Consider the following 64,333-nt stretch of genomic DNA (forward strand, 5'->3'; position numbering starts at 1 on the left):
AGCAGAAAAAAAAAAAAAAAAGAAGCATGGGGAAGCGCAGTGGAGACACAGCCAACCTGCATGGATGTGAACCAAACCAGCATAGTTATATTGGCTACCCTGTTTCATGTTCTTTGAACTTTTAGGATTTACTTTGGCATCTTGCTGCTTTACTTTCATGTGGGTAAGAAACCTGGCAGGAGAAGAGAGAGACAATGACTCTCATTTTGCTGTGAGACTTGGTTAGGTTTTGTGGTTCCAGGTGAAACCTGAACAAAAGGAAGAGAGCCCCAGATCATGCACTCCATGCACTTCAGACATCACTGCTAACTTTTATCCTAACCAGTCTCAAAACAAGACTATTCAGACCTGGTAGAGGAAGATGAGAACTCCTTCATTTCAGTCTGTGCTTGGAAGAAGGGGGTGGAGAAGGGGAGCAACGTCCACTCGTACAGCTCTGACCCTGGATCCCTGTGTTGCTACGAGCTGCTGTTGTCACCTAATTTAATATCATTGCAGTTCAGATGAGCACATGTTGGTAAACAAAGCAGCAATGGAAGGGCAGCATCCTGTTTACATTTCACTGCAGGATGATTCATTTGGCAGTTCTTCAGCAGGACAGAGGCTGTAATCATGCAAAAGGTCAGCAGTTTCTGCTAGGGCTTTTGCATTTAGTCAAATAGTGTTTAGGTTAAAAAAAAAAATCCAGTGTTGATACAATCCTGCTGAACAGTCTTCATCTTTCCTGGAAATTGAGAGTTTGACGTCGATAAACTTCTTTCATTTAAGGTATGGAAAACACTCCCCATGTTTCAAAAGAAAGTTGATTGTCTTTGAGTACAACAAAATTAATCCGCCTACAAACCATGCAGGTGGACGCTGGCAATGCACCATCTCTCACAGATCCCCAAAACCAGCATTGCCAGACTTGCAAGGTGAAGGAACAAGAAATCACCCTGAGCATTAACGGCCTCTGTTAAATGAGGCTGGGGGAAGCTCTGTCTTTGTTTGGATAAATAATTACAGATGAGCAAATAATCTAAAGCACTTGCCCTGCTATTATACAGCAGATGGCCTGCAGGATCAGCCATTTCACTTCAGCATTAAGATATCGAACACGACATCCGGCACAGTAGGAGCTAATCAGTTTCTGATGAGCTATGATTTCTTCATGCTTAGCATTTGCCTGAAATCTCATCTTCCACCCCAATCACTGAGCTTTAGCTTTCGCATGCATTATCTACAGCTTCTTGTGGTGTAGCTTCACTGAGAAGGTAATGTGCTGGCAGTGCTTGTCCCCAGTCTCTGCAGGAACACACTTTATGAAATCTGTGCACGAGCTCCCAAATAAGCTATTGATTTAGAAGTTGACACCAACTCTTAAATACAGCAGACCATCCCAAGGTGCATCTTCTTCAAACACTAAACTTAGCTCACCTATACCAGAATACACATGAGGAACAACCTTTCCCAGCTGTTGGAAGAGTCTGACCTTACAGTGCTACATGATTTATATTACAATCAAATAAACATGGCCTCTGAGAAGTTACAGCTACTTACTGCTTTGCAAATACTCCCTCACACACGCACTTTCGAGCCAAAGATGTCCTTAAATCAGTAACTACTTCAACAAGCCCTCAAGGAACTAGGATGTAATTATTACAGCACCAGCTCCTGATTAAGGACTCGTTTGAAAAAGGGCTCATTAATTTGTATGCACATCTGATTGACTGTGATGGAAGGGAGCCGGCAGAGAGTTATGCTGGGCACTGGTTCCCCTACACAGTGCTCCGAGCATCAAATACACATCTATTAGAAGAATTGCCACCTGTTTGTTTTCCATCTCTTCTATACCTTAACCCTTAAAAAGTTAGAGCTCTCCTTTTATTGCTGACCTAATTAATACTAACAGTTCTGTGCAAGTCTATCCAAATTGTAAAGACATTCACAAAAAATAAAGCAATTCAGGAAAGTCTGACTTGTTTCCAAAGAGTGCAGGACAAGCGAGAGGGAGGCCAGCATGGCTGGGGAAATAACTTGCTGCCTGTTTTCCATTCCTTTGCACTGCTATATAAAATAAAGCCATCTTATAGCGATATGACAAGTAATACTGTACAATTGTTAACATTATATTAAGGCCTGCTCAGAAAAAAGCTCAATTTTATAAGCACATTTTAATAAGCGGAAAGATTTAATCACGATTTTACCTGCACTGTGAAAAGGGAGGTCTATAAGCTTTATAAGCCAGGGGTATGCAACTGAATTACCACAGGACAGTTGGCCAGAGTTACTCTGGAAACCAGAAGGAAGGTAGCTAAAACTACCGCACTACTTAAGCAAGACAAAGGTCATTGGAACAAGAACAATGGGAATAATAAATACACAGGAGTCCGCAGGCCAATTTACCTGGCAATGTTCCCCATCATCAGCTAATGGTACCACAAACCCATGGCAAGGATGGAGCCCCGCCTGCAAAGAGGCCCCAGGTGCCAGCAAAAAAGTCTCCGTTTCCCGTTCCACCACCAACTCCAGCACACGCGTGAGCGGTCACTTTAGCTCCAGTTTCCCATGCCTACATGTAGCTGGTAGGAAGTACCTACAACCTCACTTTGAAGACAATACGTACCCTGCAGCTGACTCTGTTTTGATAGAGCGTTCCATGAAAAATGGGAGAAAGTTGTGTAGGTATGTCAGAAAGGCTCATTTTCTTTACACTCTGGCACAGCAGAAATGCAGAGCTAAGGTGTTCGTCCTCCCAGTTACTTTTGCACTTCTTCCATGTGTATAATATTGAATATTTCAGATCAGACGCTGGTGCTGCTTTCAAGTGAGTAGCACATCTTGCACACAAAATCATTCATGTTCTAATTCCAGGGAGTTATGCCCTGAATAAATGGTTGCAAGCTGTTTGGGGACAATAGCTCTCCCCTCTTCCCTCTTTGAAGAGTATTTTACATTACTAGGTCTTTAGGCACTACCACTAACACACAAGCTTTTCACCTGCTGCTGATTCCAACTATTCATAAGTTTTTCACAAACTCCAGAAGGTTTTTGGTTTGTTTTGCTTTCCTAAATATCCACTTGCTTGTTTGTCTTGGCAGAAACATTCCTGTTTTGTTGCAGTTAAACTTTCAAGAACCTTTCAAGGAATCCAAGAGACATCCACCTTTTTCTCCATAATCTCAAAGTGTTCAGGTCGGCAGCTGGTACCACTCTTCTGGACATGGGTTACGCAGTTTTTTCCAAGGACCATTTCTCCCTTTCCCTAAGGATTAATCCTCACACTCCTGACAACAGAGTACTGTCCAATATCTAGACCCTGGAGAGCAGTTTCATCTGCAACAGGAACCACCACTGCGATGGACAAATGCCAGGTATTCAGGCCTTTTAAAACTTTTCCTACAAACCTTGCACAAAGACAAAGAAAAGCCTGTTCCTCTGCCTATCCATTTTGCTTCCAGTTTGCTTCCCTTGCTTTGTTCCTTTTACACTGGTGATAAACACAGAGGACTGATGCAGTGAAACTCTACTGAGAGCTGTCAGTAGTTATTTAGCACCTAGCAAGCACCAAGGGCTCAGCAGGCTGGCCACATTCGTACAACCCGGTATTAGGGACGAACCCTTTCCCAGCACCACTGCAGTTCTGACAGAGCAGCTGCCAGGACCAACATCCTGCAATGTCCAGGGTGGCTTTGCAGGCTTCTGAGCGTGATAATAGTTGGGGCAAGCACATGTTTTCACACTGTCCCTACTGCAGCAAGAAGAGGGAAAATCTCCAAGCAGCGGGATGGGCTGGCAGCTTGGAATGTCACCTCTCTTCAGCAGGGACACAGCTCTGTAGAGCAGAGCTCAGTGCCAGGGCACAACACGTTTCAGCACCCTGTAGCACAGGTCACTCTGGCCATACAACAGCATGGCATGGTGCTGAAGAGCCTGTGGAGCCATGCACAGCCCCATTACAGCCCCTTAAATTGTCTGCACCCTCGCTGCAATGGCACCAGGCAGCTGGCACCACCACAGAGAGGAGCCCAGGTGGCATGGCCCTTGAGATGGCCCCCCAGCAGAAGGTGGGAGCTGCAGGCAGCCCAGGGTCATGTTACCTCAGCAGGCAAGAGCAATCTTGATGAATTTGAACCCACTGCCCATCCTTGGAGATACTCAAAAGCCCTCTGGACATGATCCTGGGCAACCAGCTCTAGGCAGCCCTGCTTGAGCAGGGAGGTTGGGCAAGGTGACCTCCAGAGGTCCCTGCCAGCTTCCACCATTCTGTGAAATCTTAAGATCTGTCAGTTCCCACTGAAGACAGTCGCATAACTCTGGTTCAGCTATATATAAAATTCAGAAAAATTACCATGTGACCAACTCCACCCAGTGCTCTTGTTGAGGATTGTAAAACAAGAATACAATAAGAGATTTTAAAAATCATAAAATGCAAATCAGCATACTTGGATGAACACTGCCAGCTGGTGTTAGGTCCAAGAAAATCTTGACTTTCTCTATAAATATGGTTTTAGTAAGAGGCCAGTAGGAACGGAAGTATTTTCTTGAGGAGTAGAAAAGAAAAATGGTTTAATCAAGCTGTCTCTGCATGGCTACAAATCAAATATTATTCTGGTGCATGGGAGCTTTGCAGTTTACATAACTTGCCTGTAGGAATACTAGTGAGATCCAGAAAGAAAAGTGAAAATTGCGCAAATCAATATGAACATAAAAATGCTCAAAATCAGTAAGACGTGAAGTGAGTTACTTTCATTGCTCAGTAAAAAGGGATGAAAATTAAGCTTTAACACCTGCAGGTAATGAGTTACAGCAATACTGGCTAAAAAAAAAAAAAAATTACTTTGCCCCTACCCATTTATTTTATTGATGTGACCAGCACTGATGGTTAGGAAAGAATATCATAAATAGTGTCAACACAAAGCTAAATATTACAAAAGTGTATTTGCATTCCATTTAGGAAAGATCTGCTACACAAAAGCCAAGAGCTGCTGATTGCTGCTTTTGTTTCCCAAATGTAAACCCATGCACATTGTAAAGTCTATAAAACCAACAAACAAACATGATGAGTTCATTGGACTAAGTGTTCGCTTTAACCCCAGAATATATTAATCTGTATGTACAAACACTGTGTGAGAAGAGCTCTCTGTTTCTCAGTTACACACTGTGGTTTTTAGACATATGGTAAATAACCTTTGGAAAGACTGCCTCTGATTTCCCTGCATAGTAAGCCAATTCACTGCTCAAACATGAATATAAATCACGTACTTCAGGAAAAAAAGAATTGGCTTTCTTGAAAAGTGGAGCCATTTGTCCCACGCTCGGTGGGTGCCCTTGGCAACGGTGTCCCCAGAAGAGACTCCCAGCAACAGCCTCGTGCCCTGCGATGCTCCTCACGCCTGGTGATAGCGTGACGGAGGGACAGACCAGCCTCCTCGCTTTGCAGAGAATTGCTTGACATGTTCAAAAGTTACCATGTGGTTTAGTATATCCTGAAAAATGATAGTGGCCAGCATGGGAAGTATCCACTGAAGAGGTGTTTTTAGAAAGATCTGTAGCTATTATGCTGGCACAGGTGCCACCTGCGGGTTATTAAACAGGCAGCGCAGGAGGGAGACAGCACGATTATCCCTAATCTGCTCTTGCAGGTCCTCACTCAGACTTACTCAGTCCATACCTACCACACTTGGAAATAACCTGTGAGCACTCAAGCCTCAGCAGAGAGTTTATATTTGCTTCACCAAGGCAGGGTTTTAATCAGTAACAGACAGACGCTTACTTGCTATGACCCTTGGGAGGTAGCCCCAGTCTGGAGGGAGGATATTCTGCTTACACAAGGCAGCACATGCTGCAGTCGGGTGCTCCTCTGAACCTCCTCATGTTTCTTCAAACCAGGCACCTTCAGCAAAAGCTGCGTCTCTGCCCGCTGCAGCGACCTACATATCTTTGGATACCTGGGCCTTAGTGCTTTCAACAACAGTTTTAAACTGCTGAGCAGTGTGTCCTTTTACAGGGAAGGCAGAAACAATGAAAATGACATGGTTCAAAAAGAAACTAAGGACTGAAACAGGATCTGTTCTTGGAGTCCTCATGCAGCTTAAAAAAATTATATGTATATGCATATACATGCACACACATGTGCATTGGCTTTAAAGAGTTTTCTGTGGGCTAAGAATTAAAAATCAGCAAACCCACAACGTATATTTTTGATTTTTTAATAGATTTCCATCTCCAACAGAAAGTTACAAAAGGTTTAACAAGAAAAAACCTCAAGTCTTCAGCTGAAGAAAAGTACATTTCCTACTTTAAACTCTCGTCTCCAGAACGTACTGCATCCTACATCACATCATATGGTGACATTTATGAGATGGTTGCTCAGTCCTCTTATTTCACCTTGCTCTATTGTCCAGTTACTCTAGAAAAGAGAGAGTGGTGAGTACACCCAGTATCTTCACTCTGCTGCTCTGGTAGCCTGATCCCTCACATTTTGGTCTGCTTTATGTATTCTGCTTTTACCTGTAGAGCGACATATGCTACAAAATGTCCTGTCCTAGAAAAAGGAATTATTTGGGCCTGTCTTACAGGCAATGAGAATAATTTTATGGGACTGGAGCTCTTAGACTTCCTTCTGCTGCGCAGCTCTGACTCAAGCACTGTCGCACAGCAATGCTACCTGCTTACAGCAGCGTGATGCACCATGCACACCCGAACTTGTGCAGTATTGCTGTAATCATCAATGTGTGAAAGATGTAATCTGCTCTGCCTCTGGCATAATCAGGAGAAATCCTTAGATTTGAAACACTGCATGATATTGCTGCTGAGCGAAGGGAGAACGGAAATGCCCAAGCTCTTGTTACAGGGCAAAAAAAGCAATTGAAGTGGTGAAAGATGAGGGCAGAGGACTTCTTTTAAATGACTGTTTGCAGGTGTGTTTTGGTTTTTTTTAAGGAGTGAAAATCTAGGCCCTGATGTAACGGTGAACAAAGTGAAGCTTTGCATCAGAAGTATAGCAAAAACTCTGGAGTATTACCTTGCCTCAAGTTGAGGCATGGGTAGATGGGGCAACAATTCCTCCACTACAGAAGTAAGAAGAACGAGACCTGTGGACTTATTTCTCCCCTCTTGGATGGACGGCTCCTGCTGTTTTCCAAAGAGGTGGAGACAGAAGCAGGCAGTTTTATTTCACTTGGACCAGTCTCCCAGGATTTAAGCCAGCCTCTCCTTCAGTCGCAGACTCCATGAATCCCCAAAGTCTTACCATAAAAGAGCTTTGTACTGTGAAAGTGCATGACCTCCATTACATATGTAGCCTTTGATTTTCATTTATAAAAAGCCTTAAGCAGCTTTCTAGCCCCACACCTCTGTTCCCTACACACAATTGCAAACAAACATGACCAAGGAACTAGAGGGCATTTAACCCAGGACACACACACCTGCAGCATCTCTTACCCAAGTAGTGTGGCAACAGAAGAAACTAGTGAGAAGTGTTGTCTTCCTCCCTGAGCAAGAAAGGTAGAGTATCACCTCACATCCCAGAGACAGGCTGGCACATTAATACATCTTATTCCCTAACTCCCTTAGGTCTGGATAGTTAAAACAAAACTGCTTTTAATTAAAAGTCTAAAATCCAGTCGTGAAGTCTCATTTTCAACCATAGTGAGTATCTGTTATTCCCACTGATGAACAGGAACAGGGTTGCTCTCCATTTTGAAAAATGAGGCATTGCACGTCAAGATAATGGTGCTTCGAGCTAGCCACCCAAATTTGAAGATTTTGTCCAAAAGCCACAAAAACTTGTTATAAGTGCACATGGCTCATTTCCAACAAGCATGCATCAGCATCAGAACTGCAGTGCAGGAGAAAGATAAAAACTTCTTTAAAAAATCCAGTGGAAAAGAAAACTCCTTTAAGTGAGCTGCAAATTTCAGACTGTAAAAAGCCATCTCATCCCAACCCTGATGAGAAGCAGTCTAGCTGCAAATACATAAATGTATCTTTTCTGTCCTCTAGTATCAGCTTTTTGTGATGAACAGAATCAGAATAAGCCTTTTTCTGTTGTCCATTTTAACTGCTATTTTTTTAAGCAAAGAAACACCTGTCCTATTGTGAACACTGAATACTGGTAGAGTCACCTCTGAAAAGAGGCCAAGTTTTGACTGAAAAACATCAGCCTTCCCCAAACCCAACTGCAAAGTTTCAGACAATGTCAGTGCAGTATGTGAATGCAACCAGCAATCATGTGAATGCAACCAGTCAAATAAGAGATTTACCTCAGGGGAGAATCACAGCAGAACGGAGAACGCAACTGATTTTGCTCCCAGCTTTTCTTTAAACAAATATTCATGTATGTGCAGAGTTTGTCTAGCTAAAAATGTAACAGAACTGTATTCCCCCTCCTTGATTTACGATATACTTATACATGCAGGCTGTTCTGCTTAAGAACATCTCTAGCCAAACTCCAACCTACAACAGGCAGTTATTTCAGTCGTTTCACGAGTCTAGTCATAAATTACACTGTTCTATGAACAGTAAAATTGTCTTTGCATTTAGGGGCTTGTATCAGTAAAGTATCAAAAAAACCTAGAATACTTAGTTACACTAGTTTAGAAAAACAAAACCAGATTAACTAATAATAGTTGCACAAAATCTGTGAGTAGAGCAGGAGCAGAGACCAGAGCCAGCCGAAGATCGCCAGCACCCTCTTCTGGTTCCTGGAACCCACAGGCACGACCGCAGCTAGAAACCTCCCTTCTGCTCAAGTGACATGGGTAGACCCAGTTAATATACACCTAGGTGCGAGCTAGGGGGATGCCAGTGCTCTCAGCAGCACTAGAGTGACATCCTATTGTTTTGAAAGTTTCAGGAAGAAATTTCAACTGTTGCAATATTGTTCCTATGAGTCTCTGCATCCATTATTTGTGTTACTGTACCTGTTAGAAGCCGTAGATCCAGGGCCAGAACCTTAAGGTACTGGAAAACATGCAGGCACTGGGAGAAACTGCTTACAAGAGACCAATGGGAGAGCAGAGACAATTCACATGCAATATGGCCCAAGAGCCAAGCAGAGATCAGGGTAGCCTGAGTTGACAAGGTTCCTCATTTTGTTTCCTTTCACTTTGGAAGGTTTGGGGTAAGGGGTGAGTGTTGGACACCATTGCTAGGAAGGAAGATAACAATGACATTTCACTGACCTCCAGAGACAGCATGGAAGAAAATATAAGGTTGCCCTTTTCAAACCTGACCGCATGGATGACACAATCCAGCATCACTGGCCAAAGGCAGATGCCATACTCTTGAAGGCAAGTGAAAAGTGACACATTGAGTGGGAGTGTCTACATCACAGAGGACTCAAAAGCATGTTTAATGTAATCGGGGGCAGGAGATACATGGAAGAAACCAGAGAGGATCAAAGATGGGAGAAGAACCTCTGTAGCATCACCCTGAGTCAGGTGGGACAGCATGATGCTGAGGCCAGAGTCGACGCTGCTGACTCTAGAGCTGGGCATATGAGAAGAACCCCAGTGAAGAATCTTGAGATACATGGGCAGAACAGGTTATACCTTAGAGGGGTTATGCAGTGAAGATCTGCAACAGCTAGAGAGCAGTTATGGAATCCACAGATTGTGAAAGATGGAGAGACACATAAGGTAACAAGTTAATTATTAGGAACGGAAGTGAAGAGTGAAATGGTCAGAAGATACTATTTAAAAGTAAGAAAATAGAAACTAGACCATTGATTGGGAAGTTTGTTCTTTTGGCTAACCAATACCGCTTCTACACCGCGCGGAGCCATTCACTTTTCTTCCTGTCACACTGGTATTTTAGGTCATTGGTGTCAATAACTCTGAGGTCTGGGCCATACAACATTGAGCAGCTTCTTCCTCTTGGGGATCAGATACTTCAAAAACAATCATCAGCAGCTCTGTTCTCAAGCCACACCATGGTCTTTTCTCCCTGGAGTCACTCTAGCTCTCCCGAAGCCCAGACTTTCATCACTTTGCACAGAGCTAAGGCACAGAAAGCACCCTTGAGGGACAACCATGCAGAGGCCCTGGCCAAGCAGCTGGAGGGGAAGGTCACCTGGCCTGGCCAAGGACTGACATTACACTAGGACCTTGCCAAAGTAAGCCAGAGATAAAATGACCTGTCTGTCCCTGCATGGTCAAGCTTTCTCACATGATGGGGGCAATAACACCATCCAGGTGCCAGGCACAGAAGAGCTTTGCAGGAGGACCAGGCTTATGCTGAAGAAGTTCTTGGGAATGAGAACTTCCTCAAGAGCAAAGAGGACAGCTGGATGCCCTGGCAGCAAGGCCCAGAGACCCCTCTCTGTGCTCCAAGCCAAGCTGCTATTCCCCACACCATCAAAGACCAGGAAAACCAGCCATAAGCATAACCATTAACTCAACATACATTGATACATGACAATGACAGCAGCCAGCATCCTGCTGCTGCTGGACACCCCTAACATGAGCAAACATGAAATACCCTTCTGCAGTCCACACACGCTCTCCCCACAGTGCTCCCTGCATGCCCAGTGGAGCAAGGGCTCGCCCTGCTCACCATCCACCTTTCCACACCGGATCCTCCCCCTCACCTCCCAATAAAGCCAACACCACTATTTGTCCCATCACCCCACAGCTCGGCCAAGATTGCCGCTGTTTCAAAGGTAATCAAAAAGGTTTCTTCTTTGCTGAGGCTTTCTATGTATTAGTTAATGAAGTCTGTCTATCCTGGTTTGGCAAATCCTAACACAGTTACCTCACATAGCAGAGATCGGTTTTTATCATTTTTTCGTAAACATTAACAGTGAAACAGTTGCAGAACTGGGCTCCTCTGCTCAGTTCCGATGTATCCCCCATACACACACCTCCTTCAGACACTGCCCAGCAACTCACTGCTCAGCCAGAACTATTTCACCCACATTTCCTCCACTCGCTTCCACGTTTACTCTTTGAGAGGGCTTAAACACCATTAAAGCACTCAGACACCAACTTATCAGCTTTCGGGCCTTTGCTGCCCACTGTGCTACAAAGCCCTCCAAGCTCAGCCTGGAGCTGTAAGCCACCACTTTCCATCAGTCCTCCTCCTCCTTGCAGCTTCTCCTCCCCAGGCATATTTCTGAGCCCCCCACTCCATTGCTCCTGCAGCCAGTGCAGCTCCAAGACCTCACTGGTCGCCGTCACAGCTCTCCCCCAGAGGCCGGTTTGCTCCCCCAGCCACACCAGGCAGCTCAGGCCCCCCTGATCCACAGCTGCAGCACTGCTGAAGCCCCTGCATTCAGCAGAGCCAAGCTGCCCATCCTTCATTTTACGCAGCTGTTTCTGCTAAACACCGAGGTCTTCCACCACCCAGCCCCACAAGCCATGCCTCTGCATAGTCCTCTTCACCCTTTGGTTCTTCCTATTTCTTTAGAAATTGTTTTCCACTCTTTATTAGAGCAGTTTCTGCTCCAGCCTTCTCTCTCCACCCTCGCTCCTTGAAGCCAGCTCTAGCTGTAATTGCTACCTGCCATTGGGCATCCAGGGGAAGAAGCCAGTTAGTCCTAGTGGGTGAAGGTATCGTGGTCTATGCCCTGCTCCCTCAGCTCAAGTAGGCACTGTCCTTTTGCTACTGACTTGCTGTTTCTGCATCACAAAATCTGCCAAAAATTCAGAAAGTGAGGCCATCTGCCTTTCAGAAGTCTTAATAGCAGCCAGACAAAAAAAAGAAGCTGAAGAAAAAAATGCAGATTTAATCTACGCTGTGGCTGCCCAGTTTTGACCAACACGTGAGTTAAGGCAGGCTGTGCATAATTCTTCTGATTTCATTTCAGTCAAGTACCAGCCTCACCTCCTTGGAGAGCTCTGACCTTTCCCCACCCCTGCCCTATGCTAGCAGTGATGCACCCTTTAGGTAAGGGCATTTCTACACCCCGGCTTACTTGGAGGATGCCCTCATCCTCACCCACAGGACTGTGCCCACTTCCAAAATCCTTTAAGGGTTTTACAGAAGCTCCAGCTTTTTTCTAATCCCTTTTTCAATCTTAATTTTCCCACTCAAAAAAAACAGGAAACTATTCTAACATCAGGACCATCTTTGTTAAGTGGCAAGGGAGGTATTCAAAGAAAATCAAGGTCAAGCACTTGCAAGATGAGAAATGCAGAACCTGACTGAAGGCCAGGAAGCACAAGCCTCTTCAACATTTACCCTTGCAGGCATGCGTTACTTGTTAGCCTTTAATTGCTTAAGCACATACCATTCACCTGGCAGGACACCTGCCATACCCAGTATTTTGTTTTTACCTACTTAACACATCATCCACACTGTACACAAAATACAGAACTACTCCCCTCCTCATAAGCGTGCCTCTGGTACTCTTGTACTGAGTGCTTCATCAACATTAACTTACCTCCGTATCCTTGTGGCTAGCCCACAGTACGGTCCATTTTCTCCAAATAAATAAATTACCAAGATTAAGATAAAAATTTTCAGAAACATCCACTAAAATCAACATCTTGCTTGCTTATTGTTAAACCTGGCACGTCCTGACTAGCTTCATGTTCTCTCAACATAAAGCAAAGCAATGTAAAAAATAGAGACAAGAAATAAGAGAACCACATCAAACCTCTACATGAACCACCTAAGATTTTTACTTTCGTACAATGCAACTGCATAATTTGAGATCAACACACGAAGCAATTGTTGGCTGTAATCTTCTAACACAAGACTAGCCACTAAGAGACAGGAAGGAATACTTCACTGGCATCAGAAGACAAGACTGTCACTTTCAGCTACATGATTTGAATGGAAACATTGCAGACCTTTCTTTTCAAAATTATGAGCTTGTGCCCCCTCCTGTTTGCTCCCATTTATTCTTGTCACTGAAATTTCTTTTCCCTCTTTTGCCATTGAGTTCTCCCCAGTTTTAGCTGCCTTCAGGCCACCTGCTGGGCTCTGCCACCCTGCGGCTACATGCCCAGTAACCTGGTCAGCCAGGGAAAACTGGTCCCACAAACCTAAGTATTTGGCAGTTAAGTGACTGAGAACAAATCCTTGCAGTGGAAGCATAAGGTAACTATAAGCACAACCAGCATCACCAGTTCCACCTGCAACAATGTGTTCATTTTTCAGCAGTTTCATCAAGCAAAAGACTAAAAATTAAATTATACTAATTTATAGTTTCACTGGAACATTAAGATATTTCCACATTGCACTTTCAGAATAACTAATTCATTAATCTCAACTAAGAAAATGTTTTTATTCTGTACAAAGATTAATTGTGCACGCCCACTTTGGAGGAGGACAATGAAAAAAAGTAGAGCAGAGAAGAATGCTCATGTGAGGACTTAATAAAATATCTGTGTGCTTTACATTCATACTTGAGCTTCTTTTTGGAACAGCTTTCCAATGCAGACGGAAGTATTTCTCAGCTTTTGGTACTGAAGTGTTTACAGCCTAGCATTAGCAGTGGCTTGATTCAGTAGGCTGCTTAGAGTACATGTCAATTCCTTAGAGACCAGCTCATTTCAAACATTATCCTTTCAAACAGTATACCTTGTTACGTAAAGCAATATTAGCGGGAAAAAAGCGAACCTGGTAATTGATGAAGAGGCCCTTCAGCCTGGCTATAATTTAAGTTCTGTATATCCTGGGCAGGAAAGGACACTACACTCATGACACGAGCCACCAGTAACTCTAGCAGGTACAAATGGCAAGTGTAGAAAATAAGTAATTGCTAACAATTCTACAATGTCCTCTTGTATTACATTCAAATTGTGTGTGTGCACATGTATGCCAGATGACTCAAAGCTCAATCATTTTTCATTTGTCCATGATGCAGTCACTTGAGCTTAGATAGGATGTTCCGTAACTTGCTAAAGATGGTTCCACTTCAGCAGTCTTGCAACAGGAGGCAATGGGAGATGGAAGAAGCAAAGATCAGCGTAACACAGAGCTCCCAGACATCAAGCTATCACACCGAAGCAGCAGTAAGAATCAAAAGGAAGCCACTGTACCAAAGCTACTGTACTAGAATAAGCAGGATCAGAGCTGCACATCATGTCCTGCTATTGGCTATACCGAGAAACAGATTGGAGGAAATGCTGCATCGCTCTCCTTGACCCAGCTGTGAGAACACTAAGGCAGCAGTGGATACTGCCTGGCTTCAGAGCAGGTCAGGAGCTGTCTGTTGGTACCTGATGCAAAGAGGCCCGTTTCAGAAGCTATACACTTAGAAGATGGTAACTCAGGACAGCACACAGCCAGTCTGGTAATCTAGCAAAATGCAATAGCTCAGGCCACCAGTCTGCTCCAAGTTCATCTTTCAAGCACTTGGAATTTCTTGCATCCGTTCTCAAGTCTGATTACTTCCTGGCAGAGTGGAAGGAGTTTGCTTTCCTTTGCTTCCCAAGCTGAAACTCTGTAGTGCCTTGCTTAGCACCACCAGAACCAGTTATCTCCCCACACCTCCTAAGGTGAACTCAAGTCCTCTCATATTGACCCATGTTCCACCAGCCTGATGTGGAGACGCTTCTCTGGACTTCAGCAACCATACGAGTTGCCAAAAATACTCCCTTCCACTTCAAAGCTGTATCTTTGACCTGGATAGGATAGCAAAGTAAATGAGCATTTGCCCTGCAAGTATGAAAAGTCATTTCTCTATAACAATCATGCTATTGCAAGGGGAATTAATACGTACATACTAAGAGGACGTCCAAGGAAGATGTATACAGAATGAAGCCTAAATAGCAAGCATACTCTCAGGTATATCTTTATAAGGATTTAAGAAATGTATGCCACTATAGACCCTGTAAGACCTCACCTCTCTATCAGATGATCAGATCTGCACAAGAGACTACAATGGAAGAAGGCTTTGGTAGGCACTGAATTCAGTAACAGAGCAATACATTCTACTGACCAACTGGTCAAAGGTATGAATTTTTCTTTCGTCTGTCCAAAGGTCTTTTCTAGATGGCAACACACTAAGAGACAGACCCAAGAAGTTGCTTACAAATCTCTGAGGAAGCACAGACCTCCAGAGACAGAAGAAAGTTTTCCATACACACCTATGCCTCACACAGAGCCAGACTGCCTTGCAAATCATTGCCAGTGCTGGTTCAGCAAATGCATTGCCAGCTACCTCTAGGGAAGGCTGAAGAGAGATCCCAGGAACGAAACAAACCTCATTCAGTTTGCAATAATGCTCACTGATAACTATGAATAACAGCATGAGGAAAGCTGACCAGCTAGTCAGCACATTCATCATCCTAATGAGCCAGTAATTCTTGGTGCACAACAGCGATAATCCTTAATCAGACCAAAAGTTCTCTGCAGCTGAGTAAACTACCTCAGCCACTGCCTAGCAGCAAACAGAAAACAAGGGAAAACAGACATGCTTGACTAAATTCTCCTTCCAGTTTCTAGCAGCCAGCAGTTTAAATGTATGTACTGAAGAACGGGTATTCTTTAAAGAACTAAAGTTGAGGTCCCCATCATAAATAAAGAAGAATTTTCTTCCCCCACAGGCAATTGCACAGGAGAACAAAAATAAATTTCCTTCACAGTTGATAACATTTCTCAAAGACTGGGATGACAAGCAGCAAAAATCTACTTTTGAATCTTGATTGGGTCCAATATGCATCAATGGACAACTTTCCTGTAATTAATTTTCAGAAAAGATAACTAGCTTCTCTTACCAGTTAAGACAGAAAAAGGCCCTGTACAAGTCAGTGAGGAAGGCCTCTGGTCATTCTAGATGAGGTAAAGGAGCCCCAGCTCCCTACCATAAACACAGGTACCCTCCGTATCAACAGCAGACACAGAGGGCACAAGCCTCATCACCAATAGATCAGAAAATCAGCGACTGACTCATCACTCACCTTCCCTTTTGAAGAACGATGGAAAGGGGAACCGGGAAGATATGGTTCTCTGCCAATAAAGACAGGATGAAGAGGCGAAATGGCAGTGCCTGCAAATCATATAGCAGTGCCATGTCTGCATGCAGCAATCAGTGATTACTGTCATTGAAGTCAAGCTTTTTCAACCCAGCACTGACCAACTATCTCCAGCAGACATTATTTAACATCCAAATCTTGCTAGAACCTACTAAGGGAATGGGCAAGCTTAGTCCACCAACCTCTTAAGCCTTTAAGGCAGACTTTCTTGCTGGTCTTTAATCTGCTCAAGCAGAAAACCAAGAAAGGATGTATGGTTTATGTACAAAAGAAGAGAAAGGCCAATGAACTACTAAAATTGCCCTAGGAAAGGAACGAAGTCAAAGATGGAAAAAGTTGCATCGTTATATACTAGAGAATCAGATTTCATTCTGCTTTACATCCTCAAGCGCTGAACAAAAGGGAGAGGTACAGTGCAAAAGAATGCTTTCGTACATTTTATGGAAGTAAAATATGAAAAGCAAACTTTGTTTCAAGTGACACTTCCCAGGAAAATAAAAATCAAAAACTCAACTGAAAACAGAGTTCCTCAGTGAGTGACTAAAGAGTTTCTTAAGATGGCAAAAAAGAGGACCAACGCACTACTCACTTTGCCATAAGTAAATATAACATAAGGCAATCCAATTCCTCAGTGCAAACATCAAAGCTTCCCCAACTCCATACTGCAGTGAAGGGCAAACTGAAGTAACAGAGCTGGCAAAAAACCATTTAAGCTAGGGGCTATGCAGACCTCTGACGCGTCTCTGAACTAGCGGAACGGACCACTGTATAGGACTAGAACTGAATCCACAAGTATCAGTTGGTTAAGGCTATGTGTCTGCACAACATCGAATCATGGTATCAAACACGCCAGACTTCAAAAACGTAAACACAGTGTAGTAGGAGTACAAAGTAATTACGTCATGTGTGTAGAGCCAGGACGGACAACACAGCAGGTACAAAAGAAGCCACACACTTACAGAAAAGAAGTTACAAAGGCTGTAAAGGTGCTTCAATCGACAAAGCAAAACTACTGCTCAATTCCTGTTACCTCCTTTGCTCACAGCTCATTATAACTATTGCTTCAGTTTCACGATATAAACTAGCGAAACAGAAGTACCAAGTATAACTATTATTTCTAATTTCTCTAAAGAGAATTTTCTCAGTTACAACCTGTAAATTTCCAAGTCTATACACTTAGTATAACACAATTCTTCTATAATTATAATATCTTCCCAAAGGGTTAATTACAGAGGTGACACTTGTTACTAAACTGAATAAAGAGGGAAAAAAGTCTACGTCCCATTGAGAGGCAAGGCAAAAAAGTTTTCACTTAGTAATAAAAATAGCGTATTCACATACCACTAAGCAATCAGGATAGACAGAAGATCCTGTTTATAGGATGTGAAAACCAAAAAGGGAATAGACTACACCAAGGTGTCAAAGTTAGTAAAAAAAACTGTAGGAGAGGGGAAGAAAGAGTATAAGACATACAGGTAGGAAAGACTTCATTACTAATATGGCAGCTTCCTCTTTAAAAAAAGAAACATTTTTATCCTCTTAAATTTAGATGAGAAAATGGCATATTTCAAAACATTGTGCCAAAATTAACTACATCAACATCTGCACGCCTGTTGCAAGACAAAAACTGACGTCTTGAATAGAAATCTCCATTTAAACTAATTAAAAAAAAAAAGAAACAAACATACCACCTTTGGCCCAAAACTGATAGATGCCACCTTATAAAACATGTCTTTTCCTAAAAAAGTTAAATATGGACAAAATCTCAGCTTTATATATATTTTTGCTTTAGAGTTCTAAATTGCAAATTACTTACTATAAGAAACAGTACAATTCAAAAATATCTTGAAGGGTGAAATGTCTCTCTATATAAAGATATTTTATGAATGTACATGACATCACCGAGAGCAGTTGTGCTTATGAATTAATGCTACATGGTTTGTACAACCTTGTGGAAAATATTTAAAGAACTAAAATGAACCAAATAAAACTATAAATAATACAATACTGGGTTTTAAACATGTGATCCTAAAGACAAAGTTTGACACAAAGTAAGCAAAACAGATGCTTATTGCACAGATATGCTTCTGCTGCTACAAAAGAAAGATCTGGTGATGAAAATATTTTTATCTCATTCTGAAATGCAGTCACTGCTGCCAGAGTACATTTAATATAAATGCAAACAAAACTTACCAGATTTAAAAACAATACCCTTGATGCTATGCACTGAGACAATACTCTGTAAATCAGTTTATTTTCCATGTAGTGGACAAATCCAGTCAGTGTAATTATTTTTCTGCATGTGAATAGTAAAATTGAAGTCCTTATCTTCCCACAAGAAATGTGTTCACTGTGAGAATACTGGGTCTTGCAACACCCCATAAAGCTTTCAATTTAAACGTTAGTTCTAGAAATTTGGAACTGTACCATCAGGGTCTTTTGCCGTTAATAACAACGACTACACTACAAATGGCTAAAGAGCAGTTATGTGTGGAAGAAGTAGAACAGTACAACAGCTCAATTAGGGAAAAGAGTTTTAGTGCACTTTGCTCAATTTTAGCCAACATGCTACATTGCCCTTTTTGCATACAAAGTGGACTCAAGGATTTCCATTGTAAGAAAGAAATGACTAGGCAAGCAAAACACTGTGTCAAGCTGCCCTTTTCTTCCTTGTAGACTTGGACATTTTAAGACAAAAGCTTTGCAAGACATTACACAATTCTTTGCTTTTATTATTAAATGAGAAAGTCTGACATGTTACATTGTCACGTTGCTAGTCAGAAATGCTTCAGTGATGAAGAAAGTCAATGCTGGGTCAACCCAAGTCCTCATTCTACAACATTCGTTTACAAAGGAATTATAAGTAATGTTCAACACACCCAACACAATACTCCTTGCTTTCTTCAGAGAAAAGTTCCATCATTCTTCCTGTAGTGGGTATGTTACTACATAAATTAGAAATTTTTTTTGAACAACACATCCCCAAATTTTCATGAGATCAGAACAGGCTTCTACAGATGTTACACAAGTCTTCACACATCATCATCATCTGATGTATCACTGCTGCTCGTCTCAGAATCCTCATTCTCCAGAGCAGGTTTGAAAGTGCTGTTTTTCCAGGGGCTAAATTTAAAATCATAGATGAGGCCATTTTTCAAAATGCCATTTTTCCGAAGGCCATTTTTTTGTAACTGAAATGAGAAAACAAGATGTATTTAGAAAAAGAAAAAGCTAAATGCAACAATCTGTTGAATTTCAACATTCTCTACATCTTCATCTCTGGGCTACGTTGGATCCACAGCACTACCTTTTCATATACACAGACAAAGGAAAACTCTTCTGAGAGCCTTGACTTCTGGGCCAGCCACCTGTATCCCAGCGCCTCCAATTGCGCTAATGAGAGCTTTCCCTCTTCTCACCCACTTCCCCAGACATCTTGCCCCAGTGACCCCTCCTCCCTCATGGTCTCTCCTGCGATGCAGTCCCTTTTTCCACAGTGCTGCAAACGTCTGTGCTAAGAAGGGTAGGGTGTGCAATAGGGAAGGGGCCCAGAGAGGAGAAGCAGCAGGGAGGAATGGGTATCCCAATCTGTCTACCTGATGCAGCTGGAAAGCCAAAGACACTGGAGAGAAAGGAAACAAATTCTACAACAAGAAAGTAATGACTGCATTTCCACCTATAGTGCAGAAGTGGGCAATAAGCCAAGCATTTAAGAGTTTAATATTCCAAATGCTCTAATTAACACATGTGTGACTAGCATTATGGAAGTGCCAAGTGTTCAGATTTAACACTGCACAAGATTCTGTCTTCCAGCTCCTCCTCACTGACTCCATCAGGTATATACAACACTCCTAATTAAAAAAAAAAAAAAAATTCAAAAAAAAAAATCAAGTCTAGCTGGCCTTTTCAGACTTTATTACTAGTGAATTAAATGTGCCTCAATTTCCAATAGAGAAAATTCAAATTTTGGAGAACCAAAGAAACTGCATAAAAACCTTGAAAGAAAATTCCCTTTCCTCAGGCTAAGCTGAGGAGCTGGAAAGCCCATGCAATTCTACTACTAGCAATGATGAAACTACTCGGAAGCACTCTCTTACCCTTTCCTTGATATTTTGAGAATAGGCCTTACGTACAATAAGCACTGGTCCCCATCTTTTTAAAGAACTACTCTTCCAAAAGCACAATACTGAAATGGTACTGAAACAGCAACATCCCTAACCATCAAAATTACTGCAGATCGTCCACAAAGGTAGGCATTTAGGGTAGCAAACTGCAAGTTCATAATGGAACATTAACTTAGTGTTACCTGTTCACTAATGATTCGGAACTCCCTCATCTCATCCTCTGTTAGTGGAGCACAGGTTTCATCATTTTCACTGTCTTCCTGCCAGCCCATCTCCTTTAACAACCTTCAAATTAAAAAGGACGTTAAGGAATTTGCTACACACACTCAGACATTTCAAGCTCTGCCTACATATATGTCTAAAGATCTGTAACAAATGGATTAATCAGTCCATAATTTTTTTTAAACTCTTACATAAAAGTAGGTTAGAAGATATATAAAGCATTGAGTTGAGAAGTTCTCAGGTCCTTCACAGATGACCCTGTTTTATCACTACATGTGGTAAAAACTGTACCTTCATTTTAAGGCAAGAAATATGTGTCAGGTGGAAAAGTAAGAAAGTATTTCCTTTGCATAACTGCTCTGGTGGAGCAGTGTACCCCCTTGAAAATGGTATGAAGAGACAAAGACTCACACTGAGCGAATCTGTAGATTTTCCTGGATAACAGAGTAGCCATGAGGAATACTGCTGGTGTCCCTCCAGTTCAGGATGCAATGGCCTCATATGTATTTCAGCACAGACAGACTACAACTAGGAGTGAGTTTTGGGATGACAGGAGGAAAAGAAACAAGAGACAGACTCCTCTCGTGACTAAGCTTGAGATATCCAAAGATGCAATAATCAACATGTTTTAGGTAGTGCCAAAAGTGGGACAGCAGTATCTGAGCAAGAAGAAAGTGGTTTTACATGTGAAGATGCTGTGAAAACAGGGGTTATCTGAGGGTGAAGACACCATGACATTTAACAATGAAGATAGTAAGCTCTGTTGCTGCAGAGTTTTTGCCAAAAGGTTTAGCACCTTCTTCAGGCAACACCTATTGACCTTAAATGTTAAAGGAGGTTAAAGCTATTTCACAAAAAATGCAGAGTCTTTCTCTGTATACTTCTAAAGTGTATGCCAGAACTGACACAAGAAACTGACACTTGGGGCTGAAGAACAGCGAATATATGAAAACACGGAAACAAGACGAACTCACAGTTGATGTCATGTGCCAGGTACTTCATTTAGCCAGATGTCAGCAAAAAATGCCCTTCAACATAACCCTCCCCACAAAGAACTCTAGGTCCCAATACAATGGAATGTGCATTGGGCAAACTTGCAGGTGACCAAGAACAACAAGGACTGTTGTTAAAACCACAATAAAAGCCTGGAATTGTAGAAGGAGAAGGGGAGAACAGCACTACTCTGTTTAAAAAAAAAAGTTGACAGGACAGTAACAGAAAAGGAAATTACATCCTCTGTAGTATTTGGACTAAATTGGACAATGTGACAGACAGGAACACTTAAATCCTCAGGAAGCCGCAGAAATAATATGCATGTCATCCAAAATTCTCTTTTAAGAGAATACATGCATTTGTATAGGCATACAGGAAAAGACTCGCAATGCCAAATGCAGACCAATGATAGTTATATTTTTGGCAACAGTAATTTGAGTTAGAAAGTTTTACTGCAAGCAAGCTAAGATGTTAACAGTATTATGTACAATAAAGTGAATAGTCACAGAGCTCCTGTTAATGTAAATAAAACTTAGGGCAATAGCGAATTAACTTTTAAGCAACATTGTCTAAAGTTAGCAGGACTGCTGCCCCTTTAAAACGACACTGGGCTTCTAGAATGGTTACAAGTGTGAACTACATAAAAAAAATTAAACTTCAGATTAGCAAACTTGACACCAACATGATGGCTGCATGTTGGAAACTCCCCCAGCAGAAAGGAAGCCCAACATATATTTCGTACAAGACGTGCCAATACCTTACTAGGCACAAGTATCCTGTGAGTTAAGCTGGTCACTTCAAGTCCAATTTACTACAAAAAAAAAAAAAAAAACGCTTACCATAACATCTATCTACATGCATGCAGAGGTCACAGCCAAAGGGCTGGTACAGTATGGAGACACAGCCTCTCTGGGATACCACAAAGGAAAGACACTTGCCCAGAAACCCTATGAAGGCCAAAGTCATTTGAATTGAAAAATGGGAGTTAGATTTGACTCCTATCTTCTAGTCAAAAAATCAGCAGCAGCAGCTTCTAGTGGCCAAAGATTTCTGTCTCCATAGCCAATGGTGGAACAAAGGAATTGGGCAGGGTGCGTTTCACTTGCCATACTCATGAGGGACAAGAGGTCATGAAAGTTTCCTCTGCAGGTACTACAAAAGGGAAAGTTCTCTAGTCCAATGTGTATGTATAATCTAACACTAAAGGAAAAAAAAAGAAAAAAAAAATCTATCTAATCTATCACTGCAATTCTGTAGTTGCCAGAAACAGTAAGAATCTGACAGAGCTCATGACAAGCTCATCTCCAGCCTGAGTTGTGATTTCCCAGCAGCAACACTCTCATCTCTACCCGTTGCTACTGCAGTTACTTTTATGACATACTAGAATTGTTTCCTTTTTTGAAGTTACTTTCTCCCTTTCCGGTGCATGGTCTTGTGATATCATTGACAGTGTCAACTAGTCAGCTACAGAAATAATTAATTACTTTTAACAATGAGGAAAAATTCACCAGAGTTTTACATATGATGCAGCATTTAAAGTATTATTAACACAAATAGCAATTACATGCATTGTTCCTCCTAGACAAAAATCAGAGGAATGAAGTCACTATGCAGTTTGCTTTATTTCTTTATCAGGAAATACATGAAATTTCTAGTAAAGCAAGTTTAAGTCAGAACACAAGTCTAGTAAAAACAAAGTATAATTCCATGTTAAATTAGTACATGTCTAGAAGTTAAACTTTGACAGTACTCATTAAACATTTTACATGTTCTCAGTTTTCCGATTCTGACTTTGAACTAGTAAGAATTTATGACATGCTCACTTACCATGAAGGAATACTCTTTATATTATATAAAGTACATACCTATGCTCTGCCTCAAGTGAGCTTGAAAGAACATCTGCCTGAGGGAAAGCTGAAGTTCGAATGATCTGTTGAGATGTAATCGAAGCATTGCCATTCTCCTGCGGAATTTCATTTTCAAAATTTCGGTTTATATCTCTCTCATGATGAGGGCTGTTGCTGTTATGCAAGTTAAAGGACTCATCATCCTGTTAAAAATAATTATATAATACAAAGTTTAAAAGTAAATTCCATTCACAAGTAAATGTCTGCAAGTGCTGCAATTCAGTGATTCCATTCAATTAAAAATAAGTTTAAATGGAGACACTCTATACCACTTAGGGGGTAATTCTGTTCATACTTCTAAAGTTTGCAACACCCGGCTACTACAGAAATCTTAAGTCATGCCACTGATCAAGTAACGTAGAAAGCAACTTCCATGCTCTGCCTCAAACTTTTTTCTACAAAGTTTCAGACATATCTTAAAATTCAAACTTATTTAAGCTGCCTCTCATACTTACAGAAATAACAGGTTATCTATTGAACTTACAATGTTCCTAATCAAGTATCAGAGCCATGTATGTGAGGAGAAGTTTGAAAGCATAAGAGTTCTCAAGTTCCCTTAGTGTAAGGGGCAGGTCACAGCAACCATACCTCAACCAGCAAATTAATCTCCCACAAGTTTAGAAAGATTGGGTACTGCTCTTTAAATTCAGACAACTTCCCCTACACACATGCACTCACCACAGCTTCTCAGGCTGTTGTTAACAGCAACTGCAACTTACTAGCCATGAACGAAGAACAAGGAAGAAAGTTTATTTAGAAAGCAGACTGTTCAGGTTCACTTAAATATTAAAACTTCTTTAAATCCTATAAACCAGAGATGTTTCTTTTGATTCTACGCTTTCAGCAACCTGTAATTCTTACTTAGTAATGAGCCAAATAGCCTCAGAAGACTTACCAACTGTAAAAACAAAGAGGAGAGTATGATCATTATCTAGTTAACACCCTTTTGACAACAAAATCCCTAAACGGGCATATAACAGCATTATCCATAGCAGGAGGCAATCACTCCATAAGCTAGTTCTGCACTTGTAAGAAACCATACTTCAGAGTCCAGGATTAAGACCATCATCATCATTTCCCTCCCACTCACAGTGTTGTCTACTTCCAGAGATTTTAGAATGCTCAGCAAGAATTTCTTAAAAACAATATCCCAATAAACATACATTCAGCTGTTAAATTACACACCTGAAGAATGCATCTCAGATTATCAAACAAAATTCATAAAAATACTAAACAATTTTAATATGTATAGGGCAAAATAGCTTCTTCCAAGCATGATTCAGCTGCTGATTATGATTTGCCTTGTTATTTCAGAGATGAAATCTGTTACTGCAGGCCTTAAAATTCAATCAACAGGATCATATTATAGAAGACTGTTGTGCAGCTATCTCCCCATCTACTAAGTTGCACACTATGTCTTCTACTGATGATCATTAATATGAATGTTGGAAGAAGCACAATATTTGTTACATGATTTGTTTAACATCTTTTCACACCTGTCAGTGAAACAGCAACAGCAGCAAAAATGAAGTATGCTCTTACCAATAACTACTCCAGGCTATGTGTTACATACACCCGTCCAAGGACATTACAGCCTCCACAAATAAACGCCTTTTTTTTCTTTTAAATACACTTCCTTCTGAAAATCAGCTGTGTACAGTGGGACAACCAAACGCATTTGACGTATGTATCAAAGATATCATGAATTCAGGAAGAGAAACACCCACCAAGTTCACGTATTATTTTCAGAACTCTGAAGCTTAAGATACTCTAATTAGAAATTAGAAAGGAACCAAGTTTTTCCATTAATTGTTTTGTAGGATAACTAACAGCCAAGACATGAAACACTGCCCTCCACAAGTCCATGGGGCCGGATGGGATCCACCCAAGGGTACTGAGGGAGCTGGGGGAAGTGCTCACCAAGTCACTTTCAATCCTTTGTCAGCAGTCCTCGCTAACTGGGAAGGTCCCAGTTGACAGGAGGTTAGCAAATGTGACACCCATGTAAAAGAATGGCCGGAAGGAGGATCCGGGGAACTATAGGCCAGTCAGCCTGACCTCAGTGCCAGGGAAGGTTATGGAGCAGATCATCTTGAGTGCCATCACACAGCACGTACAGGACAACCAGGTGATCAGGCCCAGTCAGCACGTGTTTAGGAAAGGCAGGTCCTGCTTGATCAACCTGATCTCCCTTCTATGACAAGGGGACCCACTTAGTGGATGAGGGAAAGGCTGTGGATGTGGTCTACCTGGACTTCAGTAAAGCCTTTGACACTGTCTCCCACGGCATTCTCCTGGAGAAACTGGCTGCTCATGGCTTAGACGGGCATAGTCTTTACTGGGTGAAAGACTGGCTGGATGGCTGGGCCCAAAGAGTTGTGGTGAATGGAGTTAAATCCAGTTGGCAGCCGGTCACAAGAGGTGTTCCTCAGGGCTCAGTTTTGGGACAAGTTCTGTTTAATATCTTCATCAATGATCTGGATGAGGGGATCAAGTGCTCCCTCAGTAAGTCTGCAGGCAACACGAAGTTGGGCGGGAGTGTTGACGTGCTTGAGGGTAGGAGAAGGCTCTACAGAGGGCTCTGGACAGGCTGGATCAATGGGCTGAGGCCAGCTGTATGAGGTTCACCTTGGGTCACAACAACCCCATGCAACGCTACAAGTTTGGGGAAGAGTGGCTGGAAAGCTGCCCAGTGGAAAAGGACTTGGAGGTGTTGGCTGACAGCCAGCTGAACATGAGCCAGCAGTGTGCCCAGGTGGCCAAGGCGGCCAATAGCATCCTGGCTTGTATCAGGAATAATGTGGTCAGCAGGACTAGAGGAGTGATCATCCCCCTGTACCCAGCACTGGTGAGGCCGCACCTCGAATACTGTGTTCAGTTTTGGGCCCCTCACTACAAGAAGGACATTGAGATGCTGGAGCGTGGCCAGAGAAGGGCAACGAAGCTGGTGAAGGGTCTGGAGAACAAGTCTTATGAGGAGCGGCTGAGGGAACTGGGCTTGTTTAGTCTGGAGAAACAGAGGCTCAGGGGAGACCTTATCGCACTCTACAACTACCTGAAAGGAGGTTGTAGCGAGGTGGGTGTTGGTCTCTTCTTCCAAGTAACAAGCGATAGGACGAGAGGAAATGGCCTCAAGTTGCACCAGGGGAGGTTTAGATTGGGTATTAGGAAAAATTTCTTCACCAAAAGGGTTATCGAGCATTGGACCAGGCTGCCCAAGGAAGTGGTTGAGTCACCATCCTCAAGTCATCATTTAAAACACGTGTAGTCATGGCACTTAAGGATACAGTTTAGTGGTGGACTTGGCAGTGCTAGGTTAACAGTTGGACTTGATGATCTTAAAGGTCTTTTCCAACCTAAACGATTCTATGATTAGGTTAGTGTACTAAGCTTAATTTATTCTTTTTATTGTTGCTGAAGACACAGATGTACCTGAGTTATTAACATGTATGAACGGATACTGCAGAAAGAAAAAGAGAAACTACTAAGAAGCACTGGAGGAAGAGTAGTACTTGGAACAACTTTTTTTACATTCATGAAAATGTAATTTCTCTCCTTCATTTAGAGATCCAAGACCATGACTTAACAGCTGTTCACAGCAAAATAATAGTTTATGGTCCGTCTGAAAACTACTACTGCTGGATCTACAATAGGTATGAACAAAACTACCTTCTCTTGCCCAGCCTGATTTTCGTCTTCATGTTCCTCTTCCACTCTATCTCGTTTCAATGCTTTCAAAAATTCACTCTTCTTATCAGTCCGCATTCTTGTCAATTTTGTTAAACGAGGCTGACCAACTTTGTCAACAGGGGATGAAGAATTTGACCGATTACTCTAATGTAGGGAGTCAGAAAAAGAAAGAATATTAGTAATTTATTCATTCAGAAAACTTTGAATGAAAGACAAAAAGGCTCCCTGGCACCCGTAGTTTCAGGTTTCACATCCACAGTCAAAAGCTGAGGGAAGATATTTGTATTTCAGTATAAATAGTTCTTACATGTAAATCCAGAGATGCAGGTTTATGGAGCACTGCTAACGAGCAGTGGACCTTCTGAAGTGTATTTTACCATTAACAGTTTTGAAGTTTAAACCTAACAGGTTACACTTCCTAATGCACCATTATTACTCCAAATCTTTGTATTACTACAAAGCAAATCATGCAGTACTTACAAGGCCAGTGATGTGCCTTCCATATTTCTCACACATTAACTTCCAAAAAAACTTATTTAATATAATTCTGCATAAGACTTACTGATCCCCTTACCTAACCGGATTAAACGTTCTATAGATTTGATAAAAACTACAGACATTGCTTTACCTCTTTCGCTGAATTTTGTGATACAGTAAATGCCTTGGCAGTTGATTTGAAAGGACTGAAATTGCCAACACTATATGCAGATTCATGAGGAAATGGATTCCCAAGTTTATTTTCTTTTGCTTGGCTTTTCCACTGCGTAGGCTAAACAAAAATTTAAACAGAAATTTAAGGAGTCATTAACTACAAAGGATTATTTTCAGGAATCTTCAGAAAAATCATTAAGCAAAAGCAAATCATAACTACAACCATAATTTAGCGCAAACACCTGTTTTCTTGTGGAAAAGAGACTGTTTATGAGCAATTCATCTGCTCATAAGTAGTGTTTACACTTTTAATATAAAGACTAAAATTTCAAAACAAGTAAGACCCTCATATTTGAGGTATTAAGAATCAAAGTATGAGTCTTCAACAATACAGAAAGTATTGTTTTTAATGTAGAATGTTAAAGAGTTAAGAACTACTCCATCATATGCTCTGAGGAGCACAGAAAAATTCCTTAAACATCAAGAGATGAACATGGAAAGTTGCATTTGGAAAGGGATCAGAATGACACTAATAAGGTTGCAACATCATCTCTATCAATAATTGGGGTAAGTTCTGAAGGTATTTTTATGCCGACTGTATCTCTCCATTAGGTATCCATTTTTCTGTTAAAATCATATACACAAAAGGCATTGCTATTTCGTAAGTTAAACACATCCTTTTCACTCTCACTTGGACAGCGCTTGCACTTCTCAAAAAAACTAAATGAGAAACAAAGAGAGATCCTATTACGGTATAGGTTAAAAAGAAAAATGAGAAAAAGTTGTTTCCATTCACTTTTGGGGTGTGTTGCACTTAGCAAGAGTTGAAAGCACAATACTCTACGAACAGTACTCTCAGGGATGAAATAAGCACATTCAGAACTACAGCATGATTTTTTTCAGCATGTTGTTCATGCCACCGGTATCCAAGACTCACCTTTGCAGGTGGAGTGACAGGTTTAGGGACTAATCCTTTATAAACACTTGTGCCAGTTCCATTCCTTACTGGCTGTGAATGAAGACTTCCTACTACTGGGAATCCAGATATCTGCAGTTCTTTTGTACTGCCCTTTTTAATGACCAGCATTCTCGGAGATCTAGATTTAGGATTCAAAGGGTACTCTGGAAAAAAAAGAAGTGTATATATATATGTGTGCAGGTGTATACAATCTTAAGTTTCTAGTTCGTAAGGTACTGGACAGGGATATGGTCCAGAGTAAACTGGCAAAAATCAGGAACTCAGACCAGTATTAGTTCCACAAAAAACACACTGTACAAACCTGGATAAACACAGGTTCTGTTCCATTTTCTACAACACCATTTGTAAAATATTCCACTTGGCAATGCAGGAATTTTACTTTCGGAAAGTAAAGATATTCTTCAAAGAAGCCAGCTACACAGTTCTTGTTTGCAAATCTAAAATCCAAATACTCTTAGTTGTTGATAGTTACCTAATCTTCAAAAGAAATTTTGGTTTTCATATTTCCATTTAAGGTTACTAAAAGAATAATTACTTATATATTTATTAACAGTTCAGTTTAGAGCCAAATGCTCCACACCAAGGCTCTATAAACATGAGACAAGAGATGTGCACTACTCCAGACCACGGCAATGACCAGTTTCTCGATTTCCATGCCTCAGATGGGCATAACAGAACATCTGAAATTTACAACATTTCCACATTCAAGAGAGCACTAATTAAGAGACATACAGCCAGGTGTCATACTAAATAACTACGCAGTTTTAAAGAACACCTATTAAAAACAGTTCTAAAATTTGAAAGAAGTGAAAAAAAAACTTTTTTTTCTGCACATGCATTCCAATGCTGCATTAACAGCCTTTTCCAAGATTATCTCCTCTCCCTGCAAGCATTTCTACACCACGGGCAGAGTCACTATATCCTACATTTAAAAAAACCTATCTTAAAAGCTTAAGTGACTTTAGCTTTGTTTAGCACGTAGATGTTACAAAACATTCATGATAACTGTATACTTAGCTACCATTAAACTTTATGAAAAGATTTTTCATAATACTTGCATGCTCCCGTTACATATACACAAGGTAACATGGAATCTAACAGAAGCATACATTTTTAACAAGCATTGGAATGGGATGGTAACATTCCTCCTGTTCTGAATATTGTTTCCTTTAAAAGGGAATAATAATAGCCTTAATTTCAGTTTTTCAATTACAAAACAAGGTTTGCAATCGCAGAGCTGTAATAAAGTAAGATACCAAGCTGTAAGCTGTAACAAGCCACTGCACTGTAGCTTACAGGTTGGACTAGATGATCATTAAAGGTCCCTTCCAAATCAAACCATTCTATGATTTTATGTAGCTAACAGGACTGTTCCTTCCTTTGTTTGTGAAGAGCGATACCCAAAAAGCCCAGAAAGCTTGCCCTCCTTCAGATCAAACTGAGCCACATCATGCAGCAGCCACAGCCAGAGTGCTGCAAAGGTTGTAACACACTCAAATTGCTAGGTAATTTTTCCCCAACTTGGTTAGGAAAGAATTTAGTTATTGTTGCTCTTTTATTGAAAGATAACTGTATTTCCCGACTTTCACGTGAAAGCTGCTAAACACACAAAACCGGAAAGCAGTCCAATTGTTTAGGCTCCTGCAAAAGTTCTTAGCAATTAGATATTTATATTGAGGGCCTAAATCTAGTGTTACCCAAGAGTGCCAAAACATACTGGGGAAGTGTAAGAGAAAGAATCGGCAATTAAAGTACCATTTAAAAGGAGCAACAAGTTTCAGATCTCATTATTAGCAACAGTTTAAGTAGTAGCTTTTATGTTTAATCGAAGTTATTTCTTCATCAAGAGAAAGGTTCTTATTTTGAGTAAGTTTATTACTTTAAAACCTGTGCAGTCTAAAGCTGCCGCCTTCTTAAGGGTGAACAATTGACTACATAAAGCCCACAAAATTGTAAAGTGGTAGCCAAATTTTATCAGGTATTGATGAGAAAACAATCCCAGAGTACAGTTCAGTTCAAGGCCATTCTCAGGACTGGATTTGTTACAAGTGATTTGTAAACACAACCAGCAGCTTAAGACATTTGCTTCCAGGAAGAGACCTTAAACCTCTGCAAGCTAACCTGCTCCTCGCAGACCTCCTAGGTTTCTCTCCAAACTCTTCCAACAGCTCTAATCAGTCAGAAGTATTCTTTCACGAAGTCTTCAGCTAGCAATCACATCACTCGCTTAGGTAACCCACCTTCATTGCATTTCCTCTTTAAAATAAAGGTGAAGATAAATTCTTGACATCTTTACAAAAAAGATGTATACTTGTTCTGGGAAACAATCCTAGTTGCGGCTGCATCTGCAGACCAACTGATTGACATTCAATCAGAAGTGTTACCTCTCTATCAAAAAGATACCTACATTGTAATAATATTGAAGTTTCCTCAATTTCAATCTATACCTTTATAATTTAAATCTACACCTTTATAATTCTAAAAAAAAAATCCTATGTTTCAAATAAAACAGCTTCAGATCTCCGCTACATTTTTACACTTAAAAACATCAAAAATACTCACCCCACACACCTGCAGCTAAAGATTTGTTCTGGTTTGGTTCCCTCTCATATTCAGGGTTCAAAGACGGCTGAAAGAAAGTTTTATCATTATTAAAAAAAAAAGTCTTGAATTCTGGGACCAATGAAATAAAGAATCACAATAATACCAGCAGTATGACCTCTGCTGTCAAAGATTTTTAAATGGAGACAGACTAGACACTTCCCCCTGCGACCCTAATAGGTCAATGCTCACTTGTTTCTCTTCTCCAACAAAATATCTCAGGCAGCAGTTAATACCATGACATGAACTGTCCAGAGAAAGCAAAAAACAGCAATGTATGGTTCTTCAAAGAGGAAGCTCACCCTTCCTCTTACATCCTACAATTCTAGGTTGAAGCACAGGATCCCAAAGGGCTATTGGCAGAAAGATCACTTTGTTAGTACTTCAGATTTCCAGTGAGGTAACTGTGGAATTTAATATATACACATACCACAGTAAACTGGAATCCAACTGTAGTTTCACTTAAGGACTTAAGTGACAATAATAAACACATAATGATAAAAACTGGATATAAAAGGAGAAACAAGTTAGTGGACAAATGACTAACACCCTCTTACCTATGGGAAGGGTGATCCCTTATATGATGATCTGAAACTGTTGAAATCTCATGAAGTAGCTTGTAATGGACAAAATGGCACTTGCAGAAACAATGAAACCTTGTTTATTATAATTACAATTAACTTACAAAATCCTCAGCCTCAAACTGTTTGGGTACTTCTTTGTCTTCCTTTTTCCCAGTTTCATTATCAGATACATTGTTTTCATGCAGTCCTTGGCCTTTTCCACAGTGGAAAGCGCTGGTACGAGCACGGGAACCTCCGCCATGGTATCCCCCACGATGGTTTATATTTTCTGTACCATTTCTGCCTTGTGAACGCCAACCATTCTTCTCTTTTCTCCCAAAATGCCCTTAGATTTTTGAATTTTAAAGAAATGTAATTACAAACAATTTTAAAAGAATATTCTACTTCTGCAAAATTGTTAGAGAAGTTAAGTCAGCAGCTCTATACTCTGGGATGTGATAGCATAGTAAACTTAAGTTCTCATTCACATAAGCAGCAGGGAAGAATCTTACAAAACAGTGCCAGAGAAAGAGGATAGTAGTCCAACATTAAGACAACCTTCTTTTCTGGCTGCTCATTTATGTGTTGTTGGCTAGAATACTAACTCGACACTCTTATTCTTCTTAAGAGAGAAATACAGCTGGAATCACACTGCTTTAACCAACCCTTAGACATCACATCCTCTCCCAGAAGATCTGTCTTTCCATTACCTCAATTTTACTACAGAATAAGAATTTAGCATAGGAGGGCTATTATCATCAGACTTTTTTCCTAGCTAAAGTGCTACAAAACAATGATGTAAACGTATTCAAAATGTTCCATGAAAGCTAAACTATACCTCCATTAGACCGTCCAATGTTAGGATCAAACCCATCTGAAGAGTTGTGTCTTCTGCGATTTGCTTCATAACGATTCTCCGCCCACGAAAAATTTTCGGAATGTTTCTCAAAGTTCAGTGATGACTGTAAAGGAGCACAAGTGGTAGACCTGAGATATCTGATTAATAACAAAACTGAATTATCAGATCTGTAACATGCACATTACTCATAGTATATACAATTCATTTTTAAAAGAACTTTGAATGACAGACAATGCAGCAGTCCTCAAGTATGCAAATGTTCAGAGTTATGTCACCATCTCCCATGCTAGCAAAGTGGAAGCTGTTATCTTCTGCTCCAGGACACTGAAACAGCACTGAGGACCATGCTTGTGACACAAGGTAAAAAACCCAAGCGTCTATTTTGTTTTGGCAGCAGAACAGAGCACAAGTGATGTGTTACAGCAGAGGAAAAATTTTAAAAGATAAGAAAGTTCAGGAAGTCACAGTTTGGGAGGCAGAAAAGAAGTCTGGGATCTTAATTTGGGTGGTCAGAAACTACACATGGGCATTCCATAGAATGCAAGGAGTTGCTTCCACCAGAGGCAGCTGTACCCAAAAAAGGCCCAATTTATTATGCTTGACATTATAACTTAAAAAGGCAAATGCAACTAATCATGAAATACAAATAAAACCTAGAGTCGAAAGTGTACAGATTCACAAATGTACTTCAAATCATTAGCTTATAAGTAGGCATTATAGGAATTTTAAATAAATCTTTAATACATCAGTAGGAAGTACTTTATAAACTAAAACCTTATATTGAGAATAGCACTCAGAAATCAAAACAAATCCTGTCTAGAACTCATACCTAAGGGGATTAAACCAAAAAAGATCATGTCTTAAGCAGCTGTCTTGCCTATTACTTCTGTCTGGCTTTACTCTTTTAACACTATAACATTTCTTTCACTGTTACATCTTAAAAATTCAAGAATAAATTTTCATTCTGCAGAAGTAGTGCTTAGCCTTACTGTTGTTCACACCACACATCTCCCAGCGAGCGACAGCAGAGGGCTGTGTTACGCACCCCTTCCTGCCACACAGCCAGCCTTTGATGCAGATGAAGCAAAGCCCCTTTCCTCCCAGCAGACTTCTGTGCACATATATGTCCACTGTATCGCACATGTACAAGAGATCCAACACGTCCCAGGGCCGTAAGAGCTACAAATGCACGAATGCACAGCTGTGTGGAAATCTACTGTGTCAGCAATCTAAGCTTAATGATTCCAAGGAGTATTAACTTTACTGCACCCAAAGTATCAACTCCGCTGCCTGAAGCTCACTCCCTCTCCAGACTGAGTAACATTCAGGAAAAAAAGTACAGCAGTAATGGTGCATGTCTGAAAACAAAACCCCCACGTTTATTTCAACAGTTATTATCCACTAATGTCTAATCAAGCTATATTAATATTTAAAGTACTCCACTGATCAAAGTAATTAGGGAGGGTGGGGGAAAGAAAATCACAGTAATGGGTTTAACTACTTTGGAAAACATGTTGAAGAAAATTATTTCCTTCTTCTCACCTCCCCCACCCCTGCAAGAGATAATCACACAAAAAAAATGATGCCCCAGTTCTACTGACAATGCCCCAGCAGAGCTCAAAGTGCTATTCAAACTTCACTGCTTAAAATTCAAACTCAAGTAAGCAACAGATATGTTTAAAATACAAAGCATGTATTTCCAAACCGTACAGAAGTCAAATGAAAAGAGATTGCCCTCTCAATTTGAGACCCGGGAAGTTAATTACTCCCTTGACAAACTTAGAGGGAGTTCATTTACATACGACAACCTTCTAATATTGCCTTTGGAGTTTAACTTTCATTTTTTGTATGAGCTTTGAAGAACAACCACATTTTCACAAAGTATAACTGATAGCATTTTATATATAGTGTTTGAGTTGCACATGATATAATAATCTAAAGTCTCTAAATTGCGTGCAAAGATCATGCAGTTTGCATTTTTCCCACATGATGGAGTTATCAGTCTATCAACCCTCTTGTGGCAGAGATGACAGTAAACTGTAATCAACAGGAAATCTACTGGCAATTTCTGGAAGTTGAGAAATTATCTGACTAGATTCAGCCAACCGACAAAGGAAGCAACACAGATTTTTGAAGTGTAAGAAGTCTTATTGCTTAACATGAAGAAAAAGTAAGCTTGCAAAGACTGAGTTTACTAGTCTGTCAGCAATCTCCCCATACACGTTTTACAGTAATCCTTTCTGAAAAGTTTCGTCCATATCCCAAGATGGCCTCACTATTCACAATACCTTCGCATTTCCATCTGCTCAACTGCAATACTGCACTGACACAAATACAGTAGTTCCAGACCTGCACGAAAGCTACTCAGCAATGAACACCCAGCTATTTAGGTGGACTTTGCTATGTAAGTGACAGGATGATGATATAAACTCTTATCCTTAAGAAGAAATCATCAGCAGTAGGTGAGATGGATTTCAGTCAAGCTGTAATCTGTATCAGTCACGTTAAGAAAGCTCATTCACAATCCCAGCTTCCTGGCACCAGGTTTTTCTAATGCTAGCCTTTACCTATGTAAGGAAAAGCCTCGGCTACCCAGGATCGAGGAGGGAAACCAAGCTCCTAAAGATGCAATTCCTAAAAGTGCCTCTTCAGGAAAATAAAAACTGACCGGGCAGGGTTCAGTTTCTCCTTTTCAAGTCTAAATGTTGTTGACACCATAGCCTCACCCCAGCTCCATTCTGCATGAAGCATGAGACACCTTGCCTTCCTCACACCACTCTTCCTCTTCATCTCCAACCCTCTTATCTGCTCTGCTCTTCAGCTGCTTTGTTGATATATGCGAAGCAGAAATAAAAATCTAATCTAGGAAATGAAGGGGACAGGGGGCCACAACATTTGAGACCTATCTTGTAAAGGAATGACAGGACAAGCCTTATTCTGTAAACTAAGAATTACTACACATTGGGTAGGACAAAAAAGACTTTGCAAGTGTTTAATACCCAAATGTGCTGTTGTCGTGGTTTATCCCAGCTGAAACCAGGACAGCTGTGTATCACAGCATGCTGATCATTGAGGCAAGAGGTAACAGAAGCAACACTTCAAACAATGAAGCACAAAGACTATAATGGAAAAAGCATGCAACTATGGAGTTTTTGGAAGTGATAAAAGAAAGTCTATCTAAACTTTTTAAGGCAAAGAATCATGGAAGAGAACAGGATCTACAACATACATTTGCAATGAAATTTCCCACAATTCAGGAATGAGGTGACAAATACAATTCATACCTCAGATATATTAAAGTGGTACTGGAGTAGTTCTGGAACTTACTTTTATCCTGCTATATTGACACTTCAAGCATGCAGGTAAAGCTCTTCCAGCAGATTCTTGAAATATGTGGTGAAGATTGTTTTGTAATTGTGACACCATATTAAACTCTGATTACTTTTCCAATTGAAAATGTATTAAATGTATTAATGAAAAAGCAGATCAAAAGAGTTGAATATATCAGAAATCAAGCAGGATGAAGACAAATAGATCGGAGGAACCATCCTGGAACAGATAGGCCTGATGTTCCCAGAACAGCAACTGAGAGTTGCTGATAGGCTATATTAAACAAAGAAGCTAGCTAGGTCGGTGTAGAATAAAGATAAATAGAGCAATATGAATAAGGACATTCAATGACCTGACTAAAAAAATGCATGCATGTATGGGGGTAAGTGTGTAGACATATATAAGCAAAGCAATGGGAACACAACTAATACTGACGGCTAACTGTGCGTTTAACAGTAGCACAAGCCTATTTCCATAAGTTTATGAAGGCTAAACATTTTCCATGGACATGAAAGACTGTAAGAAACTTGCATAATACATTAAAGTAAGGCAATGCCACTTTCATAGCTGCAGATATGGGTATTGCATTCAAAGGATTACAATGAAGAAGACAGGTGTACAAATAGGGAAATAGATGACAAGAGTTTGAATATCCCGTGCTGCCTCTGCTTCTGCATTCACACAAATTAAGAAAGAGTAGAAGGATAGGCCAGAAAAAAAGAAACATTTATGAGACAGGCGTACTCATGACTTCCTAGAACATTCACAAATCCTAACAATTCAGAGATTGCTATTTCCTGTTTCCAAGCTAACTGTCCCATTGTATAAAGTGAGTAACAGTAGTCTAGATGGAAACAACCAGAGCGAAGATGCACAACTATTTGAAAGCACCACACTCCACCAGTAGTGACAAGCATCCCACCAGCAGCTGAAGAGCCATTTCAGAAGGTCTATTTCAAAAGCATTTTTTTAATCACTTGGATGATAGAATAACACTTCTGTAAAACTTATAGGACACAGAGCAAAATCAGAAGCAAGAACATCAAGCACATGCCTCTGTCTTGGTACTTCTAGCACAAAATACAGTAACTCATTTTAAACTCCTGATGAAGGCAATCTTAAGCCAACAACAGCTCTGATAATGTGGCCAGGCACATGCTTCTTTCCGTGAACTCAGCTGCTCAAGTAAAAAGCTCTACTGGAGGTATGAGCTTGACAACCACAGTACAACTACTTAAATCACAACAAGACTTGCTAGATATCATCTGTTATCACCCTATTCATAAAGAGATTTGCATTTTTACTGTGATTGAGGTTATGACATTTAGACTTCTCTAATGAGAGCGCCTGTTCAAAAGAACAAAGAACATACTTTTGTTGATGATGGTGGAGTAGGAAAATTAAGCCAGGCTGGAGCAAAGTCATGCTGCGCCATTTAGGTCCAGTCTCTCCGAATCAATGAAACAAGGCTTCAGCACCTCATGGCAAGTCCCTGTAATTGGAAAAACAAGAAATAAGTACTTTTCAGACGCTTATGTTACAAGAGGATTACACTTGCGGTGTTTTGATCATTATTTCCCTTCTGTTTTCTGGTATTATTTTCTCACACAGATCTCGTTTAGAATCTAACTATCCTCATCTCGTTTATAGCATCACATTTGTGCTTTTATTACCAAAGTGTCACACTAATCAAACATATTGCAGGTATCATGAAAATAGAACTGTAATACTCCTTCCTTTATTTCCTCTTATAAATGGGGTGAAGCATCTTGTGTACGGTCTGATCCAGAAAGCTGTGGCAAAATTAGCTTGTTGAAATACTTTCTAGTACTATCTAGAATGGATTTTAGGAGCTATTTCATTAGCTTCCTAGAAGAAGCTGATTTTTCTAATTAGTCCCTGAAAGTTTGTCTCAGAGGCCATATTAAGGTTCCTTATGAAAAAAATAGATGCTCAGGGCCACCACAAACCCCATATTGTCTCTAGATTCAATGGAAACAGAGTCTACATGTCCAGAAACAGCATCAAAATCCAGTAAAATTCTCTAGTTTGAAAATGGGCAAGAGAAAGTAATGGCTTAAGATTAAAACCCAAGAATGCTTTTCCTGCCCCCACACTTTCCCCACAGGTAGGAAAACATCTCTCAATAAGCAAGAGAATGCAAGAGAATGTGAACTGTATTACCTGAAGCTGAACTATAGCACAGAAAGGAAAGAAATAGATGAAACATGTTTCAGAGCATATCTGAATCATGCTCTGCAGCTAGACACTGCAAAATTGTCAATGATTGAAAATATTTTAAGTATGACATACACACTATTAGAAATTCAGCTAGTGAAAACATAATAGACACCCACATGCACTTCACAGGGAGACCCAAATAAATGTGTATTCCACATCTCTGCACAACAGAGTGCAGATGTATTAGTCAGTGAGCATAGATGTAGTTCACTTTAATCTAAGGCTGCTGTAACATGAGTAAGTATTAGTAAGAGCTATGGAACCTGAACTTGATAACTGATAATTATTGTTGTATTCTGGCCTGAACCAGGCTATTGCAGATTTCCAGTGACAGACGAGAATGTTCCAGCTTCCAAAAGGAAGTCTAACAGATTTGTAAGTGTTAAACTGCACTTAGTTGAGCTGCAGGTTCTTTTTTATGCCATCAGCTCATACTTAGGTTTTTAGGTACCTCCAACACCAGAGTTAAACTGTAAGGTAAGATGCACAAAATCTCCTGTCATTAAATAGAGACAAGTTTAAAGGTATATCTCACCCAAATAATTTGTTATAAATTACTCTGTTGAAGTCATCCAACACTCTGTTCTAAATTAACCTCAACAAAAATTGTAGAGAAATTTTCTAAATAATCCAGTTATGTCAGACCAGTAAAAAACAAATGAAGGAAGTTCTAGAGTCACAAAAATGTCACAAAAATGGCTTCTCTTTCTAACAGGAATCAAGTTCACTTTTAATCATGTTCAACAATGGTATAGAAACAGAAAAGGCTACATGTTTACAGATGAACCAATACAAAAGATGCTAAATTAAGAAACGGCAAATTAAATGTGAGCAGACTGCAGCAAGAAAAATTTTTTTTTCTCCTTTCCTCAGATACAGTTCTCATCTCCAAGCAGGAGAATCATGAAATCTTTAGAAAGGATCAAGGCAGGTATCAGTACTGGAAGATCAGCGCAACAACAACAACAACAACAACAACAAAATCTTCAGACCAAGGCACTCACAGTCTGAAAAACAAAGGGAGAATTTAGGTTTATACCAAATAAGAACATAACAAAGGATCCAAGAAGTATTACCAAGTTATCAGTGAATCAGCTCTTAGGTATGGGACAACAAAGGCACGAACAGTGTGATTTCTTAATAATTCATGTTACTGTTTTTAGAAAACTAGTCAAGCTTCCTAACACTACTATTTATCCAACTGCCATGAAAAGAGTTTATTCTTAACTCACTAACATCCCTACCTTTCACTTTTCGCACATAAATCAAGGGCTCAGGCGAGATTTGGTGATCACCAAGTATTCGAGGACTGAAAAAGTGTTTTTAACAGAGCTTTGCCCATAGCTCACTGATACTGCGCGTATATTTCTTCCCGCAAAAATTATTCTAGAAGCACATTCACGTCTTCCTCATGTTTTCAGTTATTCAACTAAAAGCTCTAAAAAGGTGCTGCTCTGTCAGAGTCAATCCCTTTCCTACAAAGCAGTATAGTGAAGTGGTCACTATATTGGCATGGGCCAATAATACACAATATTGAGAGTGCAAAGTCAGCAGCAGAGTAGCTGTAAATTTCAATAAGCCCATAAAAGGAAAACTCTTCTAGGTCTAATTCTTCCAGCTAGTTTTGATATAAGAACAGCAATAACAAAAGCACAGCTGTATTTTTAGAACACTACCTCACCAATTTCACAGGTTTACATTTAAAGACAACCAAGAAAAGCAACTATTGAGGATACTGACCTCCACATCACCAAAGTCAAGAAAAGACTTTCTCTCATCTGATTGTACATATTATTAGTCTGGCAATTAGATGTGGGAAAATCAAGTATTTTCAGTATTAACCCTTACTAACTTCTAATAAGCACAAACACCCTAGCCATAATTAAATTGGGAAACAAACAGCAGATCAGGAAAGGACAAATATTAACATTTTTTTAAAACTGTATTTTAGAGTACCTAGTCTACCCAGCTTTAAGTTGCCAATTCCATGTTTTACCAGGCTTCATAAATACTCTTACAGATGCTAGCTTTCTGATGTTGCGAACAAGTTTATCCTAAAATGTATTTTAATACAAAAACATTTTAACTACAAGCATGAGCTCTGTTTTGATGATCTGGCAAATATTCGATAGCTCTAGGATACTCTTCATTCTCAGGAAAATATTTTTGGTAAATTGAGAACAGATCACAAAAAGTGAGAATGGGATGTCAGCAAGACCACTCTGCTGCCACAGGCAGGATTTACTATAAACCCTTCCTGATCAGCGTGGTTGCTGAACACCAGTTTGTTCCTTGCTTGCTTTCCAACTTAAATTAGACCAACAACTGAGACTACCACATTATTATGCAACATGTCCCATCACTAGAAAGGTTCCTTCTACCAGGTCTGACCAGAGACTCTTTTCCTGCTATTCAGGTCCATTACCTAAGCTATCCCCAGCACACAGAGATATTTCTGCATTCTGTGTCCCCCAAAGCACTTGCAACCTCTGTTCAGAATAGTACTATCTACAAATTTGTAATAAGCATACACTCTATTTCATGACTGAACTTATTAATAAAAATACTGAAGAGACTTCTTTAGAAATTTACTTGATACATCCTTCCAGCTTGACATCAAACAAGAGCTGCCTTTACAACAACTGAAGAGCCACTAAGGCAAACAGGTAACATTGATCAGCAATTTACTTTAGAAGAACACTTCTGCCTTTCAGAAACATAGGGCTACTTTTAAATTTAAAAAAAAAAACAACCCAAAACAAAGAAAAAAACATTTTAAGTATTTGAATAGAATGAAAGTCAGTAGTATGCACCCATACAAGCATTTACAAGAAACTGCTTTAATGATACTGACAGACATGAAGAACTCATTTTTCTGCTAGCAAGCTTTCCCTTATGTACACACCACACAACGGATCAACGACTGTTCATTAACACTGATAAAACAGCTGTTCTACTCCCAGCATTAATACAGCTATCAGAAGTAAGCCTATCGAGGTGATCACCACAAATCCGAACACAATTCCACTGCTTTCAGAAACTCTCTTAGTAACAAAAGAGTAGTTATCAATTTATCACTGAATGTTTAAGTCACCATTCCCTAGCAGTACAAATTCAAAATATATCTGCCATTCTTTAGTCAATTACTGAAGCAGAGCTGCACAATTCTAGAAAGGTAAGGAAAAGATACTGAAATACTGCTATCCTCATACTATTAACACTCAAATGCATTTAAATTTCTTTAATCAGACTGGTCAAAATATTCAGTCTCATCTCAGCAATAGTTTCTGGTGTTGGATTCAAGTACTGTATAGTGACTTCAGAAAAGAAAGTTTACCATAGCCGATAAATTTAGATAAAATTTATGTTTTGCTATGTTGTAGACAGTAGAATAGTTTACAACAAAGAAAAAAACCTGTTCTTAAAATTTACTTCTTGTGGGAGATCTGAGAGAAGTCTGTAAAGCATTTTGTTTCAGCTAACATGCAATAATTATTCCAATATTCAATTATATAAAATTTAATTCTGTAGTTTTGTGAAGTATGATCTTCAATAAGAAGGCAGTGAATGCCAAGGAGTAATGAGCAGCTGGTTCCAAATGATGTACAGTGAAGAGATTTGTCATAAATGTAACTCAGTTAAACACTTTGAGCCACATGAGCAGCTGAAATAAGAACACTGCACCAAGTATGCTTAACCAACATCCCAAAGAGGTTGGGCTGAGTTTTTTTTTACGGTTGAGTCAATAAGGTCCTCTTGTGACAGAAACTATTTTTCACCAGCTTTAAAGCAGCTGCAAATACTACTTTTTAAACAAACTTATTTGTGTCATCTGAAGAGCACTTGGGAAAATTTAATATATTGCCTCCTTTTTAGAAAAAGTAGTAACATGCTGAGAAAATGGAAGCAGAAAGCCACTGCACAAATCAGGAGTCAAGACTTCTGTGAAAAGGCAAAGAAAAAACATCTAGCGTTAACTCCCAAAACTCTGCAAAAACAACAAAAAAAGTGGAACTAAAACAACTAGCATTAGTTTAGCTTGTACTTACCAAATTAAATAAAGAAATCAAACATTAAACAGTGTAGTCAATTTTCCCTGCACTACTCCATTTTTTTTTAAATCATCACAGAAAAAGATACAACTAAAATCACACTAAAATAACAGCACAGCAATTTAAAATTTTACTTGGTGCAATAACGAACTATTTCAGTGATCAGGGACAAGAAAAGTCTAAGAAAACTACTTGGCTTTGCCTCACAAAATGAGGATCTAAGACATATTTAAACAGTGTTTATAAACATCTGAAGGAGTAAATTCCACCACGAAAAGAGATGTCTTAATCCAAAACACCGTAAGAATCACAAGAAGATACCAACCCTGTATTCATGAACTTTTGGATTAACTTACTTTCAAATTACTTTAGCAAAGTACTTCTTCAAGCTTTATCTTACATTAAAATTTTCACTTTACCTGCAACCTTTAATTCATCATTACTGGGACAAAATATGGAACAACCAAAATGACTAACATTTAAGTTTTGTTTGCAAAGCTTGCTTGTGAGCTAAAAACCTCCATGCAGTTAGCACATAAAACAGGGGCATGAAATACATAGTTCAAGGGGATCCAGTTGAACAAACTAGCTGAAACAGTGTTATGGAATACATCTCGGGTTTAACAAACACAATTTCTCACATTTTAATAAAATCTGTGTAATTTCTTGCACTAAAAATAATTTTTAAAAATCTTTTTTCCCCCACTATGTTTACCAGGAGGGGAAAAAGGGGGGGAAGGAGGGAGGCAGGAAAGGATGCTTGCCCATTCTCATACCATTTGTCCTAAATTAGGGACTCCTGCCACCACAACTATGTCAGTTACGGATTTCACCCTCCTTCACTTCAGTGATTTCACCAAATAGGTAGACTGGCAATACACGGCAGTAGTTTCTAACCACTTGTGAAGCATGAGGGCATTACAGGCTAAGCACAGTGCAGAACCCTAGCAAGCATCCATTAATCCAGCTTGTATCTCTGCGTAGCACATCAAAACTGGGAATACAGTGCAGTCACATACCAGACTCATTACAGACAGCGTAACTGTAGAGTCACTACAGACAGAATCAGGTGCATTTATTAACTCACTTAGCTGCAGTGCTAAACCAGGAAGCAGTTGTGCTGCTAAAAGTTATGAAGCAAAAGCATAAGGCAAGAAGACAGACCTAGACTTTTTCCCTCCCACGCCCCCGTGCCAGGCATCTATAAAATGCTGGAAACAATTATACCTGACAAAGCTTTAAAATATAACAAAATCAAGTCTCCAACTCAAACACTGGAACACTTATGATCTAACCTGACTTTCTTCATATATTAGAAATTCACAGTGGAATTAGAAATAACACAGTGGAACAATAGTAATTTCCTTTACAATTGTCTTCAACCTGGCCTTAAACATACCATCAAGAACTCAAAGGCTACTGCGGTCTGGAATAAACTGGTTACATTAAGTGATCACTCCTGCTCCCTTCTAAAGATGACCCTTTACCCAGAATTTCTTCTAGCTTCACTTCCATTCATCAAATCTTTCCAGCATTAGAAACCCTCTCTCTCTCTCTCTGTCTACTTACACAACACTAAAAATAGCCATACAGCATCTCTGGAAGTGCATAATACTCTTTGGAGTTGGAAAACTGACTCCCATGAGAATTCATCTCAAGGGAATCTCTGCACTGGCTGCGCAAGTGGATGTGAGAGCCTGGGGGCAGCGGGGAGAAATGATCTGGGATATTGCAAGGGCAGAGAGCAGAGCAAGCAGATGTTATCAAAGCATTTGAATTTTAGCTCCATGTTTTGTTTTCTATAAAAACACGTCAAATAAGAAAAAATGAGCCTGATTATTAAAGTACAGAATCCTGAAAGGACTATGGCATATAAGGTAATATGCATTCACATTTAACGGCTGTGATTTTTTGAGACTATTTTCATTATTTGGTTTAAGTAGCTCTACCTAGAGGAAATGTATTTAGTATCACATTTTTAATATATTTAACTATAAATACTATAACAATTTTGAGACTCGTAAGAATCAAGTGTAAAAACATGTAATCCTACCTTTTATTTTCCCAGGTCCACACCCATTGCAGATTAGAGGAGGAATGGCTCAACAACACAACTCTTCAATTTATCACAGACAGGATTATGAACTTTCAGGATCACTTTGTAATGAAGCATCGCTACCTTGTAACATCCTTCTAAGGTATTCTGTCTACTCTTGCCCCAACAGTCTGTAGTCCCATCAACAGCAATTACAAAGAGAAAGTCTCCCTCATGGTTTTCACCGTCGCAGGTTTTTACATGAGAAAAATATGAGTTTGATGGGTTACTAATTTTAAATCTGGAAAGTATCTTCTGAAAAATTAAAATGTAACATCCAGAGAGTGTTCTGAAAGACTGAGGACCAACCTGTACTTCCTTAGAAGGTCAAAAAGAATATCAACCTCTTCCCATGGGAAAGATGCTCCAGTCCCTTAATCATCTTTGTGGTTCTTTGCTGAACTCACTCTACTAAGTTCGTACCTTTCTTGTACTGGGAAGCCTGTAACGGGACTCAGCCCCTGTGGCCTCACCAGGGCTGAGTAGAGGAGAAAGACAGACTCCCCTCAACCTGCTAGCAACACTCTTCCTAATGTAGCCCAGGGAGATGTTGGCCGCCTTTGTTACGAGGACGCATTGCTGGCTCACGGTTGGCTTGTTGTCCAGCAGAACCCTCAGGTCCTTCTCTGCAGAGCTGCTTACCAGCTAGCCGGCCCCCAGCATGTACTGGCATATGCAGCTACTACTCCCCAGAGGCAGGACTTCACATTTTCCCTTTGCTGAACTTCATGAGGATGCTCTGTCCAGTTTCCCATCCTGTTCAGTATCCTCTGAATACCAGCACAAACACCTAATGTACCAGCCACTCCTCCCCATTTTCTATCACCTGCAAACTTGCTGAGGGTAAACTCTGCCCCATCACCCAGGACTTTAATGAAGATTTAAATAGTATGGGCTCAGTACTGGACCCTGGGGTACAACAGTAACAGCTTCCTCCAAATGGCCTTTGTGCCACTGATCACAAGCCTGATGAGCTGGGCCTGGCCATTCAGCCAGTTTTTGATACACCTCATCACTCACTTCTCTACACATACTTTGTCAGGTTCTTTATGAGGATGTCATGGAAGACAACGTCAAAAGCCTTACTGAAGTCAAGATAAACACTATCCATTGCTCTCTGTTCACCTACCAAACTAGTCACCTCATTGTAGAGGGCTATTAGCGTGGTTAAGCACGATTTCCTCTTCGTAAAGCCATTGTGACTGTTCCCACTCACCTTCCATGTGTTTGGAAACAGTTTCCAGGATTAGTTGCTGTACCACCTTACCACGGACTGAAGTGAGGCTGACCAGCCTGTAGTTCCCTGGATCCTCCTCCTTACCTTTCCTGATGACAGGATTAACATTTGCTCTCTTCTAGCACTCAAAAGCCTCTCCCAATGACCGTGAGACCTCTCAAAGATAGTAAGGAATAGCCCTGCAATGACATCAGCCAGCTCCCTCTGCACTCGTGGGAGCATCCTGTCGAGCCCCATGGATTTATGTATATCTCATTTAAGTGTTCCCTAACCTGATCCTTTCTCCACTAAGGGTGGAGAAAAAAGCACAGCAGAACTTTAAGATGACAAGGACATGAGATCAGAGACCGTCCCCACCCAATTTTAAGGGCATGTTGTTTAACTTGTCTAACCAGTATTTAGCTGGCAGAGGAAAGACAGTCCCACTGGTATTGAAGAGATCCAACTTCAGGGAGGTCTCTTCAAGTGTACAAAATAAAAGTATTTCCCTAGCCCAGAAAGCTGTCTTCAATATTAAAGACAGGTTTCATTACTGTTGGCGAGATACATTTGGTAACACTATTTGTCTGAACTACCAGAATAAATAAAAACAGCTTTGCTTTTTCATAATGTCCTAGCATAAAGAAACAGATAAAAATGGTGACATCACTATCATAATGAAAAGGCTGGTCAGTATAATAGCAAAACAGCCAAAACACCTACAATCTAAGAACTTAATTTACTAAAAGATTGTATGCTTTTGGCCATCTTACCGATTTAGCATATTAATAAATACATCCTATTTAAATGAAGCTGACCAAAATTTTACAGGAAAAACAAATTTTAAAATAATGCTAAAAATTAGGAAAAAAAACCCTGACAGCTGAACCCATCTCAGAGAAGCTAGAGACAAGGAAAAATAGTTGTGTATTTTCAGCTTCTATACTTCTCATGCTCTGTGGATAGCCTATATTATTTTACAGGAAGCAGTTTCTGTGACACTGGGTATTTCAGAGATTGTCAGAAGATGATTAAAATAAAAGGCAATATAAACTCAAATAGCTAGGAATACTTGAAGCTTGTGAGTGGAGTAGCAAAATTATTAACAGGGGGAAAAAAAAAATAAGGAAGCTTCAAGACATGAATTCTCAAAGTTAGAAGGGAGATACAAATTCAAATTTCTTGATGCTCCCTGAAGACCAGCTTAGAAATTCAGTCTATTGATTTGCATAGAGAAACCCATGAACAGAATAAATATTAAAAGCACGTGGATATATGCACATTCCCAGTTTTCAGGAAAGTCTAAAATTAGCATGTACACATATCTAAGTGGCACATACCTAATGCCTCACAGATTATTATTACCGTAAGTACAGCACACCACAAACTACATGTGGGAACCTTAACTCCACCCCTCATCTACACTCTTGTTTGACAACCTACCCTCACCCCGTCACCATAATTTTTAGTATAATATTTATAAATGGGGTAAAAGAAGGTTGTAAGCCATCAGAATTAAAGTATACTATAGCATTGCTATGACAGTAGAAAAAAATAAAAGGTTATATATTATTCAGTGTCTCAAGTTTGTTGCTAATGCTGCTGCTTTGCTTCCTTGGTAATGAGCTACAGCAAGTACCTCAAACAGGTAGACAAACGAAGCGTAGATATGAGTTTCAGAGGGGTCCAATAAGCAAGTCTGTATGCCATCTTAGAAAAGAGTGACCATCTAACAAGAAGGGAAAAGAGGCACACAATTTTCTAGGAGGGGATTAAAACTGAACGTTTACTATCAGTGATATGCCAAACACCAACTGTACTACTACAAAAAGAGAAAGCTATTTGCCAAGGTCAAATTTTTTTTTTTCTGAAGAAGCATCAGCAGCAGGCAAAGTTCTAACTAAAATAGAGCAACTCTGGAATAACTGAGGTACAGAATAAATTGACCCTTCAGTTCTCCCATCTTGGGCCAGCTTCAAATATTTATTTCACCTATTTAGCATCACCTATAGAAAAACTACAAACTTTTGCTCTGAATTAGGCAAAGAAACTACATGCACAAATTCCAGCCATAAGACTACACAGTCTCTTTTCTTCATAAACAGAAACGTTCAGGATCTTTCTCAAACTAAGCAGACGTTTAAAATAACAGACTCCATCAGAAGTTTTTCCTTCTGCCACAAAGCACATTTTCTTTTAAAACAAAAAACTTCTTGTGGTAACAGATTTTTCCCTGTTATCTCTAGTCAAGAGTAGCACTAATTTGAAGTTGGCAAGTGTAAGCTTTAAACAATGGTTTTGTTTAAACCCTATACATCCCAATTTTCATTCCCCTTTTAAAGACTTATTAGATATCTTCCTTACTCTGTGCTTCATTTAGTTTGAACAAAGCAAAATAAGCTAATTTCAAGTTATTTTGCTATCCAAAATTTGCATGTTAATGAAACAGAAAATATTCAAACCTTTACGGAGTTTTTGAAAATGGAAGCATTTCTACTGATCACAAATTGCTGCAAAAGCATGACAACTAATTGAACTAAAAATTATTTATTTCTTTTCTTTTCTCTCCATGTAAATGCACGACCACAGCAACAGAATAAGCTTAAATCTTTACAACCAACCTTTTAACACTTTGAAGGGAAAGTGTGCGTGTTGCCGCCCCCCCTCCCCCCCCCCCCCCCTGCCGTTACATTTCAATGTAGAAGAGTGTTTACAGACATAGAATTTACAAACAAGGTTAAGTTTGGATATGGTAACTCACTCAAGTTCTTTGGTTCTCTAAAATGAGTCTCAAAGACTCACACCTCCTATAAAAGGAAAGGGAGCTGAACCTTTAAAGGTCTTCTCTCCCACTGGTTCAACAGACATTAAAAAGTTCAGCTGAAGCCTCTTCTTTCTCAACCGTGCTACTGCAGAGCAAGTAAAATCTCCGGTTTTAGTCTCGCTGTCCCCATCATCCAATGGTGAACAGAACTGTTCTGATGAGTACTCTAGCATTGGACATAAGGAAGAATAAAAGAAAATATCCATACATTTTTTTAATTTACCTTCTTGCTTCATCTTTTAAAAAGAAGTATGAGAACTAAGGCTTCCTGCAGAACACTGAGGAAGGAGCGAGGTCCTCTGTCAAATCTGAATACCTCCAAAAGTCTTATGACATGCCTAAGTATGAGAAGTGTATGGAGTAGAACTGTAATGGTTAAGTTTTTAACCATTTAAAGCCAACACATTCTCTAGTACAGCCACAGCCCTAAAACGTAGTTTTACAGTGACTCAGCAAAAAGCAAACAAAAAAAAACTAAGGAAAACCCACCTTCATTTCTACTTAGGGCTCAAGTTTCTTATGTGAGGATGAATCAACTAAAGCATACTTTGCTTTGCATAAGGATCTACAATGTCAGCAGACTTGGTGGGACACTGGTGTTCTAAAAATCCCAACCACTGCTCTTTATCATATGGTCCCCTTTATCTATATAGATATCGTTCACAAGCAACAGGGTTTACATCACTTCTGTGAATCAATTATTAATGCCACAGCAATCAAAACATCTTTTAGGAAATGTTTTAGAAACAGCCGAAGTTAATAAGAGAGCTTCGAACAACTTAATCATCACTTTTATCAAAACAAGTTTTTCCTTCTTGCACTGTACCAAAATGTAAATTTAAAAAAGCAAACTATTTTGTAACACAGAATAACTTCATATTTGAAGGTAAACTATAACCAGGTTCCTTCTGCTTTAATCCCTACACACTTGCATTTAGTGGAAAGCTAGATAAACGCTGATCTTTTGCCCTTTGCAAGGTTCAAAGTCCAAAAGCTGGAGTGTTAGTGCAATAATACCACCACCCCGTTCAGCACACGTTATGTAACAAAATCACCAGGAATTAATTTGCACTTTGGACTCTTCACAAGGATCTGAAGAAAAGGCAGTTAAAAAAGGTAGCAGTTTTGACATATCCTGAGCATATAAAGCAGAAAAACAATTCTATGTATTTCTGCTGTTTCCCTGTTTACCCAAAATATGAAAGAAGGTGATTGTGGAAGAGTTGATAGCACCACATCGTTATTATCATCAGTTACTATGTAATACTACTGCTCAAACACACACAGTAACAAAAACCAAAACAAAAAGCATGCCAAGTCTCACTCAAGATCGTTGATGATAAGGTCTGCAAATAGTTCTCCTTGCATGACAGAATTTACTCCTAGTACTAAAAAAATAAATAAAAGCAACTTCCCCAGAAGTTATGGATGAACTATCACTGTCACACTGTTTTATCCACACATTTTAAACAGAAGAATCTCATTAGAATGGAGGAAAAAAAGGAGCACAAGTACATTAACTTGTGAAGTACTAATAAAGCTAAGTATCTACACAATTTCCCTATATCATTTTACAGATGTAATTCCACTTAAGCTTTCCTGCAAGTTTAAATTCTGCTTACTCTTAAAAGCTTCCACCAACGTTTTTTTTCACACAGCAGAGCAGCCTACACCATTCAAGACAGTTTCTCAATACAAGTGTACCATCTTAGGATTCTACCAGAATAAACGCATCAGTAAAAGAGCCAAGCTGCTGACAGTTACTCCAGTACAAGCACTATGTTTACATCAAGGCTTAAAGTATAAGCTCTTGGGAGCAAGGACCTTATCTTCATAGTTGTCTGCAAACCACTTAACAGACTGTCAGCACTATACAAATAAAAACCTAAAGAAGGAATTAAAATGGACCAGCATGCTAGGCATTTTCTCCTCAATAGGCCTCACCCAAGAATGAATTTTGCTTAGGGTACAAGGGCACAGCTGTAAAACATGCCTGAATCCTTGTCAAATACATATGCATACAAATAAGAACAACTGCACTTCCCAAGTGCAAACATGGTGAAAAAGAATTACCCTACCAGCAAACAGAGAGATGTAAAGACAGAGTTAACTTAATGAAGCTAAAAAGTAAACTCTTCAAAACATCCAGAAGGTAAAGCGTCCAGATAGAGATGTCACCCAAAATAGTAAGTGGGGGATGCAGCTCTTTGATTTCAGTGAGAGCCTCTTGTCAAGAGGTAAAAGTATCTCACAGCACTGAAAGTTAATAGGTTGAAAAAAGAGACACATGGCCTTTTCTATGAGTTAAGAAGCAAGTACTTGTATTACTATTGTCTATGACCATACAATAGACAAAAATCAAATGAAACGGCTACTCACGCCTGAACTGTTTCCATTTACCAAATGCTTTCAAACAAAACACAGATTAATCCAACTAAAGGAAAGAGGAAGATCATTCTTCTCTGTTAGTTTGGTTCCTTCACATGTGGCTCAGTTCATTCAGGCAATCCCCAGCCACACTGAGACTCTATGTCGAAAAGCCACAGCCACAAGAGATACAGAAACAGCCTCCTATTCATGTTCCACTGTTTCCATATTTACAAAACAACAAAATTGAACTAAAAGTTAAAATAACAAAACAGCAAGGCTGCCCAAAGAAAGCAAAACACTGAAGCTAGATCAACTTTTAGATACTGACAAGACAACATACAGAACAGAACTACTTCAGTGAGCCTGAGAATTTAAAAAACTTACTTAGATGCACTTGTGGTCAAAATAAGAAGTTACAGGGGGGAAAAAACACTGTAGTAATCTTTAGATACAGTTTCACATGCTTAACTTTACTTTTTCTACAAGGCTTTAACACAAGCCGTCTTCCCAAACATCTCTGCAATGCCCTTAAGAAGGCCACTTTTTTTTTTTCATTAGCTTACTACTACTACTACTTCAGTATTGCAGAAGCTTTGAAAAATTTTTTAAAAGTTGACAGCTAAGGTGAATGCGTCACCTTTACCAGACACTCAGTTTACAGTCTACCCAATAATGCTTTAATTATTTAAAGCTTTATGAATAACCAAGGTGAGGTAAGGGGAAGAGATCTTAAAATTACCACTGACTTTTGAGTTAAGTTGTTCTGTCCATCTTCATTTTCTTTGAGGCAGTAGCAATTCAGCTGAATGCAAACCTACAAAAAATTATTGTGAACATATTAATTTCATCATTTAAACTACATCTATCTTCAGAAACATTTAACCACTATGGGAGGAAGGGGACAGCAATACATCTAAAAATAACAAAATCAATTAGTGAATCAGTTAAATATTAGTTAATTAGTAAAATCAGTTAAAATTGTAAAATTGCTTAGTTCACCACTAGATTTTGTTTTGAATCCTTCCAAAAAGGTGGAGGTTTCTTGTGACGTTATACTTGCAGACCACTCAGATTCATTCATTCCCATTACAGAACAGGAAATTACTCTGAACCCAAACTTAAAACATCAACACATTAAAAAGCTAGTTTGCATCGGCAGTAAACTAGTTTTTGGCAAAAAAAATCTGGCTTCACTAAGAGACAAAGAACAGTAGAAGAAGAAAAACAAACACAAAAAAAACCTACGTTAAAAACTAACTACATTAGTACCTTCATGTTGCAAAAAGATCTAATACAAATGGAAAGACCGAGATGTGCAAGCCATCCAGCAGACTTGTTCAATAAGTGTAACAGCTCATTATTGAGACTACAATATTAACATGAAGGCTAAGTTACCTATTCAGGTCTAGAGGTACCTATTTTTTAACCTCCCAGAAAAATCACACTCCTACCTACACGTTTCTCCTTGCGCATGTATTCTTCAAATTCTTAAAGAATTATTCCATTAATTATTAAAAACAGGAAGTAAAAATTAAGATTCTACAAGCTCATTTCAACGTTCTCAAAAAAAACCAACAACCTCTAGGCAATAAACGTTACCTGTTAACCATTCTACTGATAAAATGTTTATTCAAGTGTAAATTGATTTATGAACACTGCAACACTTACCTAATCCAAGAGGACCGCACAAGGTGTTAGTACTGTGTGATTTATATTTTTCCAGTTTGTTTTCCTTGAGATAATATCCCGAGTTCTTGTTGATACTACATTCGTAGCTGTTTGACATAGATTTGACCTCACAGAAATCAGCTACCCATCCTTCTTGCTTACAGATTCCGCAAGGCTATTTCCAAAATTTGCCAACTCTCTGTCTTAAAAAACTTATTTTTTTCTCTGACAGCTTCTTCTCTTGTCTATTCCATGTACGTATCACTATAAGAAGCATCAGCTCCAGGGGAAATAAATATACTTTTTACACCACAAACTGTGAAGCCAAAAATCCAAATTTCACATCTGAGCTGTGTAACATTTCCTAGCTTCAGGTAACAGAGGCATTTGTAAAAAACAGCTATCTCGATATTTCCATACTGCTTATTGGCAACATTTTTCAACAAAAATATTAAATAAAAGAAAAAATGATAAACAAACGTCTATTAGATTCTTCATTTAGAAAACAGGTCTCATTGCAAAATGGCAGAAGGCTAATTCAGAAAATCTAAAAAGTAAGATATGGGGAAAAATATCTGCCATGAAACTTTTCAGCAATGTCTACACAGTGACTCAGGCTGCATTTAACCTGGAGCTAGTTAACAAAACTGGTTATGCCTATGACTCAAACAGAATGTTGCCTAGAAGAAAAAAGTATCTAAACGCAAGAAAGCACTTTATTTTGGCAGCTGAAGTATTCAGAACTTGATAAATTTAGCCACGTATCCATGCCATGTGGACAAAAACGTCCAACGGTGAGGTGCTCGGCACTGCTAGAAAGAAAAAACTCAGGACTTCAAACTTCCAGTTCACTTCTCAGATGCCTACTGATTGCTTCAGAAGCCTTTTCAGGACGAAGCACTTGGACAAATAATCCCAGAACAGCGTCCGATATTTCTCCCCTTCACAAGAGGCAACTGCTGCAGGTCGACTTCCACCTTTCTCCTCCCTACCAGCTGAAGCAAAAGGCTGCAAATATCCAGGACTCTCTCTGTAATCCAAACCGCCTACGGTAAAAAGAACCAGAACAATCAGTTTTCCCCGTTGAAATCTGAACTGGCGCTAGACACACACACACAAACCTGAATCTGAAACAGCAAACACACACGGAGTCAGGGAGCCGAGCCCGAGTACAGAAGCCTCGGATAAACCTTCACTCACATCTCGGAGAAAGCAGCAGGCATGTTTATCGGAGAACGCAGCCTATCAACGAAAACGTTCTCCTGCCTCTCATTCCCGAAAAAGATAAAAAAAAAAAGAAAAAGAAAAAAAAAGGAAAGTAAGGGGCATTTCTCATTTTATTGGGAAAGACGAACAGGTCTGAAGCAAGCACCCGGGAGGGAGGCGCTGACCTGGGCCAGGGACACCGAGCGGAAGCACAGAACGACCCGGGGGAGCGGCGGGAGCCGCCGGGGGAAGCCCCAGCGCGCCCCGGGGGAAGCCTCGTCGCTTCGGGGCCGCCCGCCCGCCCGCCGAGTGCGCGGGCAGGCCCCCAGCTCCCCGGCCACAACCGGTCTCTTGCAGCGGCGCCGCCGGGAAGGGCTCTGCCGGCCCGCGCTGGCCTCTCGCCCTGCCTTCCGGGGGGGCCGCGCCGCCCCCGCGCAGCAGCAGCCGCCGCCGCCGCCCGCCCGGGGGCGGCTCCCCCTGCCCTCCCCGAGGGCGGGCCTGGCCGCCCGGCGGGGGAGGGAACCGGGCGGCCCGGCGCCCCACACAAGAGTACCCGCCCCGGCCCCTACGCGCCCCCGGCGCCCCGACCCGCCGCCTCCAGACCGGCCCTGGGGGAATAGCCCCGGGCCCGGCGGCGGCTGCCCCCCCTCCGCCCCCCGCCAGGGCCACGGGCGCGAGAGCGCCACACGCGCACACCCCCCGCGCGCGCACGCACGCACACACACACACACACACACACACACACACACCCCGCTCGCCTCGCTCCCAAAATGGCGCCGCTCGGAGCCGCAATGCTCTGCGCGCACAAGCCTCGCGAGAGTCGCCGCGCGACCCCGCGGGAGCCCGGGGCGGGGCTTCCCGGCCGCCGCCGAGGGTGCGACCCCGCCCCCGCCCCGCCGGCGGGAGCCCCCCTGCCGTGACGTCACGGAACAATCCCGAACGTTCCGCGCGGGGCGGCGGGGGAATCCCCAGCGCGCGCCCCGCCCCCACCCTGCCCCGCCCGCGGGAGTCCCCGGCGCCGCCGTAATTAACCGTGCAGCGGCGCAGCCCCTACCGGCACCGGCGGCGGAACGCTGAGGTACCGCAACGGGTCACCGAAACCGAGACGCGGGCTCGGGCCGCGGGCCGGTCGAACCAGCCCGGGCGGGCGCCGCGGGGCTCCGGCTGGCCGCTGGAAGGTCCGCGCGCCGCGTACGTGGTCGGTGAGCGCGGCCCCGGCCCCGCCGGCGCCCAGAGCAGCCTGGTCGGTGTCAGAGAGAGCCCGGCTGCCCCCGTGACGAGGCGCGTGGGCGGCGGGGCTGCAGCGGGCGCCGGGGCGCGCAGGTCCCTGCCGCTGCCGGCAGGCGCGGGCAGAGCGGGGACCGCGGGCCTCCCGCACCCTGGCAAGGCTGAGCACCGCTAGCCCGGGCGGCGGGGTTAAACCGCGGCGCCGGCGGGGAAAAGAGCCGATAACCGCCATTTAAACAAGCGACAAAACATCAGCATCGTCACTGAACCGACAGAAATCGCTTCACTTCACAGGCGTACGGGTGGAAACACGCCTAACGTGCACGCAAGCATTCTTTCTTTCTGAAAGAAACGTGATGGATTTTTGGAGCCTGGGAACTAAATGTCCGAATCAACGTTTTGCAATTTTGAACCTCATTTCCAACGCGAGCCAAATTATTTTGCCAATAATTAGGTGAAAAATTAAATACACAAAATTATGTTTAAATATCATTAGAAAGGGTACTGGCAAGTGTTTTGAGAGACTGCATTTGATTCTGGATTTTCTTTCAATGCCGGTTTCCTCTGTGTGATTTAAATTACCGTAGGAACTGAAATTATGCACTGATTTTTTACAAAAAAATCTCAAAGTCCTGGCAAACAGTAGGATTCTTTTAATGTATTTTGCAGGCATATGTGTGCTGTCAAAATAACCCATTTTCGTCATTTGATAAAGTTACTAGAAAGCAACAATTACTAGAAAAATTACTAGAAAATCATCGACTGAGAAAATTATAAAGTAGAAAAATACATGAGAGTTTCATCTTTAAAAAAACTGACAGAAGCTCTGAAACTGCTCTGGTCACATTTATCTCCAGCTCGACTCCGAGTAATCAACCCCAGCTCCAATTTCTAACAGCAATGGTGTTTTTCTAGGTTCCCATCACAGTCCTGACTGCATTGCAACCTCCTTCCTTTACCTCATCCTTTAAACGGTTTGTCCTTTTATTTACCTTGACCCGTGCTGCAGAAGCGAGGCTTCCCAGGCAGGGTGACGGAGCATACCCTGTGCCCCTCGGTGATTTTCACAGTCTGTCGCCAAGCCCGAGAGGCAGGGCAGTGCTCTGCCACCTGGCCCGACTCTGAACTGCGGCGCCAGCCGAGGAGCCCAGTCTGATGCGTCTACGTGCGGTCAGTAGGACCATAGTGCCACACAGTACCAAAACTGCCCTCAAGTTTCATTATTAAAATCTTTTTCAAAATAGTAATTTATAACCTATATATTGATCAATTTAACCTGTATCAGACATATGCTGCAGCGGTAGCTAGAAGCTAACGGGTTTGTTCAATCAGGAAAAGTCACCAAAAACATCTCAGGACTCCCAGACTCGCTATGCTGCGTGATTCAAACACATGTAATGCCAAGAAAGCTCTGACCAAAGGGATCATATACAAGTCCCAAAGCAACATATACAATCCTAAAATATGATGGGTAACAGTACCTAGGAAAACAAGATAAGAGGTGAACCCAAAGCAACATGAAAACAAAGTGTATGGAGTCAATAACACATCTCCAGGCCACCTCGACAATCATAGAATCATAGAATCATTAAGGTTGGAAAAGACCTCTAAAGATCATCGAGTCCAACCGTCAACCCAACACCACCATGGCCACTAAACCATAGAATCATAGAATCACGCAGGTTGGAAAAGACCTCTAAGATCATCGTGTCCAACAACACACAATTAAGGCTATATTAATGATCTGAAATGACCTTTCAATTCATTTGAGTGAGTTATGGCTAGGGCCTCCACACTGCACAGCCATCTTGAGCACCTTCTGGCTTTGCAATACATTATATACTGTGGGTGTCAAAAGAGAAACACAGTAAGTAGCAGGAGGTTATCAATTTATCCTTATCAGTCCTCCTAATAGGTTTCTGTTTGTGTTCCTTCATATGTGACCCGTCCATTTCCTTCCGGTGACAATAACTACATCAATTTTAGTAACCACAGGAAAAGCTGTGATAGTCATTGGGGAAATTACTTTAAAGAGTAGTGGGAAATGGGTTCGATTTATAGCTCTAATTGTTTCATAAAAGAAGGCATAATGCCATTTCCACTTCATGAAAAGCAAGGCTTTGACTTGGCAAACAGCTGAGAAGACGTCCTTACCTTACTGAGATCAGTGGCAAACCTCACACTGAATTCAAATCAAGAGCTCTCCTCTTCTAATGCACTTCAGTTTACAAGTCGCAAGCATTCAAGCAGTTCCAGCAAAGCCAACAGGATATTCCTAGCGTGCGAGGATTAGTTTAAAGGAATTAATTTGCAAGCCTGCTGGCATGTGAATTTGGTTTGTGAAGAGGTTCCTGCCATGCACAGCCTAACTATACCAGATGGTTCTCCTGGTATACACAGAGTTTATACGAGCGAAACAACGTTTCTACTAATACAGGTCGCTTTGCTTGTGCGGGGAATAATTAAACTACACTAATAAAACCATATGTATTCCATTACTGATGAAGAAACACTAGCATAAACAGTCATTTTCTCTCATGAAGAACAAGCGGAAAGACAGAAGATTGCCAGAATGGCAGATTTGTAAAGCAATATTTGTAGCATATTTTGGTTGTAAAACATGTTATTTGATCTTCTGAACCCAAACTGTACCTGGATCTTCAGAAGTATATAGAGCACAGAAGAGGGAGAGAGCATTAAAGTCATTGATATTTAACAGAAACGGCTTCTGAAACTAGGTAGGCTGAGCAGAACATGTCTGTTTTGGAAAACTGTTATAGGAGGTTATGATGACATTTACATTGGAAATTAATATGGGGGGCAGGGGGGGAGATATATCCATATAAACAGTTCTCTTTTGTTAACAAAACTTGGAAAAGTGGGCCAAGATTTTTGCTACAGATGCTCATACATGTTTTTAAAAGTCCTTTCAATGAACCATGATATAAGCAAAGGGTAACTCACGGAATTTAGGCAACAGTTGAGATTTAAGAACAAGCTAAGAATTGCTGTTTTTGAATGACTGAGGTACCTCTGGGTAGTTTGTTGAAGAGAGAAGAAAAACACATTTAGCACTTTCATCCAAATTTACTATTCTGAATACCATATGTAATTTAAGGTTCTGTTTGGTGTAGATCAGACTACAGACTGTGAGATAAAGATAACTGAAGAGAGATAGCTCATTCCATATTCAGGGACTGTCTACATCAGTATATGAAAGAATTGAATAAATACAATGAAACAAAAATCTGTGGGAAATGCTAAGGTATAAGAAATGAAACTAGAAACATTAACTCCCACCAAATACTAACCAACCATATTTAAATACAAGTCTTGGAACTCATTTTAATATGAAAAATGTATAATGAATTTAAAATTAAATTATTTACTGCACAAACTTGGATGATGGGATAAAGTACGAGACCAAAAGTTAAAAATGTATTTTGGCAAGCACCTGAAATGTGTGGACTTTTGTTTGTTCTAGGAGTAGAATACAAGATACTTATACAAGTATATTACACACTCAGATTGTTAATTAAGAAAATATTAAAGAAAAATATGGAAACATACTTAATTCCTTAGTATTATACATTTTTGTGTAGTTCCATGAAGATATACAAAACACGACCTTGTACTAAAAACCTGTTGTTCCCCATATACAATCAATCTGAATCAAAGAATCAGGCAGACAGCCAAAATCAAAATTTTCAAAATCCGATTAATACAGGTGTGATCCAGAAAGCTTCTTATGCAGTGAGCCCAATATTTAAAAGCTAGAAAGAAAATGGCCACCTAATATTAATAATAAAAACCCAGTTCTAATGTATGTTCTTCTCAACAGGGGAATATTTGTACAATCAGATCCCAAACACGTGAGACTTCCTCAGTGCAAGCCCAGTTCCAATAAACAGTCCTTACTGCACAGTTTTAAATATCTTTCAGCTGCATGTTCACAATATGAAACATCCTAAGTAACAAAATTTAAAAAATGGAGGCATTACAAAAAAGTGCGTAGCAACATCTAGTCATTATCGTTTGCAGTAACACGACGAACATTAGTATAAAGTATCTGGGCTTGTCTATTTGTATGTGTATCCCTTCCAGGAAAGGAAGGTAAGATGACTTTTCCAATTGCTTCAGGATTTCAGTGGGTCTCCTTACACAAATAGGACAATGGGATTTGACTGTATTAATGAATAGACCGTTATTATTTGTATTGTAGGATGTATAACCTCTAGTTATTCGATTTTTCAAGAGTTCTGAGCATTTCTGTGTCCAATGCACTTTAATACAATTAGCAAGTACTAAACAGGTCTGCATAAAACATAAGTGCTTGTTGACTCATTGTTTTTGAAGAACTTTAATATTAAAAATTACCACTGACTCTGATGGGAGCAGCATTCTGGGCAAAGATTTCAATAAAGCTGTAGGTAACAGCTTTTTGAAGCAATACCCAGGTATTAATTTTGAATGACACATAAGTATAAATTTGACCTATATTATTGAAATTAATTGATCATTTTATCTCTCTGAAGATAATGACTGTTTCTACCTGAAAGAATCAATATCTTGGTGACACCAGTGAAAAGCCAGGGTAAGAAATTGGGGGCCATTCTTTTGTTTATACTAATTGGAGGTAAAAAGATTATTAAGAATCAAGCTTTTAAAAAAGCATCTTCTCCATTTCAAGTTTTTCACCTATATTGTAACTGAAAATAGCCTGACTAGTAGCTTTTTCCCCTTTAACAGTAAAAACATCCATGTCCAAGCATGCATTTCAGAGACACTGGGCAATATTAAACTAAGGGTTATTTGAAACTATTTTAATGGTTTACCTCCATTAAGTAGTATTCCCTTCATCTAAGTTATTCAGCGAATGAATTGAGGTTAAAAGGGTGCAGCTGTTCTTCAAATATGTCCTGGATGAATGCTGTCTACATGATATTTATTCTGTTGAAGGATAAAGTCATGCTATATACCTCCTTTCAAATAATAAGCAAGTAATTCCTAAATGTACTCAACTTCTGCCCTGTTCCACCCAGGAAAGTGAAATAACAGCAAGTCAATACCCACTGTTCTAAATTTCACAAAGAACTCAAAATAATAACTGTTAATCACAAGAAACAGTTTAGATGAAAAGGAACAAATTAAAGGAATTGTGAACTGAACATACAAGTGACTAATTTTTCATAAGATGCTTGGTCTTTATCCTATCCTTTTCTCTACAAACAGAAATTCCTGTATTTTCCCTAAAATGAACTTAGCTAACTTGTGAACTTAGAGCATGTTGATTTTGAAATAAGGAGACCAGATGACCAGCATGATTATAGGATCTTGCACATACTTAAATATGAGCAGATCTCATTTTAATATAGGTTCATTTCATAGCTAAATCTATTTGCTTTATCCCTTTTTCTTTAAAAAAAATCTGTATTGACGCCAACTCGACATTTTATTTCCCCCATTTTTTAGCTACTAGATTAATTTAGAAACTTTTCACATTCAAGTAAAGTGAAGAAAACCATTTTTGTAAGGATTTTCTCCAGGTTTTGCCCACCGCCAATGTCTGTATTACCATGTTTTTTTAAAAGTATGTGTAGTTACTACAGAGACTCACCTCAGGAAACTGGCCCAAGAGATGTGTTGTTTCTCTACACAGAGAGACCTGATGAAGGAATTGCACGTAGAAAAGTCTGTCAGTGTCTTCCCAGCTATATTAACTTATCTAATTAATAGAATAATACCCCACCCTCCCTCTTCCAAAAAAAAGACACAAACTTATACCGCTTTTTAGATCTGTTTGCTAGAACGGCTAGAAGCCTAGATTTTGTCATATATACTAAACACCATGGGATATAACTAACAGTTCAAAGATCTCCTGAGTTTTGTAGCATGATCCCAAAAAGAACTATTATCAAGGTTGATAGAGTGGGCTCAGCTGTTGCAATTCTTCACCTTTGTTACCAATCAGCATTTGAGAGAAAAAAAGTGCATTACATATGACCAAAATAAAATTTACTTACAAGTATTTTCAAGAAAGACTAAAACCAGCTTTCTGACTAGCAGAAGGTTTCTTCCATCTTTAAACCAGGCTGAAAAGCCCCAGCAAAGATTTAGTATTCTAAGGTTAAATGCAAAAAGTTAACAGGGACAACTACCTCTTTCTCAGCTGATCCTCTTTCTCTATTTTTCCCTTTGTGGACAAAAACAGGCAGCAGAGGTTTCTACTACCTGTTGTGTGGTTCTGTCATCTGAAACTTTGCCAAAAAAACCCAACCAACCAACCAAAAAAAAGCAACCCAAGGAAATTAGTTGTATGAAGGGCTATGAATAGTGTCAAAAGCAAACAAAATATTTTCTTAGACCTATCTTCCTGGAGCTATGTTATGCTGTTTTCCAGATCCCTCCGAACAAATTTCAGAGGCTCTCTTTTATTTGTTCAGAATTGGAAATTTAGAGATATGGTTCCTTCCCACCCGACACTCACCCAACATAAGCAATACTTATACTCTTACACAGTGGCATTTTTGTATGTTGCTATTAGAAACTCCTGGTATTTGTAAATAAGTGGAAAATAACTCTAAATTTGAAATCCCTGAAATACAAACTTTAATCTACAAAGATGATGCAATAGTTTCAAATCAGCATTGTCTTGTTTTGATTTTCACTTCTGCCAGAGATCCTGCATTAGGCTTTGGCTGAGTTCTTTTTAAACTTTTCTGTGCCTTAGTTTTCACATCTGCAGAATGTAAATGCTTGTGTATCTTTGTCAACTTTTGGAAAGACAATGATGATACTTTCTGTAAACTTGCTATTTATTATAAATTGGCTCAAAAGAAATAGGCAAAACACCCTCAAAAAACAAGTACAGGGCTTCCTGTTTAGGAAACATTCCTTCTCAGTCCTTCCAAAACAATGATATCCTATTACACTACACTAACTTTGCCAAAATGGCTAATAGCATTTCTTTACTAAGTACAAGCAAGTTTCCTGTAAATATTTTTCAAATTATGATGGGTATTGTGTATGCGTTTAAAATATTTTGAGAGACACCGATGTGTCTCTGTATGTTCCTTCTTACAATGTGACACATCTGCCGATGCTATGAAATGAAAATTAGTGAGGTATAATACTATACTTAGGAGAAATTGTTTCTCGTCATGCTCTTAATTGTTTACAATTTAATCACACACCTACCTTTTCATTAAAAACTCCTACACTCCTCCTTGCCCAACAGTAAGGCATACAGAGAAGGTATTTGGTCATCTGTTTTTCTACGCGTAGCTGACTAACAGTTGCTTTCAGTTATATTGCAAGTGAAGTCACATTTCAGTATGAAGACAGTAAGAAAGACACTTTCTCTAAACAAGAAGCCCTTTCTGGGAAAGCTGGACCCTCGAGGGAGCATGGGGCTCACCCCCTTCACACCAGGATTATCCCATCCCTTCAGTGGTAAAACAAGGAGGGCTGTAGGGTGCAGCCTAAGGTGGGTCCCCGATAACAAGTCTTCCTTACACCACCTCTGTAAAATGCCTGAGAGCGCTGCAGTGGGCAGGAGCATTGTGGGGGTGAGCCCCTGCTAAGGAACAGGCAGGGAGATGCCACCTGGGAAGTGAGAGGGTGCATTACAGGTGCTTGGAAAAGGTGGGGAAGACTCTGAAGTCTAGAAAGAGGGAGAAACTCAATACCGGCTATGCAAGCAACATGTAAAGAGGCTGGAGGGCAAACTGATCAAGATACTGGCTATCTACAAACCCCTTGGCACTTTAAACTGAATGACAAATAAACCCAAACAAAAACAGTGGTTCCAATTAAGGATGATTCGGAAGGAAGTGCTCACTGAAAAGCTGCTTCTCCTGGTAGAGGGGAACTGAGGGAGTGACTTGGCCAGAAGAGTCAGGCTGCCTAAGTTCCTGCTACAGTAACTAACCTTTTGTTTACAACTATTTATGATTATATACAAATGAAATTGTTTGAATTCACAAAAGCAGCCATTAAAAAAAATCTCCTAAATTAAAATATTTGTTATGCTCACATTACACCATCTCTTACATAATTACCAGTGCTGGCATTACATGCATGTGCTGTATCTGTGTGTAAGTCTGGCTGAAACATCTCTTTGCTGTAAATCTGCTGGCTGTTGGTAAGGTTCACCAAAAGTAAGATCTTTTGCCTATTACTAAAATTAAATTATCATTATTATTATTACTATGAAAAGTAAATCACTTAAAACTTTTTATCCATGTCCTTTTTTATAAAAATAGCAGAATACTAACAGCTTGGGAAGGAGGTAAGGGAAACTATTCCCTTTGAAAATCTGGTATAAGAGGTAAGCGAGCAACACTATTTTAAAAAGTCAAACTTCCTTACATTATACGGGAGTCTAGTTAGTACTGCAGAAAGCTGTGTTACTTGCACTCATGAAAATTAAAACACTGGGAGACAGATACAGCTACGGGATTTAAAAACTTACTTTATGTCTCCATTCTCTATTGCAAATATGATCCTTAAAACCATGGTATCTGCACAACAAGCAATGTGATTAGGAGTAGTAAGTGATGTGCCTAGTACACAGATGGGATTCCTTCCTTCCTCCCATCTCGGAGCTCAAAGAATATAGATTTGCAGGAGATGGTGACTTTATTTTTACAATTTTATCTTTACAATTTTATCTTTTCCAGTAAGTTAAATAGCGCTGGCACATGGTCATCCACATCAAACTATTAGGATCGTCCCTGCAAGCTTTGTGCCCCGCTGCCACCAGCCTGCCTCCTCAGCACCCTTCAGGAGTTACTGTGTCCAGCAGTCCATCTGCAACAGTCTCTGAAGGAAGCGGAGGTTTTGCTAGCAGAGATGTGGGCAGTTCTGTGCTTTTTGGTGGTTTTAATGTCTAGGAAACATCCCTGAGCATATTTAATTTACTAGTAGAGACACAGCCAAAGGATCTAAGACCAGCTCCATTTCCTGAACAAGCAGGCTTTACTTTTTGTCTATGCAAACGCCTATGGAAAGGGCTATTTGAGGTTATTACTCTAGAGCTTTGGGCAAGAGGTTTGCTGGAAGAGCGTGGACTGAAGTGAGAAAGTATCACAACATTCATGTCACCCAGATACAGATCAAGACTTCAAATATGGTTATGGTGTTCTCTGATCACCATGTATCTGTTGGATGTATAGATGATAGCATACACCTTACAGCACAGAAAGACTTAATACTTAATTTATCATTCTTCAAGGTTAAAGGAGAAAAAATACTACAGATCAAGAGATTTTCTTGTAGAGTTTCTACACTCTTTATTTTACAACTCCTCATCTGTAAGTGTTCAGCTTCATTGCATTGCTGGTTTTGTGGTTTTTTTTTTTTTAAAAAAGACTGGATTCTTCTAATTCATTTTAGTTCCTTCCATTTTTTGCCTGTTTCAATTGATTTAAACAAAAAAAAAATCAATTCAAAATCTTTTTTTTTCCCTTTTTTGATCTGAGATTAACTTGGGTGATAAAATATAGTCAAAATATGGACACAAAAATGTGTCTTCCTCCATTGCTTCAGAAAAAATGGTTTAGGCAGATTTTTGTCCCATCTTCCTGATTCCAATTCAAGAAAA

At 40.2% G+C, this 64,333-nt stretch overlaps 1 protein-coding gene across 13 annotated transcripts; it reads right to left on the bottom strand.

The window, feature by feature from the left end:
• Window positions 1-18,611: 18,611 nt before the first annotated feature.
• GPBP1 (GC-rich promoter binding protein 1) lies at window positions 18,612-54,400 on the bottom strand. Of its 13 annotated transcripts, XR_012671079.1 has the most exons (15): window positions 54,252-54,399; window positions 52,297-53,342; window positions 51,375-51,442; window positions 37,203-37,322; window positions 32,480-32,603; window positions 31,764-31,987; window positions 31,040-31,106; window positions 28,436-28,620; window positions 27,476-27,616; window positions 26,827-26,991; window positions 23,116-23,300; window positions 22,008-22,061; window positions 20,669-20,785; window positions 20,218-20,320; window positions 18,612-19,102 (listed from the first exon to the last, which is right to left on the bottom strand). XR_012671079.1 is itself a non-coding variant. In XM_075138333.1 (14 exons), exons 5-14 carry the CDS (start codon window positions 37,253-37,255, stop codon window positions 18,944-18,946), a joined length of 1,440 nt encoding a protein of 479 aa, XP_074994434.1. In that variant the 5' UTR covers window positions 37,256-37,322; window positions 51,375-51,442; window positions 52,297-53,342; window positions 53,442-53,562; window positions 54,252-54,348; the 3' UTR covers window positions 18,612-18,943. The 13 variants fall into 13 exon arrangements, 11 of the variants coding, with proteins under 11 accessions (XP_074994434.1, XP_074994433.1, XP_074994437.1 ...); XM_075138333.1 differs by lacking the exons at window positions 20,669-20,785; window positions 22,008-22,061 and adding an exon at window positions 53,442-53,562 and having other exon boundaries at window positions 32,480-32,637; window positions 54,252-54,348; XM_075138332.1 differs by lacking the exons at window positions 20,669-20,785; window positions 22,008-22,061 and adding an exon at window positions 53,418-53,562 and having other exon boundaries at window positions 32,480-32,637; window positions 54,252-54,348.
• Between the last annotated feature and the right edge of the window lie 9,933 nt (window positions 54,401-64,333).

The sequence above is a fragment of the Calonectris borealis genome, chromosome Z (genome assembly GCF_964195595.1).
Source record: "Calonectris borealis chromosome Z, bCalBor7.hap1.2, whole genome shotgun sequence".
In the NCBI taxonomy this organism is placed as follows: domain Eukaryota; kingdom Metazoa; phylum Chordata; class Aves; order Procellariiformes; family Procellariidae; genus Calonectris; species Calonectris borealis.

Coding starts and splice junctions, on each gene's coding strand:
- GPBP1 (XM_075138328.1), bottom strand. CDS start 37,255: ATGACTTTGCTCCAGCCTGGCTTAATTTTCCTACTCCACCATCATCAA. Junction 23,301..26,826: donor ATCAGGCTGGGCAAGAGAAG/GTAGTTTTGTTC, acceptor TATTTTTAACAG/GATGATGAGTCCTTTAACTT. Junction 19,103..20,217: donor TCCGAATCATTAGTGAACAG/GTAACACTAAGT, acceptor TTCTCATTTCAG/TTACAAAAAAATGGCCTTCG.